Here is a 65,909-nt window from a genome sequence, read left to right as displayed (position 1 = left end):
TTGCAGAACGAATCTCCCTTCACAGTTTACTTACCGATGTATAGGATGATCATGACCGCTGTCAGGGCAACAGCTACAGCCACAACCCCCAAACTGGCTCCCAAGCTGCGCACGGAGGCTGAAATGGGGGAAAGAGCAAAAAAAAGAGAGAGAGATTGCGGGGAACTTCCTCCCAACATTCTCCCATGTCAGGACACACACAAGGTTTGCAGGGCAAAACCAGCTAGCCAGAACTAGGGATGGAAAGATCTGTCAATTTCGGTTCGGTTCGATTTAAAAAAAAAATTGTCATGAAAATTCACCGACATTTACTCTGAATTTCTCCTAATAGACACATTTTTATAAGCAGTTTTAACCAAGGCACACATTTTTGCAAGCCATTTATCATGACATCATGCATTTTTGCCTGTTATTTTCAAGCATATATTCATTTTTTTGCACACTTTCCCCTCATATATGCATTTTTGTAAATATTGTTTAGTTGGCAAATTGCACCCCCAAATTCTAATAAATGTGAATTTCTAAGGATTGCTGTTTCGGTTCTCATAGGGGTTCCAAAAATGTGAATTTGATAAATTCTGCTTAAAATGTGAACTGTCTGAAAATTCTCACCCATCCCAAACCAGAACACACCTCTCACTGGCCAGTCCCTGCCCTCATCCACCCCCTGTCGCGGGGAAAGACCGGCAAGGGTTTCTGTGGAGTTGAGAGCGGGAACGGTTCTATGTGAGAAAGAAAAACAAACATGAGGGCACCAAGCCACCCTGGGCTCCTCTGGCAGGAAGGGCGGGACACAAGTAAAGAATAAATCAACAAGCAGGGTCTCCTCTGCAGTGGCCCCAACACTGCCCAACTCCCGCCCTGCAGAGAGCACCAGAGTCCAGCTTCACAGGCCTTTAGGGAAGACTGCAGGGAACTAAGCGGGCTCTAGTGACCTGGCAGGACAGGCATCTCTGCTGTGAAGGCTCTGGCCCCTCCTCCACCTGATAGAAAGGTGCCTCTGCTTCCCAGGGATTCTCTGGCATTTGCTCCAAATGCTCTCCAACACGTAAGAAGAGTCCAAAGGCGCTTCTAGTCTAGCATTCCACTCTCATAGTGGTCGACCAGGACCTGAGTGCAAAAGCTCTCTCCTCTCTCGTGATTCCCAGCAGAGGCATTCTGTCTCTGACAGTGGAGGCAGAGCTTCACAATGTGGCTAGTAGCCACTGATAGCCTGATTCTCCGTGAATCAGTCTAGTCCTCATGACATCTTCTCTTACCAGGCTCCTCCCAGGCCAGAGCCAGAGGCTCCAGAAGACTGTCATGCTCCACGTGACACTGGTAACGGTCCCTGTCCTTGGGGTCGATCTGGATACTGAGCCAGGTGTGGTACGTCCCGTCTGAGTTGGGGACGACAGCCCTGCGGTAGGTCTCCTGCTCCCACACCTCCCCGTCCTTCCTCCATGTAGCATCAATCTCCTTAGGATAGAAGCTATGGACTCGACAGATGAGGGTCTCCTGGCCATCATAGTCTAGCTTGCATGCCACCGTCACTGTCGGGGGCTCTGCAGAAGAATGGCAGCAATGGAGTTAGTATTGCTAACAGGGCCTCTCCAGTGCCTGGGAGAAGGGACAATGCATTTAGCAGCAGGAAGGAACACCGTGTGGTCATCCAATCCCACCCCCTTGTCCCAAAATTGGACACACCTGTGATGTGCAAGAGTTCAAAGATATAAAAAACTGAAAAGAAAAGCATTTCTCCAGCCACTATAATAAAATGTATTTCATGAGGAACACACCCCAGCCACTAATCTACCTGTTTTTAAAATATGCTTTTAAAGCTTTTTAAAAAAGATGTTTTAAAAGATTTTTGTTTTAATATGTGTTTAAAGAAGTTTCTTTGTAAAGTCTGTTTTATGATGTTTTAGAGTGTCGTTAGTGCTTTTGTTTGCTGCTCTGGGCCCCTACTGAGAGGAAGGGTGGAATATAAACCAAATTAATATTATTATTAATAATAATAATTTGTCACGTTGTTTTTATGTTCTAGTTGCAGCTGCTCAGATAGTCTGCTCCTGCCACTTGCACTGGTTCTAGCCACACAGCCGAATAGCGAGGCAGAGTTGACTGTGCAACTTCAGCCTGTGTGTGAGGGAGAGAGGCCATTTCTAATACTTCCCCATGTACAACGCTCCACCAAACCTCTCCGCAAGTAGAAAGTCAGCACACCAGGGAGAAAGATATCCCCTAACTCTCTTCTTGCCGTGCTAGATTTCTACTTTGAGGATACTTAGAGTTTGTTTGTTTGTTTTAAAATTCAGATCAATTACAGAAACTACCAGACAACCACCAATGTAAATTGAAGGGGCGAAAGTCCCCTTTCTCTACCACTGGAATAATGACAAGGATGTGCGAGTATAAGAACTGAGCCTCCCCCTCGCCCAGAGTACTCCCACTCCATTTCCTAGCCTCACCTTCCCTTTGCAGGGCTCCCTTCCGGTAGTCCAGGTATTTCTACAGCCTCTGAATGCATTCTTCCCCCAGGTAGTCCTTCAGGTACTGGGTGAAGACTGGCTCAGCCTCCAACTTCCTCTTGGACACCTGGGCTGCTACGTCGGCTGCTGTCCAGGTCCAGGTCTCCCCGTCCAGGCTGAGGAAGTCCTTCCCGTCATAGCCATACTGCACATACCCTCCTTTCTGCCCATCCTTGCTCAGCTCACAGCCGTACAGCCACTGAAGGGTGTGGAAACCTGGAGGAGACACCACAAGGAAGAGGCCTCAGAGGGTTCAGGACCACACGACCACCCCGCTCCCAATGTTGCCCTTTCCCTGGCCTCCCAACCCCCCGGTAGACCTCTTGTCCATCTCCAACCCTTTGAGAATAAGGCCGGGGAACCTGCAGGTGTCCAGATGTCCCTAGACCAACTCCAATTTTGGAGAAGGGTCCTAGGTCCATGGTAGAGCATCTGCTTTGCATGCAGAAGGTCCCAGGTTCAATCCCCCAATGGCATCTCCTCATAGGATGGAAGAAGACTCCCTGCCTGAAATGCTGGAGAGCTGCTGCCAGTCAGTGCAGGCAATACTGAGCTAGATTGAACAATGGCCCGACTCAGCTTCCCTATGTCCCTAACTCCCATCATCCCTGACCATTGGCCAGGGCTGGCCAGGGGGCTTATGGGATGTTGGAATCCAGAAACATCTGGGGGGCCACAGAGATTCCTCCCCACTGCACCAGAGACAACAAAACTGATTCAGGGAGGAGGGTGTTGGGGAGCATCTCAAGCAACAGAGCCAATCTGCAAGGTCTTCTCTTGTTGGGGTTTCAGATTTCCTGGCCCAGGATGAAAAGGGCAGGCTGAAGTGGTAGCCTCTCTCTCTCTCCCTTAGAGAGTGAAGCATCTCTCCTGAGAGGGGCCCCCTCCTCCCTTCTATCAAAGAGCAACCTCTCCCCTCCCCCCACATCTGGGTTGGGGGAGGGATTGTCCACTAGTGGCACCAGTGCCATGGACTGCACTTCTTGCTGAAATATGTGGTTGGCCATCCGTATTGGCATCCCGCCGGCTTTTTAAAATTATTTATTGTTGTTGTTATGTGCCTTCAAGATTACGACTTATGGCGACCCTATGAATCAGCGACCTCCAAGAGCATCTGTCATGAACCACCCTGTTCAGATCTTGTAAGTTCAGGTCTGTGGCTTCCTTGATGGAATCAATCCATCTCTTGTTTGGCCTTCCTCTTTTTCTACTCCCTTCTGTTTTCCCCAGCATTATTGTCTTTCCTAGGAAGTCATGTATTCTCATGATGTGTCCAAAGTCTGATAACCTCAGTTTCATCATGTTAAAACATCATAAAAAACAGACTTTAAGATATATTAAACCAAAACATATTTAAAAGCATTTTTAAAAGCTTTAAAAACTTCAAAAAGAAGAAGAAAATGTTTAAAAACATATTAAAAAGCAATTCCAACACAGATACAGACTGGGATACGGTCTCAACTTAAAAGGCTTGTTGAAAGAGGAAGGTGTTATTATTGATTGATTTATATACTGCTCAATTGCCAAAGGTTTACAAAGGAAAAACAATGACAGAAAGGTTAAAAAATGGACACCAATTAAAACACAAAGCAAAGCAAGCCCATTAAAAACAACAATAATTAAAGCAAGGAAAAGGGCAATTAAAACAGTAGGTTCAGATAAAGAGCTCAAGGGAATGCTCATCTAAACTAGGGCGCTTTCAAGAGCTGGCGGAATGCCAATGCAGATGGGGCCTCTTGTACCTCAGCCGGGAGTGCATTAATGATGCATTAATTTGTTATTTATATAAAATAATACAACAGCATCAAACATGGCGAACAGGGAAATAAGTGCCCCATCCTGCTCCCCTCACCTCCACTCTGGTTATAGCGCGTCCGCAAGGTCACCAGGTTCACCCTGAAGTCCACCTCCGCACTCTGCGACACCTTTGTCTCCATGTCCCAGTAGCGGGCATCGCCCTCTTCCAATTCTTCCACCCATGTGGATTGCGGCAGGTACCGCCCGCTGTCGCTGTCATAACAAGCAACGAGCTGTTCATCCACGTATTCCGTGATGAAGAAGTGGGTCAGCTCCTGGCCAGGTTCACATGTGGCAGCGTATAGATAGCGGAGGGAGTGCCAGGAGGAGGCTGCAAGAGAAGGGCAGAGTTAGGGAGACAGAAAAAGATGTTTGTCCAGGAGAGATTGACAGGCATGTCCCTGAGCACTGTGGTGAGACCGCGTGGCTGCAGGATCGGGCAAAAAGCCCATCTAGTCGACATCCTGTTCTGAGAGCGGCCAGCCAGATGCCCCAATGGGAAGGCCCCAAGCAGGACCCAAGCGCAACCACAGGACGCTCCTCATGTGAGATTCCCAGCAACTGGTATTCAGAAGCATTCTGCCTCGGACACGGACACTGATAACCTTATCCTCCAGAATAACCCTCTTTTAAAGTCACCCAAATTGCCGGGCAGCAGCGCCTCTTGTAGCAGCAAAGTTTCAACTATGCTGTGTGTACAGCTGCACAAGGTGCAGAGTAAGAGGTTGTGGAGGGAGCGGGCAGGGATGGAGCCAACTCTGCATGCCCCTCCTCTCCCCCCAACTCACCAAAATCCGCCTCTCCTTTTTACACAGGAGGAAGAGTGCACACACGCACACACACACACAGAGTTGAGCACAAGTTCTACCCTCCCTCACGGTTTCACCACTGGAAGGTACTCACCTGCGCCACCCTCCAGCAGGAAGAAAGGAATCTGCAGGAGCAAGAGGCCAAATCTCTGGATGAGCCTGAATCTTTTGTTGTGCTCTCCTTGCATCATAATCCGCTTGCTCCGAGATGGTGGGAACTACAGCACGGAGACAAGCATTGCGATCACAAGAAGTCCTTCTTACGGAGTTCATTTCAAAACCTACACAAGTAGTCTTATTATAGTAGACTATTAGACACAGGGACGGCTTTGTGTGATTTCTGAGCAAACAAAGACTCACACTAAATCTCCTGTGTTTCTGGGTGCAACATGTCACCTGCCCACTTAGTCTTCCACCAAATTCCTCCCAGTCTAAGACCAGATTCTCCAGGAGTCTCCGGCACGTACCCCAAGGAACCTACTGGGTCTCCTCTCTTTGGGTCCGTCTCTGTTGTGACCCAGGTGTTGTTGTTCCTGTCCGAGCTGGGGGTCAACACTCCTGTGGAAGGTCTCCTGCTCCAAGCCTTCCCCGTCCTTCCCCCAACTGCTGCTGGTCTTTCTGGCATCGAAGCTGTGGGTCGCCCCCTGGTAGCTGCAGCGCTACCTTTCAGCTTTCCCATCAGAGGTCTGTGAAAATTGCAAAGTCGTTAGCCCACATGAAGATGGAGAGCTGCTACCTGTTAAGAGGAGGAAGGGATCCCATGAGAGAATCTAGCCACAGGTCCAGGGTCCCAAGACATGATTTCCTGCGGCATCCTCAGGAGACAGAATTCATTCCTGGGATGCTAAAAAGCAGTTTGGTGATTTGCCCAATGAACTCCTCCAGAGCTTTGTGGCAGCATAACTCAGGGGCAGAAAAATCTGCATTGCTTCTGTCCTGGAGGGTTGCTGCCAGTCAGTATAGGTAACACTGAACTAGACAGCTCTATGGTCTGACTCAGTGCAAGGCAGGTTCCTGGGCTCCTATTTCAACTCTCTATGCAGAACCATGAGGACTATATCCTGCTTTACTGCTAAGGGAACAATGCCAGCTCTGGGGGAAAGCACCATCTCTGCCCACAGGAGGTCCCAGGTCCAAACCAGGGCTGGGAATGCCCCCAGTCTGAACTGGGAGCCACTGCCAGTCAGCTGGACTGAGCCAGCTGGACCAATGGTCTAACCCGGTATAAAGCCTTCCAGTGTCTTTAGCTACTAGGGATGGGCGAGAATTCCAATTCAGTTTGCATTTCAAGCAGAATTTATCAAATGCACAATTGGTGTTGGTTTGGAGAAATTAGCACTAAAAGGGTGGAGAATTTTCATGAGGATTTAATAAGAAAAAATCTACAGATCGCTTCAGAAATGTAGAGAACTGAATTCTCCATTGGAGGGTTGAGAAACTGAGAGAACCGAAAGAGCCGGATCTTTCCATTCCTACCAGCTGCGTCCTCTGCAGCGACATTGGCTTCGAAACCATCCCCTGCCCAGACTTCAGACGGGAGTGGCTCGGCCAGCAGCCAGAAACCAGGAGAGATAAGGCGCGCCTCTCTGCCTAGCAACCACCTCCTTGGGGAGACGGAGGCGAGGGGGGCACTCAGGCCTTCCAGGTCGCCCTCCACCCACCCACTCTTCTTGCGCGATGGGGGTGCGCCGCAGGTTTCTGACGCGTCTGCACGACGCCAGGGGCATCAAAAGGCCGGCCGGATTTCATCCCGATTTACCCTTTCAGAGGAAATGCAATAAGTTTAACAAAAAACCCCAATAATGACCAGTTTGAGCCCCCTCCCACTAACCTCTTTGTAAATCAGTCTCTCCCCCCCCCCCGGAATCTCTCGACGCCATTCCCCCCCCGCACCACCGGAGCCGTCCCCTCCCCCTTCCCCTCCCCCTCCGCCTCCTGGCGCACCGACTCTCCCAACACAGGCCCCCGATCTCGCTTTCCAAGGGGCCCCTCCAGCTCTCGGACTGGAGAAACGACGGGGCGCCTGCTCTCCTCTCTAGCGCGCTGCTTCAACCCTCTCCCCACTGGGTGCAAGACTCTGCCCACTCTGACACGGGGGTGGACGGCTGCAGCCCCCTCCTTCTCCTCCTCCTTCGCCGGAGCAGACATCACATTTTAGTATTTTAGCTTTTTAATACTTAATATGCAGTTGTATGTGTATACATATGTTTTAAAAAAAATTTATATCATTAATGTATGTTTAAATTGCTTGATATGTGGTTTTAATTGTATATCAGATGTTTTACTTGTTGTGAACCGCCCAGAGAGCTTCGGCTATGGGGCGGTATATAAATTGAATTAATAAATAAAATTAATAATAAATATCACAGCCACCTCGAGAAGCCGCTGCGACTGCAAAGCCCTGCGCCGATCGCGCTACACCTCGGCGCGCTCGCACCGCCATCCAACGCAGGGGTGACTTGCGTGCGGTAGGCAACGGGGGGATACCTCCCGTGCAGGAGCCTTCCTGGCCTGGGAGTGGCTGAAAAGGGAAGAGGGAGAAAGCGAAGGCCGTTTGTGTACTAAACTCTTTTTTGACGGGAGAGTATAGCGATCTTTGGAAGGTGCTGCCTACGGACTCACTCCCTTGGGTCCATCTGGCGCAGTATTGCCTGCACTGACTGGCAGCAGCTCCAGGGTCTCTGACGGGGGCCTCCAGCAGCCTGACCCGGAGACGCTTGGGTTTGAACCCGGGACTTTTTGCCAGCAACACAGGAGATGCTCTGCTGCTGAACTCCGGCCCTTCCCAGAAACAGGAGGGTTTAAGACTTAAGCCAGCCTTTGCCAACCTAGTGCCCCACCCACGTGTTCTGGACTACAACTCCCATCAGCCCCTGCCAGCTGGAAGGTGTAGTCCAAAGCATCTGGAGGGCACCAGGTTGGCAAAAGGCTGGCATAAGTATTTGTGGATCCTCCAGCCCACTTCGTCAGCTGCATGACATGAAATCTGAGTTGGTGAAGGCATATAATCAAAAGGGTCGCTTCTGTGCATGTGCAGATGTTGCCGTGATGTCTGGGGGGTAATGTGTGGGGCATACAACTTAAATCTTGGGGAGAACAGGTGGGAAAAAACACTATTCAATGCTCTGTCTCAGGCAGTAAAATATCTTGGGCTGCCTTGTCAGCAGCTGATGCCCCCGCTCGCCCCCAGCCCAGCTTTTTCCTCAGCCCACTGCCTGGTTTTACTTCCCATCCTCGTGCTCAGTTCCTCCAACAGTAGCGCTGGGTCTGGAGTCGCCTTCGGAAAACTCAGACCCGTTACTATGGGGCCAAAGTGATGAATATTTTTGAGATCATAGAATCACAGAATAGTAGAGTTGGAAGGGGCCTCTAAGGTCATCGAGTCCAACCCCGTGCTCAATGCAGGAATCCAAATCAAAGCACACCCGACAGGGGGCTGTCCAGCTGCCTCTTGAAGGCCTCCAGTGTTGGAGAGCCCACCACCTCCTTAGGTCATTGGTTCCATTGTTGTACTGCTTTAATAGGAATTTTTTCCTGATGTTCACCTGAAATATGGCTTCCTGTAAGTTGAGCCCATTATTCCATGTCCTGCACTCTATATTGCAACTAGGTGTTTGCTTAAACCACTTCACTTAAGGAAAGGTGGGCATGGTCAACTAAAAACATAGAACACTCCTAGCCATTTGCTAGAATATTGTTACGGGCTTGGGGTTGAGATGGATGATTTCTAGGAGTCCCCTTTCAGCCTCTGATTTGAAACCCTGCACCTGGAGGTGAGAAATATGTTCTGCTGGCCAGATCTCCGTTAGTCTAATAGAATGACTAGGTGAGTTAATGGGCCTATCAAGTGCCCATTAACTGGGCCAGGTAGATCCTATTGTTATTGAAACTCTTCAGGAGAGCCCTCTCCACTCCTGAGGCCAAGGAGAGGCTTGTGTTTTTGAGCAGAGTGTCAGAGAAAAGGCTGGGGACTAGAGGCAGGCAGAGAGGCTGGCTCCCTGCACCATGGCTGTGGGGTGTCTCCTGTAAGGCTGGTGGAAAATGCAAGATCTGTTGGACTGCTGATGCTTTGAACCCATCCATCTTAAGCTCAGGTTGGAATGTGTGTAAATAAACAAACCATATTTCATAAAGACACCAAAGTCTCTTCTCACCCCTGGGTGAGCACAGGGACCCCTGGAAATCACACCGCTCGGAGATTGGGGTGGCACACAATATCTTTCATCTCCCACTGTTTCATCTTGTGCAAACTGAGACACTCCGCGTGCCCATTGGAAACTATTCTGCAGAATAGTTAGTGCCATCATTCCACAATTGTTTTTGGAGGGTTTTTTAGTGTAAATTTTGCAAATTTTGCTAGAGCCACCCACTGACTCATCTGCTCTCCCTGAAGAAATGCCGGATTCAGCCTCTGGCTTCTCCTGCTGAAATGAGCAGAGGCAGCCAGGTGGGAAATACAACTAAAGGGGATGCCTTTACGCTGGGACAGGCAAGAATCCAAGAAAGCAACATTTTTCATATGGAGATTTTGGGACTTTGCGCAATCCTGTGCATTTCAGCCTGCCGGGCGTCTGCATAGCCCTGGACCAGCGACATCTGCCAGCGCTGCAATGGCATCCCAAGTTGGGGGGGGGGGAAATGGCCACAACCCAGGTTTGATGGGTTGGGTAGTTTGGGGAATAGGAAATACCAAAAACACTGAAATGCAACTAGTTGGCAGAGACATATTCTGGATTATCCATCATAATCAACAGCACAATCCTAACCATGCCTACTCAGAAATCAGTCCTGTTGAACTCAATGGAGCTTACTTGCAATGGGGTTAGGATTGCAGCCCAAGTGAATGAATGAAGCCAGTTCCAGAAAAGAGAGCTATTTTTATTCAGGCTACTACACATTGACACAAAATATCGCTACAATTCCTTCCTTGTGTGTGGTTTCACCACTGCGATTCTGTCCTTTCTGCTTTGCTTCTTCTCCAGCTTTCTCTTCCAGACCTGCAGGAGCCTTCCATCTCCCTCACCAGGCCCGGCGCCAAAGGGCGGCTGGGTCGGGCCCTGGCTAGAACCCCCTGGCTAGGATGGGGAAGAAGTAGCACTCCCCTTCCGCGCCCCGCAGTATGGTCTGGCTCAGTGCAAGGCAAGTTCCTGAGCTCCTATTTCATCTCTCTATGCAGAAACATGAGGACTAGAATCCTGCTTTACTGCTAGGGGAATGATGCCAGCTCTGTGGGAAAGCACCATCTCCGCACACAGGAGATCCCAGTTTTAATCCAGGGCTGGGAATGCCCCCAGTCTGAACCCCCTAGGGAGCCACTGCCAGTCAGAGTGGGCAATACTGAGCCAGCTGGACCAATGGTCTGACCCGGTATAAAGCCTTCCAGTGTTGCCAGCTACTAGGGATGGGCGAGAATTCCAATTCAGATCACATTTCAAGGCGAACTTATCAAATTCGCAATTCCTAAAACAATGTGAGAACGAAAACACAGCCCTCCTTGAAAATTTGCATTGCTTAGAATTTGGGACTGCAGCTTGCCAACCGAACAACATTTACAAAAATGCATGTCTTAGGGGAAAGTGTGCATAAAAACGAATACACGAGTGAAGATATCATGCAAAAGAGGATGACATGATGAGAAAGGGCTTGCAAAATGTGTACCTTTGTCAAAACTGCCTACGGAAAAATGTGTTAGTTTGGAGAAATTCACACTAACAGGGTGGAGAATTTTCATGAGGATTTAACAAGAAGAAATCTACAGATCGCTGCAGAAATGCAGAGAACTGAATTGTCCATTGGCGGGTTGAGAAACTGAGAACAGCAAGAGGCGGATCTTCCCATCCCTACCAGCTACTTCCTCTGCAGCGAAAGTGGCAGAGCTTAGAAAAGTTACTTTTTTGAACTACAACTCCCATCAGCCCCAGCAAGCATGGCCACTGGATTGGGCTGATGGGAGTTGTAGTTCAAAAAAGTAACTTTTCCAAGCTCTGCCTGAGCGAAAGTGGCTCGGAAACCTGTAAACTGAAGGTCATCCTCATCATCACCTGCCCAGACCTTAGACCTAAGAAGGCAGGCAGGGGGGTGTTGAGTGAGGTTGGCGGGGCACCCCTCCCCTCCCTTCCCTTCCCCATCATGGGTCAGCCTCTCCACTGTCAAGGGAAGCTGCAGCCGCCACTTTTACAGCCTGCCTTGATCGCTGGCAGCAAAGCAGCTTCTTCTCCAAAGGTAGCCACGCAACAGACGACGAGTCCATGTACTCCAGGCCGGTCCCTAGACTGCGGCTGCAGGCACACAGGCAGCTGGCGCGCCCACGCTCCGGTAACCAGGCCAGATAAGGCGCCCCCTTCAGCCCCGCTCTCTGCTGCCTAGCGACGCCTGCGTTGCGCAGCTGTCGAGGCAGAGGGCGGCTTCCTGGGGGAGCGGGAGGCGAAGGGGGCACCCAGGCCTTCCAGGTCGCCCTCCACCCACCGGCTCTTCTTGCGCGATGGGCGCGCGCCGCAGGTCTTTGCCGCGTCTGCATGACGCCAGGGGCATCAGAAGGGCGGCCCGCATTTAATCCCGATTTGCCCGTTCTGAGGAAATGCAATAAATCAAAAAAAGCAACACAAGTTTGAGTCCTCCCCCCCCCCACTAACCTGTTTGTAAATCAACCCCCCCCCGGAATCTCTCGATGCCCCAGCGGAGCGGTCCCCGCCCCCTCCCTTTCCTGGCACACCGACTCTTCCAGCACAGGTCCCCGATCTCGCTTCTCCAAGGGGCCCCTCCAGCTCTATTCTCTTGGACTGGAGGAACGACGGGGAGCCTGCTCTCCTCTCCTTCTCTTCCCCCCCCCACGCCAGTCCTCTAGCGCACTGCTTCGATCCTCTCCCCGCTGGTTGCAAAACTCTGCCCGCTCGGACCCGGGGGTGGGCGGCTGCAGGGACCCCCCCCTCCGCCGGAGCTCTCACCGCAGCCACCCCGAGGAGCCGCGACTGCAAAGCCCAGCGCCGTTCGCGCTACACCTCGGCACGCTCAGACAGCCATCCAACGTGGGTGCGACTTGCGGGCTGCAGGGAAGGGGGGGGATAACTCCCGCGCAGAAGCCTCCCTGGCCTGGGAGTGGCTGAAAAGGGAAGAGGATCTCCCCGCAGGAAGAAAGTCGTTTTTGTACTAAACTCTTTTGGGGGGAGTATAGCGATCTTTGCAAGGTGCCGCCTACTGAGTCACTCCCTTGGGTCCATCTGGCGCAGTATTGCCCGCACTGACTGGCAGCGGCGCTCGAGGGTTTCAGACGGGGGCCTCCAGCAGCCTGACCCGGAGACGCCTGGCTTTGAACCCGGGACCTTTTCCCTGCAGCAAAGGAGAGGCTCTGCCCCTGAACTCTGCCCCTTCCCAGAAACAGGAGAGTTTACGACTTAAGCCAGCCTTTGCCAAACTAGTGCCCTACCCACATGTTCTGGACTACAACTCCCATCAGCCCTTGCCAGCGGGGAAGGTGTAGTCCAAAGCATCTGGAGGTTACCAGGTTGGCAAAAGGCCGGCATACGCATTAGTGGACCCTCCAGCCCATTTCGTCAGCTGCATGACGTGCAATCTGAGTTGGTGAAGGCATATAATTAAAGAAAGGGGATGCTTCTGTGCATGTGCAGAGTGCAGATGTTGCCGCAATGTGTGGGGCATACGGCTTAAATCTTGGGGAAGACAGGTGGGAAAAAACACTATTTGATGCTCTGTCTCAGGCAGTAAAATATCTTCATCTGCCTTGTTAGCAGCTGATGCCCCCGCTCGCCCCCCAGCTCTGCTTTCTCATCAGCCCACAGCCTGGTTTTACTTCCCAGCCTCCTGCTTAGTTCCTCCAACAGTGGAGCTGGGTGTGGAGTCCCCTGCAGAAAACTTAGAACTGTTACTATGGGGCCAAAGCGAAGAATATTTTTGAGATAGAATCACAGAATCGTAGAGTTGGGCCTCTAAGGTCATCAAGTCCAACCCCCTGCTCAGTGCAGGAATCTGAATTAGCTGGGGGCTGCCCAGCTGTCTCTTGAAAGCCTCAAGTGTTGGAGAGCCCACCTCCTCCTTAGGTCATTGGTTCCATTGTCGTACTGTTTTAAGAGGATGTTTTTCATGTTCAGCTGAAATCTGGCTTCCTGTAAGTTGAGCCCATTGTTCCATGTCCTGCACTCTGTATTATGCTAGTCTATACAGAGCCAATGTGGAGTGGTGGTTAGAGTGCTGGACTATAACGTGGGAGACCAGGGTTCGAATCCCGACACAGCTGTGAAGCTCACTGGGTGACCTTGGGCCAGCCACTGCCTCTCATCCTCAGAGGAAGGCAATGGTAAACCTCCTCTGAATACAGCTTACCATGAAAACCCTGTTCATAGGGTCACCCATAAGTGGGAATCCACTTGAAGGCAGTCCATTTCATTTTTTCATACAGATCTGTGTTGGAACTGCTTTTCAATATGTTTTGAAAGCTTTTGTTTTTTAAAATGTTTTTGTTTTTTAAAGATGTTTTGAAAGCTTTTTTAAAAACAATGTTTTGAAACATGTTTTGTTTTAATGTATTTTAAAGTCTGTTTTTGTAGTGTTTTTAAGTGTTTTCAGTGCTTTTGTTTGCTGCCCTGGGCTGCTGCTGGGATATAAATCAAATGATAAATAAATAAATAAAGATGACCACCTTGTCTTTGCAAGGGATTTGCTGGAAGAGCCTGGCAAGTTTACAGAACCCACGTCCCATAAAGTATGGGGCCACTTACTTAGAGCCACCACTGACTCCCTGCAGAAATGCCCGGGTTCAGCCTCTGGCTTCTCCTGCTGAAATGAGCAGAGGCAGACAGGCCGGGAAACACAAGGGAAGTTTGAAACCCTGGCAAAATGCTGGAAGTGGGGCAAGAGCAACTCCTGTTTAGGGTCTTTTGTTTGTATCCCAGAAGGGAGATATGCATGTATATCTTAGATAATAAATGCCTGTTTGTACATAATATCATCATTTTAAGTTTTGTAACTTCTTTCAATGTGACTGATTGTAAGTACTTCAGTTTACAAAAACTTTAATTTTTTAAAAAAGTGTATCAGGAGGAGAACCCCCAGAACAGTGCATAGAGGGAAGAGAGGGGAAGCAAGACATGCTTGGGCTGACAGAGTATTCTTCTTAGCACTACGTTCAATGCAACTCATAATTTATTTCAGTTTGCATGTGATTTTTCCATATAAACATGTCCAAACCCGCTCACAGGCAAAGAAAATGCAAATCGATCCATCATTTTAATAACTCTCAAACACTAGATCATTTCAAAACATAATATGACAATCCAAATAATTCCTTTTGATAACATTTTTATTGTATTTTTATTGTATTTTTATACCTATGTTTATTTTTCCTTGTAAGCAGCCTTGAGGGCCTTTGGCCAAAAGGCGGGGTATAAATAACATTTAATAATAATAACATAAACATTTTATACAAAATTAAAATATGATAAACTACCATTAAAACATATCAATCAATATAAAATATAATAAGCATTTCCAGTGGAATTATAGATTAACACCAATAATTAAACCAGCTTAATTTTTAAAAGTATAGACAGCTTAATTTAAAAAAACAACCTCTTAAGTTGTTCATATAAAGTTGTATAAAGTATTTATGTGAAAATGACAACAATCAACGGGCTTATTAATCGCTTTCCACCCATATCTGAAAGCAAGGTACACAGTGCAATAAAAACAGCTAAACGACAGATTAAAACAATACAGAAAATAGCAGATTAAAAAAACGATTACCAAGGAGATCAAGAGTGCTTTAACTTGGAATCCTGCATGGAGAAGGGGGTTGGACTTGATGGCCTTATAGGTTCCTTCCAGCTCTACTGTTCTATGATTCTAGACACCCATGGCAGAGACCTAATTCATCCAGGTGGGAAGGCTTTTTGGAACAAAAATGTCTTCCGTTGTTTCAGAAAAGTACAGCGAGTGGGTGCCTGTTGTACCTTGATAGGGATGCTGCTCCACAGAACAGAGGCCACCACCATAAATGTCTTGCTCTGAGTCACTGTGGAGGGGGCTTCTGAGATCTTTCGAACTTGCAGGAGAAGCTCTCCTGCAGACTGTGGTGATCTACTGAGAATATAAGGGATAAGGCTGCTAGTGGGTGGTTCTTCTGACCAGATGGTGGATGTCCAACCTGTCCTGGATGGGGTTGCACTCCCCCTGAAGGAGCAGGTTTGTAGCTTGGGGGTTCTCTTAAAACCATCTCTGTCACTTGAGGCTCAGGTAGCCTCGGTGGCACAGAGTGCCTTCTACCAACTTCGGTTAGTGGCCCAACTATGTCCCTATCTGGACAGGGATAACCTAGCTTCAGTTGTCCATGCTCTGGTAACCTCCAAATTAGATTACTGCAATGCACTCTACGTGGGGCTGCTGTGACGTCCTTCCCCAGCACCACCTGTGAAGCTCTCACTTGTGGCTACCAGCAGACAGGAACGTCAGGTTTTCTTCTTACCCTTTACAGCTCTAGCACAGATTCAACAAATCCCACTGCTAGGCAGCACCACCAGTCACTTTCTGTAACCCAAACTCCCAGAGACTTTGCCTAAGTCTCTCTATAGCTTGTTACTTTGTGACTGTGTGCCTATACTGTTCCCAACCCCCTTGTATCTTTATATTTAAAGCATACAACTCTGGGTTGCTCTGGATACGTGACTTGTTACAATATCTCCCTTCACCGCTGCCACCATTAGATACAGTTTCTGTTCAGCCTTGGTAATTACCTGTTGGAATTGCGGCTTGCCTGTCAGGGCAATGCCACTGCGTATAGCAGGAAGGAATAGATACAGGACGCTTGAAGTGGTGAAGATGAATCTTTTACTGATTCAATAGTCTTTTTCAGCTATACAGATACAGATACATGAGCTCTCTCCTTCACATACATCAAATGCACCCCCCACACCCTGAGCTGTTTCTATGGAGGTTTTATAGCCTTGGCAGCTTTCCTGCCCAGCCACCTGCAGCCTTCGGTCTGCTCTCTGTCCTTGAGCCCCAGAGTGTGCTTATTTTTACCCTGTCCATGTCTTTTGGAATCCATCATGTCTCAGCATTCTAACATTACCTTGCCCTCCCTTCTGGTCTGTATTTTTCCCCAACAAAGGATCAGGCCTTTGGTAAACCAAATAAGTATTTATTTAATATCAGAAATAACAAGATTACTTAAGGAATGTTTCACAAGCGTATGGTTTCATCTATATTCTGTTAGGTACTTGACTTTTTACTAATTGCCTCAGAATTCCGACTCACTCTCAACACCACCACCTCCAAACCTCCAACCTCTCTCTCAACCTCTCAAAGACACCACCTCAACCACAACCTCCCAGATTCTTCCATTTATACTCCTAGCCATTCAAACGCTCAGCCAATCATCCAGCATTCTACTGCTCATGTACTCCCCCCTCCTCTTTCACTTACCATATGTCTTCTATATAAACAGCACCTACCATATTTACAATATAAGCAGGAACATCACAGCTGCCTTTGAAGACGGTTCGGAAACTGCAGCTTGTGCAAAATGCAGCGGCCAGATTGGTAACAGGGACCAGACGGTTCAAACATATAAAACCGATTCTGGCCCGCTTGCATTGGCTGCCTGTATGTTTCCGAGCTTGATTCAAGGTGCTGGTTTTGACCTATAAAGTCTTACACAGCTTAGGACCACAATACCTGATGGAACGCCTCTCCCGATACAAACCCACCCGTAAACTACGTTCAAGATCAAAGGCCCTCTTCTGGGTGCCTATTCCAAGGGAAGCATGGAGGGTGGCAACAAGGGAGAGGGCCTTCTCAGTGGTGGCCTCTGTGAGGCGTCCTTCCCTGGCTCTCCCTGTCAGGTTCCTACCTGCTCGTGGTTACTGCCTGTCTCTAGGCACCACCAGGGACTCCACCAGTCCGGACCGCTCTCTCTTATGATTTCTCTCCCCGCTCTAGCACAGATCTCAACAGATCCCCCTGCTAGGCAACCACCAGTAACGTCCCAATACTAGTATTCCCAGAGACTCTGAATACTGGTATTGTTATTCTCTTCACCGCTGCCACCATTTGTTACAGTTCCCCTTCAGCCTTGGTCATTACCTTACCCTCCCTTCTGGTCTGTGAAACCCCAGCCAAGGATCAGGCCTTTGGTAAACCAAATTAAGTATTTATTACAGATAACAAAGCTAACAAGATTAACAAGATTTCTTCTTAAGGCACATAAGCATATGGTTTTACTCAATACTAATCTGAACTCCACCCCCCTCCTTCTTCACTCTCTCCTGGCAAACAACTCTCTCAAACCCCACCAAGCAATCCACTCTTTCTCTTCTCCTCCCCAGATTCCACAATTTACCACCTCACATCCACCCAGATTTACCTGTCATCCTTTCATTTATACTGTCAGCCATTTTAAACATTCAGCCAATCATCAAGCATTCTATTGCCCATTCACTCCCCCTCCTCTTTCACTACTTACCATGTATACTCTAAACAACCAGCACTTACCATATATACACTAATATATAGGAACATCACAGCCTCCAAGTTATGGAATGATCTTCCTGATGAGGTGCGCCTGGCACAAACACTGTTATCTTTTCGGCACCAGGTCAAGACTTTCCTCTTCTCCCAGGCATTTTAGCATGTGTTTTAAATTGTTTTAAATTATAAATTGTGTTTTAAATTGTTTTTAAAATATGTGTTTTTAAATTGTATATTTGTTTTAATGTTTTTAGTTGCTGTAAACCGCCCAGGGAGCTTTGGCTACGGGGCGGTATACAAGTTAAATAAATAAATAAATAAGGCAGTCATCTCTCAAGTAACCTGATCCTGAGCAATATACAGTAGTATAGTGGCAAATTCAGAAGTGCAGGGTCCTTCATGTTAATCACAGCCATGCCCCTCGCTGCTTTTTTTGCTGTGGGGTTGAGAATGAGATCCTTGATAATGCCTAGGAACCAATAAGCATGACATAGGAGGGTGTTAGCTAATGAGAAGAGTCTTCACAATGTTTGATTCACCTCCTTTTACTCTGATTGACTCCAATCTGCAGGAAAGGACAAGGAAGCATGTTAGAAGACTCTTCTCAGTGGCAAACACTCCCCTTTCATGCTGTTTGGCTTGTACTTGCTGGAGACATAGGGACCCTGCTGGGACCCTGCTCCCAAAAAAGTAAAGGGTTTAAGACTCTCCGGGACCCTGCATGACTACGCCCCTGGCAATATAGGCCCATACATGTTAGCAGCAAAACCTTGAACTTGGCCTGGTAGCAGATCGGCAGCCAGTGCAAACCCTGCAAGGAAGGTGTTAGATGCTGGCAGTAGTTTGCCCCACAAGTAACCTAGCTTACCACGTTCTGCACCAGCTGCAACCTCCAGACCAGCCTCAGGGGCAGCCACACATAAAGCACATTAAAGAATCCATGCTTGAGGTTAACCAAGCTACAATTGTCTACAAACAGACATAATAAAATTAACAAATCAGCAAAGTTTAAGAACAAACACACATAACGGAAGTGCATGTCTAAGTAGGCTTGCCTGAACACAACAGGGAAAACAGTACAGAGAAGGCTGCTGGCCTAATATTAAATAGGAAAGAAGTTCCAGAGGAAGAGGTGCTGCCACGCTAAAAGAGTGATTCATGGCAAGCGCGGACCAGAGCTTGGAAAAGTTACTTTTTTGAACTACAACTCCCATCAGCCCAATCCAGTGGTCATGCTGTCTGGGGCTGATGGGAGTTGTAGTTCAAAAAAGTAATTTTTCCAAGCTCTGCGCAGAACAAACATTATAAGGCACTTGTAGAAGTGGCACTTCGGGCTCATCTACAGAGGGGTTTACTGTGTGTCAGGCGCTACTTGCATGTGCACAAAAGCATCAGTGCTGAAACAAAGATTTCTATTTCACCTGTACTGTACCAGTGAAAATACAAATAATTGCACTTCCGGAGTTTTTTAAAATGAAACTTACTGGTAGAACAAACTGAGCACTCTCAGTTGCCAGGTAACCAGAGGGAGTGGAAATGTTAAATTAGTGGGCGTGGTCTTTAGGAAACTGCATGATTGATGCTTCCCCTCAAGTGTGACTAGAAAACACTGTGTTTGCACCAGTGTCCCAAAAGTTCTCATTTGGAAGTTTGCAAACCATAATGGGCCTTCACCATTCCATCTACCTTCAATATTTCTCTACGTGTTCAAACTTTGAAGGGCCATAGCTCAGCGGTGGACAGACTGTTTTCCTTGCAGAAAGTCCCAGGTCAAATCCTCAGCATCTCCAGGCCAAGCTGCCAGTCAGTGTAGACAGCACTGAGTTAGATGGACCAAGGGTCTAAGTAGTAATAATAATAATAATAATAATAAATTTTATTTTTCAGCCGCCTATCTGTCTGGGTTAGGGACACTCTAGGCGACGAACAACAAGAATAAAAACAATCCATATACATCAACATAATCAAATTTTAAGCTAAAAAACCATTCATTAATTCCGAACATAAGTTAATCTGTCCCAATCTTGTAGGCCTGCCTGAACAGCCAGGTCTTCAAGGCTCGGCGATAGCTGGACAGGGAGGGAGCATGTCTGAGATCGAAAGGGAGAGAGTTCCAGAGGGTGGGGGCCACAACAGAAAATGCCCTCTCTCTGGTCCATACCAGCCTAGCTGTTCTCACCAGTGGGACCGAGAGAAGGTCTTGCGAGGCTGATCTCGTCAGGCGGCACAATCGGTGATTCTGGAGGTGTTCCTCCAGATATAGGTATAAGTAGGTATAAGGCAGCTCCCTATGGTCCTATGGAACGATATTATGGGCTAGCAGAAGTTCTGAAGGGGCACGGATGATTCAGGACAAACTGTCCAGCACACCACTTAGTCCTCCGGCGCTCCAACAGAATATTTTGCTACAGAAACAAAAAACAAAAGATAATGGTCAGTGTGAGGTCCTTAAGAGTCAACTGGAAGGATCTGAGAGGCCATCTAGTCCAGCCCCCTGTTGTGAGGTCGGGTCCCATAAACATCCATCGGCCCATGAAGGTTTAAGCCCCACATCCTGGATCAAAGGATGCTACGAACAAGGAAGAAGAAAATGTGAGACAGAGAGGAGCCTGTGGAGGAAACAGCCCCAAATGAGTAAGGGACTCGAGTCAAGGAGCAGAGCGCCACAGAAAAATCCCTTCCTGTCCGCCTCAATATGGCCTTCAGGAAGACCCTGAAACTGCAGCCAAGGGGAACAGAGGAAGAAGAGTCCAGAGGAGATGAAAGAAGGATGGATCAAATGGGCACAATGCAAGGAAACACCCAGGAAGGCAGAGATCTCCCTCCCCGACCCCTAAATGCGGCTTTCATATGGTGAAAGCAGCCAGCCACCATTCTTATTTGTTAACTTTTAACATGCTCAGAACAGGTTTCCGAGCAGTTCACAAAATACAAAAACCGAAATACACGACACTGAAAAATATAAAATATAGTCATCCTGCAGCAAAATCTCTCTCTCCTCTCCCTTCGCCTCCCCAGTGCTGCTTCTCAGAGCCCATCCCAGCCTGGCTCCTGTGCATTTATGGTTTGGGCTACAGGAGTCTCTGCACAGACATGAGGAGCAGGCTGGCTGCATGTGCTGCAAAGACTCCCCTTTCCCAGAACATGTCAGGTGGGAAGAGCGAGTTGGCACAATTCCTCTGCAGCAGCTTCAGGGACAGCCTGCCTGGGCACAGCCCCCCCTCTGCCCACCTCAGAGAGCTGTGCTGTGCAGGAGAACCAACCATTTCCAAAAGGTGGTCACTCACCTGAAGTTCCTGTGCAGCCTCCACGTTGCTGTTTTCCTGCCCAGGCAGAAGCAGAGCATTGGAAGTGGAAATGACCTCCAAGGAGACCCCTCAACCCAATCCCAGCCCCCTTGGCCTCAGGGAGGGGTCAAAAACATTAAACCTTCCCCAGCAGAGGCTTCATCAGCCTTTGTTTTTATCAGCCTCCAGGAAACAAGATTCCCTGCCCCCCCCCGAAAAAAATATGGGAAGTTTATCTTGCAGGAAGGGAGTCTTTGTGGGGATGCATTTACCATCACTTTCTACATCCCTTTAGTCTTGGTACAAAAATGACACTCACAGAGTGTTTCTGGGCACATCCAGGGGAGGAGTTAGTGGGATACCCCCTAATTTGGGGGGGGGGATCAGCCAGCAAATCCCAGGTACATCCTACAACAGTATGATCTGTCGCCCTCCCCAATGCATTCACAGTTTATACTTACTGATGTACACAATGATCCCAGATAATACCAGCAGTATCACGACAGCAGGCACAACCCCCAAGATGCTCCTCAGATGGGATCTCTTTAAGGCTGAAATATGGGAAAGAGTAAAATGATTACTAGGAACCCACAACGAATATTCCCCTTTTATAAGGAAGGCCTGTATGCATCCTTGAGAAAATCAGGTGGATAACCAGAACAGACACCCCATAACAGAGTAAAGAGGCCCCAAATATCCCTGTAGAGGGAGTGTGGGGAGGGTGGTTGTCTCTTCCCATGGGGGAAGAGCTCCCTCTTCCTACCACACATGCCTCCCTTTAACGGCTCAACCACCCCTCACCACCCATCTACACCCATCTACACACACACACAGCTCACGCTACCTTCACTTAAAGCACTCACAACACTCAAAGCAAATCAACTGGAACTCCAACTCAAACCCACTCTGTGACATCATAAAGACTCGGCCTCTCACACCAAATGACATCACCAGACATTCAGGGAACACTCTGCTCGCTGCTTGGAGACCCTGCCTCCCTGCAGACACTTTTTGTCATTGATCTTAATGATATTCACATGCTTTCGTGATTCTTATTTTCATTATTGTATTGAGATACAGAGAGGAAGAAAATAAAAACAAACAAGAACATATTTAGCCCCACAAAAATTGCTATGTTAGAAAACTTCTGTGCCCCCCACCCAGACACTCACACCAGCTACCACAAAGCGGCAGTGGGGGACTGATTTTAAAGGAGAAAAAGCCGAGAGTCATGATACACATAACCTGGACTTCAGGAAAGCCCATTTTAATAAACTCAGAACAATGGTAAGGAAGGTTCCGTGGCAGGTGACCCTAACAAGAAAAAGAGTCCAAGATGGGGGGGAGTTTCTAAAGGTGGACATTCTAAAGGCACAATGGCAAACACTTCATCAAAGAAAAAAGGGGGAAGACAGTAGAAGAAGCCAATGTGGCTTCACAGAAAGCTTAGAGATGACCTGAAAACAAAAAAGGACACATACAGGAAGTGGAAGGAAGACCAGGCCACAGAGTACAGGCAGGTAGCACGGAATTGCAGGGATGGCATCAGGAAGGCTAAAGCTGAGGATGAGCTGAGGTTAGCGAGAGATGCAAAAAGCAACAAATTGCTTCCTTCAGGTACATAGCTGAAGAACTCTCAGAACTACTGTCTATTATCTTTATGAAATCGTGGAGGACTGGTGAAATGTTGGATGATTGGAGAAGGGCTAATGTTGCACCTATCTTCATAAAGGGGAAAAAGGAGGAACCTGGGAACTACAGACCAGTCAATCTGACATCGATCCCTGGGAAAATTCTGGAGCAGATTATAAAGCAGACAATCTGTAAGCACCTTGAAAACAATGCAGTGATTACTAGAAGCCAACATGGATTTATCAAGAACAAATCCTGCCAGACTAATCTTATCTCATGTTTTGATTGAGTACAGAGGTAGACTGTGGGAATGCTGTGCACATAATATATCTCGACTTCAGCAAAGCTTTTGACAAAGTGCCCCATCATATTCTGATTAGCAGAAAGCAGAGAGTAGGAATAAACGGACAGTTCTCCCAATGGAGGGCTGTAGAAAGTGGAGTCCCTCAAGGATCGGTATTGGGACCTGTACTTTTCAACTTGGAAAAGGTTCAGAAGAGGGCAACCAGAATGATCAAGGGGATGGAGCGACTCCCTTATGAGGAAAGGTTGCAGCATTTGGGGCTTTTTAGTTTAGAGAAAAGGCGGGTCAGAGGAGACATGATAGAAGTGTATAAAATTATGCATGGCATTGAGAAAGTGGATAGAGAAAAGTTCTTCTCCCTCTCTCATAATACTAGAACTCGTGGACATTCAAAGAAGCTGAATGTTGGAAGATTCAGGACAGACAAAAGGAAGTACTTCTTTACTCAGCGCATAGTCAAACTATGGAATTTGCTCCCACAAGATGCAGTAATGGCCACCAGCTTGGATGGCTTTAAAAGAAGATTAGACAAATTCATGGAGGACAGGGCTATCAATGGCTACTAGCCATGATGGCTGTGCTCTGCCACCCTAGTCAGAGGCAGCATGCTTCTGAAAACCAGTTGCCGGAAGCCTCAGGAGGGGAGAGTGTTCTTTCACTCGGGTCCTGCTTGCGGGCTTCCCCCAGGCACCTGGTTGGCCACTGTGAGAACAGGATGCTGGACTAGATGGGCCACTGGCCTGATCCAGCAGGCTCTTCTTATGTTCTTAAATTAGCTAAATGTGGGCTGAATGGAACAACTATCAGGTGGATTCACAGTTGGTTACAGAATCATACTCAAAGAGTGCTTATCAATGATTCCTTTTCAAACTGGGGGGGGCAGTAATGAGCAGGGTTCCATAGGGCTTGCCCCAAAGCTAGTGCTATTCAACATTTTTATTAATGACGTGGATAAGGAGGTGCTCAAAATGCTTATGAAATTTGCAAATGATACTATATTGGGAGGGATAGCTAATATCCTGGAAGACAGAAACAAAATTTAAAGGGATCTTGATAAGCTGGAACATTGGACTGAAAACAACAGCATGAAATTTAAGCGGGATATGTGCAAAGTTCTACACCTAGGAAAAATAAACCAAATGCAGAGTTATAAGATGGGAGATACTTGGCTCAGCAAGTCTACATATGAGAAGGATCTTGGGATTGTAGTTGATCACAAGCTGAATATGAGCCAACAGTGCAATGTGGCTGCAAAAAAGGCAAATGCTATTTTAGGCAGCATTAACAGAAGTATAGTTTACAAATCATGTCAAGAATTTGTTCCCCTCTATTCGTCACTGGTTAGGACTCATCTTGATTACTACGTTCAGTTCTGGACACCACACTTTAAGAAGGATGCAGACAAACTGGAATGAGTTCAGAGGAGGGCAACAAGGATGATCAGGAGAGTGGAAGCAAAGCCCCATGAGGAAAGACTGAAAGAACTGGGCATCTTTAGCCTTGGGAACTGAAGACTGGAGATATGATAGCAGTCCTCAAGTACTTGAAAGGTTGTCACATAGAGGAGGGCCAGGATCTCTTCTCTATCATCTGAGAGTGCAGGACATCGAATAATGGGCTCATGTTGCAGGAAGACAGATTTCAAGTGCACATCAGGAAAAACTTCCTAACTGTTAGAGGGGTCTGACAATGCAATCAATGACCTCGAGAGGTGGTGGGCTCTCCAACACTGGGGTCATTCAAGAGATAGCTGGTCAGTCATCTGTTGGGAATTCTTTAATTTGGATTCCTGCATTGAGCAGGGGTTGGACTCAATGGTGTCATAGGCCCCTTCCAACTCTACAACGCTATGATTCTATGACTGGCTTCACTCAAACCCATCGCTTTTCTCAAAGGAGAGACCTGCAGTCTCCAAAGACTGAGGCTACATATACATTATACATGTAAAACATGTTCCTCCCCAATAATCTTGGGAACTTCAATTTTTTAAGGGTGCTGGAAATGATAGCTCTGTGAAGGGTAAACTACAGTTCTCAGGACTCTTTTTTGTGTGGGGGAGAAAGTGTTTCAAATGCATGGCATGTACACAACTCCAGTCTTTCTCTGGAGGAAGATGTAGCCTCTCTGACCAGAGACATACCATGTTTCTCAGTGGGTAGACCTGGAGTTTGGGGAGGGGGCTTGACTCTTTCCATGGCCGAAGGAATGAGATGACAGGGCAAAGCAGGGCCTGCTCTGCACTGGCCCCAATACCACAGAGTATTCTCTTAAAGAAGGATCTCCAGAGCCTGGCATCGCAGGCCTGTAGCGGCGCTTGAAAATATCCCTACATAAAAAGGCCTTGAGTGACCCTCAAACATTGATTTTCTTTGTGTTCAAGTGTATTTTTCATTCTGTTGATTAACTGCTCGTACAACTTTTACAAAATATTTTCTGGTATACTCATACCAGAGCTATAAACTGGGGCACCATAAAGTGGATCTGCTGTCCCTTCCAGAAGTAACGTTTCCCACCCCAATAGTTTTGGTGTCCCCCTCCTCCAACTTTTCACCCGCTCTGCATCCTAAAACACAACCCGTTCCCTATTGGGTGTCGTCACTGTAACCGATGCTGCTGCTGCAGGGTCTCTTCCTGGAGTCTCTCTTTCCTCCCTGGATGAAAATTCTCCCTGAAGAACTGCCACATGCATGCCACTCTCCCAGCTAGCCAGCCAGCCCTCTGTCCCCCCCAGCCTCTCACCAGGCTCCCTGAAAGCCACATCTAGAGGCTCCAGAAGACCATCATGCTCTATGTGGCACCAGTAGTGGTCCTTGTCCTCGGGGTCTATCCGGATGCTGAGCCAGGCGTAGTACGTCCCGTCTGAGTTGGGTGCCACATCCCTGCGGAAGGTCTCCTGCTCCAAGACCTTCCTGTCCTTCCTCCAGGTGGTGTCGATCTCCTTGGGGTAGAAGCCGTAGGCCTGGCAGATGAGAGTTTCCAGCCCATCATGACCTGCCATGAGTGTAACTTTCACCGTTGGAGGGTCTGTAAAAATGGCAATGTTGGCATTAAAATGCATAATATGAGCACTTTTCCAGTGGCTGGCAGGGTGGGTGCTCCCCTTTAATGTTAGGAAGGGAGCCTCTGCAGCTAACGAATCCCAACATCCAGGTTGGAGGCTGGAAATCCTAAAGCAGGGCCTGATGTTGCAAATGTGGGTCTGGTCATTGCCTGGATGGGAGACCACCTGACGAACACCCTCCCCCACCCCAGATGCTGATGGGAGGAAGGCCAGCTGTCAATATCATACAGGTAGCCCCTTTCAGCCTGAGGGCCACATTCTCTTCGGGGCAACCTTCCATGGCCACAAGCCAGAGACGGGCGGGGCAGAGGTGGAAGTGGGCGGAGCCACAAACTCCAATTTTATCTTTGTACTTCCTGTACACCCACAAATGGGTATTTAGAAGAGAGACATTATCAGAGTTTCAAGGGCACATTCCAGCCAGACGGACATACTCAAGGGGGATATGAAGTAGGGGAGCAGGGAGAGTCCTGAGGGCCAGAAAGAGAGGCTTAGGGGCCCCCAGGCTCCTCCAGCATCTTGTTGCGCTGAAATTGTGCCTCAGTCAGCAGCAACTGGCATTGTTGCATCTGCACAACTGGGTTCAGATCTCTCTAAAGGGGAGTTCACTTTGCAAGGAGGACCAAAGCTTGTTCTTCACTCCAGGGTCTCCGATGCTTATAATTGCTCCTCTTGCGTGCAGGAAGCTCGATCCTCAGCATCCTCACGCAGGGCTGGGAACACTGAGTCCCAGTCAGTGTAGACCTAGGGTTGCCAACATGCTGTATTTTAATTATATGTGGGGTTTATAGTTGATATTATAGTGATAAACTGCTTAGAAGCAATTCAGCAGTTAAGCAGTATCTAAAGGAAATAATAATAATAATAATAATAATAATAATAATAATGGGAGTTGGAATCCAACAACTGCTGGAGGGGTTAGAGGGAGATGAGAGTTAAGCATGCAAGAACTAACCCCTCACCTTTCCTCTGCAGCTCCTCCTTTTCACACTCCAAGAGTTTCGGCAGCCAATCAGGGCACTCCTCCTCCAGGTAGAACTTCAAATGACGAGACCAACCCACGTCAACCTCCCACTTCCGCTTGGTAAACTGGGCCGGCACATCTGCTGCCGTCCGGGTGAGCGTCTCCTTGTCGAAGCTGAGGAAGTCCTTCCCGTCGTAGCCGTACTGGCAATAACCTTCTCTCCGGCCGTCTTCGTGGATCTCGCAGCCACACGCCAACTGCCAAGTGTGAAAGCCTGCAAAAGAGAGACTCATCAGGACCACAGCAGGGTCAGGCCCACTCCTCGCCTCCAAAGGCTGGTCCATGTTTTGCAGAGCAGGCCTCTGTGAATGCTCCCCACACCTTCTAGATGAGAGAACTTATATTGGTTGGAAGGTCAGAATGTAGGAAGCGGCCTTCTGCCTGGTCAGGCCATTGGTCCATCTAGCTTGGTATTGTCTATGCTGACCGACAATGGCTCTGGAGGGTTCTTGACAAGGAGTCCCTCTCTAACTAGGGACTGAACCTCGGACCTCTTACATGTTCTACCACTGACTTTTGACATCTCCTCCCCACCCCAATATAGGGGCACCGAGTTACCCAGCAAAGGATGAAAAGGGCAGAGTCCATGGGTCCATCTCACATGCTGCCATGTTCAGAAGGGCAGCCATCCACTCCGTTTGGCACCGCCACCTCCGAAAGGGAGGTGGAGATCTGATCTGATCCGCCACTGCCCTCAACAAGTCCCCCTCGTGACCTGACCCACCCTCCAGCAAATGGGTCAAATGATCTTATTTTTTGATTGGGTAATCTCCCGATCTGTGGGAATAATATTGTTGCACACCACCTCGATCCACAAGCAGTGAGAGATCTCCAGGGGTCCCTGTGCTCACCCAGGGTTTGGTTTCCTTGGAAAGAAGGTCAGCGGAGATGGTGGTGTCTTTATGAAATACGGTCTATTTATTTACACACATTCCAACCTGAGCTTAAGATGGAGGGGTTCAAAGCATCAGCAGTCGAAAAGAGCTTACATTTCCATCAGGCTTGCAGGAGATACCCCAAAGCCATGGTGCAGAGAGCCAGCATCTCTGCCTGCCTCCAGCTCCCAGCCTTTCCTCTGACTCAACCCAAAACACAAACCTCTCCTTGGCCCCAGGAGGGGGGGCTCTCTTGAAGAGTTTCAGTAACAAAGGGATCTCCCTGGCCCAGTTAATGCACACTTGATAGGGCCATTAACTCACCTGGCCACTGTATTAAACAAACAAAGGGGATTCATCTGACCAGTAAAGCGGGTTTCTTCACTGCAGGACCCAACTCCAGGTGCAGGGTTTCAAATCAGAGTCTAGAAGGGGGCTCATAGAAATCATCCATCTCAACCCCAAAACTATGACAATATTAAAGCACATTTTATGGGCTTTTTTGTTTTGTTTTTCTGCATGGGTGGCAACGTTTCACTGGGTACTGTCTCTCGCCATACCCACTACTTCCACTGTGCTTCCTTCAGTAGAAAAGAATGGATACACCCTGCCTTTTCCACTGGTTGTTGCAAAAGGCACATTTGCAATTTAAAAACAGCTCTTTTATGCCAAACTGCTCTTGCATAAAACATTTGTATTAAAAATTTAAATTGCCCTTTGAAATATAGGAAGCAGCCTTGTACTGAGTCAGACCCTTGGCCCACCTAGCTCCATACTGTCTGCACTGACCGGCAGCTGCTCTCCAAGGTTTCAGGGAGGAGACTCTCCCAGCTCTACCTGGAGATGCTCTGCCACTGAGCTACATGTCACCAAATTCTCCCAAGCTACACAGGAAGTGGATTGGGCTGTGAAAGACCAACCCAGATTGTGTTTGCATTTTGACAAATTTGTAGGCCAGTACAAGATCTCACAGAGGAGGTCAGGCCTCCTGCTCCCCTGGTGCATTCACTATAGCTGCCCAATTTCCCTGCTTTTTAAAGTCTGGTAGAAATATCTGTGGGCTAGAGGTACATTTTTAAACCGCATGTTTTTTCCCTATTAGTGAATATGATTTTTTTGGACTGCTCTTTTGTGCAAACCTGGTAAATTGAAATATTTTATTTCAAAAATAAATATGAAGAAGCACATGGACTGGTAAGCACCTGCCTGTGTGCATGCCCACAATGGACACAAGGTTTACAGAACTTATGGTGGGTGGCAAAGTACTAATTGCGGGGAAGGGACAACAGCACACAGTGCGAATCCATCCCACCAAGCACCACCCACTAGTGTGGACAGGAAACATCAAGGTAGATTCTGGAGGCATAAAGCTGAGATCTCTCATGTATGGAGGAAGGGACACATCTCTCATCTGTGGAGGAAGACCACACAAATGTGCACGTGGAAAGAGTGACCCACGTATGCATTAGCACCCTAGCGTGGACACAGCCTCATAGAAGGAAGCTTTAAAAAGGAAGAACTGACTTATTTATGGGGGGACTTAATATATTGTGGCTTCCGAATCGCATGAAAATGGTTTCAGATGGTATCAGAACAGCACCAAACTCTGGTGATAATATTAATGATTTAGAACGCTTCTGATTTATGCTGGAAATGCAGAAAAGCAAGAGGGCCTTCTTACGCTAATCCTCATGCTAAACATTCTTGGAAGCAAATGCGGAACACGGTTAATGTTATGTTGGAAGTCTCTACCCCCAATTTGTCCAATTAGAAACATTATGCCCCTAGGATGAGGATGTGGGGAGGGGAACACGTTCCTGCCCTGCCCATTGCTCACCTCTGGTCTGGTTGTAGTGTTTTTGCAGATTCACCAGGTCCCTTCTGAACCTCTGCTCGCTGCTCTGAAATCTCCAAGTGTTTATATCCCAGAACTGAGGATAGTACTTCTCCACATTCTTCATCCATGAGATGCGAGGCTGGGCCCGCCTCGTCTGGCTGTCGTAGTAAGTAGCGAGCTGGCCATCCACATACATTACCCCACTGAACTGGACCAGTCCTTGGCTGGGCTCCCACAATGCACTGTACATGCCATCCATGGAATGAGATGAGGAACCTGCAAGGGAAAAAAAGGGGGGCAGAGTTAGAGGGGCACATGGGCACACCCCAAACGAGCCTAGGAACTCTCTGTGTAACATCATCCTGCACCTCCACAGAAGCAGAAAGAGAGTCCTTTGCCCTGATATCAGATCAACCCACCCTCAGCAGCTCCTGATAAGTTCTGTCAAAAAAGAAGTCTGGGTTGCCCCAGGCCCCAAAACCCTAATATGGACAGTTTGGGAACTTTCTTCCAGTTGCTTTGTGCTCCTTGCAGACAAGAGGGGATCTGTCTGCCTGCCTCTCTCTCCTTCTCTCTTTCCCCCTCCCAAGCAGCAGAATTTGGTTCCCCATTCAAGATGGAACCGCCGCCTGCAGAAGGAGCCACGCTTTACACACCTCTCCCCAAAGAAGCTGTGGACTACCCACCCTCTCGGCAGCCCCATTTTCCTCACGGTGCTTCTATGCCATTATTATTTTATTGATAATAATATCCAAGCTAATACCTTGGAAGACAGGAACAAAATGCAAAGGGAACTTGAGAGGCTAGAGCATTGGGCTGAAAACCACAGAATGCAATTCAACAGGGATAAATGCAAAGTTCTACACTTAGGAAAAAGAAACCAAATGCAGTTATAAGATGGGGGATAGATACTTGGCTCAGCAATACGACATGCAAGAAGGATCTTGGGGTTGTTGTTGATCACAAGCTGAACATGAGCCAACAGTGTGATGTGGCTGCAAAAAAGGCAAATGCTATGTTAGGCTGCATTAGCAGTCGTTTCCAAATCTTGGGAAGTATTGGTTCCCCTCTATTGGCACTGGTTAGGCCTCACCTTGAGTACTGCCTCCACTTCTGAACATCACACTTTAAGAAAGATGCAGATGAACTGGAACAGGTTCAGAGGAGGGCAATGCAGATAATTAGGGGACTGGAAACAAGGCACTATGAGGAGAGACTGAAAGAACTGGGCATGTTTAGCCTGGAGAAGAGAAGACTGAGGGGAGATATTATATGATAGCACTCCAAGTACTTGAAAGGTTGCCACGAAGAGGAGGGCCAGGATCTCTTCTCGATCATCCCAGAGCGCAGGACATGGAACAATGGGCTCAAGTTGCAAAAAGCCAGATTTCGACTGAACATCAGGAAAACTGTCAGAGCGGTACAACAATGGAACCAATGACCTACAGAGGCGGCGGGCTCTCTGACACTGGAGGCCTTCAAGAGGCAGCAGGATATCCACCTGTCAGGGATGCTTTAATTTGATTTCCTGCATTGAGCAGGGGGTTGGACTAGATGGCCTTGTAATTCTCCCTGAAGAACTGCCACATGCATGCCACTCTCCCAGCTAGCCAGCCAGCCCTCCCTCCCCCCCAGCCTCTCACCAGGCTCCCTGAAAGCCACGTCTAGAGGCTCCAGAAGACCATCATGCTCCACGTGGCACCAGTAGTGGTCCTTGTCCTCAGGGTCTATCTGGATGCTGAGCCAGGCGTAGTACGTCCCGTCTGAGTTGGGTGCCACATCCCTGCGGATAGTCTGCTGCTCCAAGACCTCCCTGTCCTTCCTCCAGGTGGTGTCGATCTCCTTGGGGTAGAAGCCGTAGGCCTGGCAGATGAGAGTTTCCAGCTCATCCTGACCTGCCATGCGTGTAACTTTCACCTTTGGAGGGTCTGTAAAAATGGCAATGTTGGCATTAAAATGCATAATATGAGCACTTTTCCAGTGGCTGGCAGGGTGGGTGCTCCCCTTTAATGTTAGGAAGGGAGCCTCTGGAGCTAACGAATCCCAACACCCGGGTTGGAGGCTGGAGATCCCAAAGCAGGCTCTGACGTTGCGAATTTCGGTCTGGTCAGTGCCTGAATGGGAGACCACCTGATGAACACCCTCCCCCACCCCGGCTGCAGGTAGCCCTTTTCAGCCTGAATGCTGCATTCCCTTTGGGGCAGCCTTCCAGGGTCACAAGCCAGAGATGGGCAGGGCAGAGGTGGAAGTGGGTGGAGCAACAAATGTAAATTTTATCTTTGTACTTCCTGTACACCCACAAATGGGTATATAGAAGAGAGATTATCAGAGTTTCAAGGACACATTCCAGCCAGACGGACATACTCAAGGGGGATATGAAGTAGGGCCGGTGAGGGGTGGGGCATGGGGAGAGTCCTGAGGGTCAGAAAGAGAGGCTTAGGGGGCACATTGGGCCCCCAGAATCCAAGGTTCCCTACCCCTGATGCAGTCAGTTAATATCACACCCGTTTTCAGTATCCCAAAAAGACAAAACTCCAAAGAAGGGGATCTCCCAGGCTCCTCCAGCATCTTGTTGCGCTGAAATTGTGCCTCAGTCAGCAGCAACTGGCATTGTTGCATCTGCCAGACCTGGGTTCAGATCTCTCTAAATAGGAGTTCACTTTGCAAGGAGGACCAGGAAATGCTATTCTCTCCAGGGTCTCCGATGCTTATAATTGCTCCTCTTGCGTGCAGGAAGCTCGATCCTCAGCATCCTCACGCAGGGCTGGGAACACTGAGTCCCAGTCAGTGTAGACCTAGGGTTGCCAACATGCTGTATTTTAATTATATGTGGGGTTTATAGTTGATATTATAGTGATAAACTGCTTAGAAGCAATTCAGCAGTTAAGCAGTATCTAAAGGAAATAATAATAATAATAATAATAATAATAATAATAATAATAATAATAATAATAATAATAATAATGGGAGTTGGAATCCAACAACTGCTGGAGGGGTTAGAGGGAGATGAGAGTTAAGCATGCAAGAACTAACCCCTCACCTTTCCTCTGCAGCTCCTCCTTTCCACACTCCAAGAGTTTCGGCAGCCAATCAGGGCACTCCTCCTCCAGGTAGAACTTCAAATGACGAGACCAAGTGACGTCAACCTCCCAGTTCCGCTTGGTAAACTGGGCCGGCACATCTGCTGCCGTCCAGGTGAGCGTCTCCTTGTCGAAGGAGAGGAAGTCCTTCCCGTCGTAGCCGTACTGGCAATAACCTTCTCTCCGGCCGTCTTCGTGGATCTCGCAGCCACACGCCAACTGCCAGGTGTGAAAGCCTGAAAGAAAGAGACTCATCAGGACCACAGCAGGGTCAGGCCCACTCCTCGCCCCCAAAGGCTGGTCCATGTTTTGCAGAGCAGCCCTCTGTGAATGCTCCCCACACCTTCTAGAGTGAGAGAGCCTATATTGGTTGGAAGGTCAGAATGTAGGAATCTGCCTTCTACCCAGCCAGACCCGCTCAGCTCAGTATCGCCTGCACTGACCAGCAGTGGCTCTCCAGGGTTTATTTATTATTTATTTATTTATTTATTGTATTTATATACCGCCCCATAGCCAAAGCTCTCTGGCCCCAACCTGGAAGTCACTACGGACTGAACCTCAGACCCCTTACATGTTCTACCACTTGACTTTTGACATCCCCTCCCCATCCCAACATAGGGGCGCTGAGTTTCCCAGCAAGGGACAAAAAGGATCCATCTTGTTCCATCTCACATGCTGCCATGTTCAGAAGGGCAGCCGTCCACTCCATTTGGCACCACTACCTCCGAAAGGGAGGCAGAGATGTGATCTGTTCCACCACTGCCCTCAAGCCCCCCCCAGGACCTGACCTGCGCACCAGCAAATGGGACAAATGATATGGGGGCTTTTCAAGGAGACTAATCTCATCTCATTTTTTGATTGGGTAATCTCCCGATCTGTGGGAGTAATATTGTTGTGCGCCACCCACATCTCCGAGCAGTGACAGATCTCCAGGGGTCCCTGTGCTTTCCCAGGGTTTGGTTTCCTGGGAAAGAAGGTCAGCGGAGACTGTGGTGTCCTTAAGAAATATGGTTTATGTATTTATGCACATTCTAACCTGAGCTTAAGATGGAGGGATTCAAGGCATCAGCAGTCCAAAAGAGCTTGCATTTCCATCAGGCTTACAGGAGGCATCCTAAAGCCACAATGCAGAGAGCCATCCTCTCTGTCTGCCTCCAGCTCCCAGCCTTTCCTCTGACTCAACCCAAAACACAAACCTCTTGTTGGCCTCAGGAAGGGGGAGGGTGTGATGTTCCTGTATTAGCGTATATATGGTAAGTGCTGTTTGTCTAGGAGATACATGGTAAGTGGAATGAAAGAGGAGGGGGGAGTAAATGGGCAGTAGAATGCTGGATGATTGGCTGAGGTTTTGGATGGCTGAGAGTATAAATGGAAGGATGACAGTTGAATCTGGGTGGACGTGAGTGGGTTGTCTGAGAGGTGTTTGAGAGGTGTTTGGTGGTGTTTGTCAGGAGAGTGTGGAGAAGGAGGGACTGGTGGAGTCCCTGGTGGTGCCTAGTGACAGGCAGTAGCCACGAGCAGGTAGGAACCTGACAGGGAGAGCCAGGGAAGGGCGTCACAGAGGGCGCTCCTGAACAGTTTCAGTAACAAGGGGATCTCCCTGGCCCAGTTAAGGGGCACTTGATAGGCCCATTAACTCACCTGGCCAGTCTAACTTAGACTAACAAAGAGGACTCATCTGACAAGCAGGAGTGGGTTTCTCCACTGCAGGGCCCACCTTCTGGTGCAGGGTTCCAAATGAGAGGCTGGAAGGGGGACTGTTAGAAACCATCTATCTCAACTCCCAAACCCATAACAATATTAAAGTGCATTGTTTTTTTGCATGGGTGGCAACGTTTCACTGGGTCCTGTCTATCCCCATACCCACTACTTCCATTTTGTGGAAAACAATGGATGCAGGCTACCTTTAAAAACAACTCTTTTACGCCAAACTGCTCTTGCAAAATACATTTGTATTAAACATTAAAAGTGCCCTTAGGAATATAGCAAGCGGCTTTATACTGAGTCAGACCCTTGGCCCACCTAGCTCCATACTGTCTGCACTGACCGGCACCTGCTCTCCAGGGTTTCAGACAGGGAATCTCTCCCAGCCGTACCTGGAGGTGCCATTGGGGATTGAACCTGGGACCTTCTGTACGAAAGGCAGAAGCTCCTCCACTGAGCTACATGTTACCAAATCCTCCCAAACTACACAGGAAGTGGATTGGACTGTGAAAGACCAACCCAAATGGTGTTTGCATTTTGACAACTTTGTAGGGCAATCCAATATCTCAGAGAGGAGGTCAGGTCTCCTGCTCCCTTGGTGCATTCACTATAGCTGCCCAATTTCCCTGCTTTTTAAAGTCTGGTAGAAATATCTGTGGGCTAGAGGTACATTCTTAAACCGCAAGGTTTTTTGCCTATTAGTGAATATGATTTTTTTGGACTGCTGTTTTGTGCAAACCTGGTAAATTGAAATATTTTATTTCAAAAACTAATATAAAGGAGCACACCAACTGGTAAGCACCTGCCTGTGTGCATGCCCACAATGGACACAAGGCTTCCAGAACTTATGGTGGGTGGCAAAGTACTAACTGAGGGGAAGAGACAACAGCACACAGTGCGAATCCATCCCACCAAGCACCACCCACTAGTGTGGACAGGAAACATCAAGGCAGATGCTGCAGGCATAAAGCTGAAATCTCTCATGCGTGGATGAAGGCACGCAAAAGCTTTAAGTGCAACAAAAACACCTTACTGAGAGAGACCACTCCTAACTTGATTTAAATTGTAAATTGTATTTGTAAATTATATTGTTTTATTGATGTGTTTTATATTGTATTTTTATATTTGTGTTTTTTGTAAGTTGCTTTGAGGGCCTTTGGCTGAAAGGAGGGTATAAATAAATAAATAAATAAATAAATAAATAAATAAATAAATAAATAAATAAATAAATAAATAAATAAATAATGTGCACGTGGAAAGAGTGACCCATGTATGCATTAGCACCCCAGCGTGAACATAGCCTCATGGAAAGAAGCTTTAAAAAGGAAGAATTGAATCATTTATGGGGGGAACTTAATATACTGTGGCTTCTGAATCTCATGAAAAGGGTTTAAGATGGTATCAGAACAGCACCAAACTCTGGTGATAATATTAATGATTTAGAACGCTCCTGACATGCTGGAAACGCAGAAAAGCAAGAGAGCTTTCTTACGCTAATCCTTATGCTAAAGGTTCTTGGAAGCAAATACAGAACATGGTTAATGTTATGTTGGAAGCTTGGGAAGAAGCAGTAATGTGGCTGAGTGCTTGATCGGAGATGGGTGAAGGAATAGTGTTTTGCAGTGTTCAGAAGCATGGCAGTTTCACTTTCAGCCAGGATGCCTTTGGTGAGGCTCACCGAAAGGAACTATTCCGGTTGGAGACTAAGGATGCAAGCGTTCCTGATAAAGGAAGATTTATGGCAGGTGTTAGAAGATGACCCACCGGTAGCTCCGCAGCCTGCAGCGTGGATTCGCATGGATGAAAAGGCAAGAGCATTAATCATTTTGGCTTTAGATGACTCTCAGTTGCTATATGTACAAGAGAAAGCAACAGCGAAGCTTATGTGGACTGAATTAAACACAGTGCATGTGAGAAAAACAGCCAGTAGCAAGATTTACTTAGCACAGAAACTTTATCAGATGAAGCTGGCTGAGCACGGGACAATGTCAGAGCATTTATTGGAATTAAAGAGGCTGTTTGCAGAACTACAAGAGAGGAATGTGGAGCATACAGAGTTACAGCAAGTTTATATTATCTTATCTTCGCTGGATTCATCTTGGGATTCGATTGTGAGTTCGTTAGAGGCAATGCAGGATGCCAATCTAACTGTGGAATACGTCTCACGCAAGCTTCTCCAGGAGTGGGAGAGAAGACAGGATGCCGGAGGACGGGAGAGAGCGAAGAACAGAGAAAGCAGGAAAACAAACTTCAAAGACACAGAAGCAAGATCTTTTGGACTTAAAGCTTGTTACTATTGTGGTTCGAAAACACATCTACAAAGAGACTGTGAGGCAAAGCGAAAAGGACGAGGCAAGAAGTCATCAAGTGTACAGCTGGTGAGTGCTGAGAAATGCAAACCGAAAAGCTGTGAGAACAGAGACAGTGCTGTATGGGTTGTTGATTCTGGGGCGACCCATAGCTTAATAAAGGACAAAACTTTGTTCAGAACTTCACTTCCCGCGAAAGAGGTGGTTGTGCTGGCAGACGGCACACACAGAGAGGTGTTGGGAAGAGGTACAGTAAAGCTAAATGTTTTGAACACAATTATGACTGATGTATTCTATGTACCAGGCTTAGAATGCAATATTATGTCTGTAAAGAAACTGAATGCTATGGGATATAGTGTCATGTTTAAACAAGGGACATGTGAGATACAGAAGGGAGACAAACTCTGTATGAAGGGGTTTCTGAGAAATTCACTGTTTTACATCCAGTTCAAACTCACAGGTTGTGCTGCTATGAGTGCTAACAGAAAGGCTCATGATAGATGCATTCATCTATGGCACAGAAAACGAGGGCACGCTAGTTTTGGTACAATAATGAAAACACCCAGTAATAGTGTGGATGTAACACTGAAGGAATGTAACCAGTATGTGGATTGTGATGTATGTAACCAAACCAAAGCCACAGATGCTCCCATATGCAAAGAGGCAGAGTGTAGCACAAACGCACCATATCAACTGATACATATTGATTTAGCTGGACCATTACAAAGCTCACAAGGAGGTGCCAAATATTTTCTAGTGATAGTGGATGACTATACTAGATATAGCACCGTCTATCTGTTACATGGTAAAGATGAAGCAGAGGGGGAACTGAAAATGTTTGTGAAAAAGGTGGAAGTGCAACATGGTGTAACAATACAAAGAATACGCGCTGATCAAGGGGGAGAGTTTACTGGAAAATCCTTAGAGCAGTATTTGACAAAGAAGGGCATAGAACAGAATTTCACTGCACCATTTTCACCATTTCAGAATGGGATTGCTGAGAGAAAAAAATAGGACACTTCAGGATGCAACAAGAGCCATGTTGAGGGATTCTGAGTTGTCAAATGCATTTTGGAGAGAGTGCATGTTGTATGCCACTTACATACAGAACAGGCTATATCATAGAGCACTTAAAATGACGCCATATGAGAAGCTCACAGGAAAGAAGCAGAGACTGCAGCACATTGCAAGGTTTGGGGCAAAGTGCCAGGTGCACATACCCAAAGGTAAACGACATGGGAAATTGGCTCAAAGAGCACAGAGAGGGAATGTGTTAGGATTTCAAAATGCATATTACCATGTATGGGTACAGAATCAGAGAAAAGTGGTGCTGAGTAGGAGCATCAAGGTACAGGAGCAAGATAGGGATCACACTGAAAACGTTGATCTGGGGAATTCACACACTACATCCATAGAACATGTAATAGAGCAGGAAATAAAACAGGAGGAAGAGGAACAACCTGTTGCTGATGTGGATGAGAGAGGCAAAGAAGAAACTGAACCTCAGGTAACACTGAGACGCTCTGAAAGAGCTAACCTGGGTAAACCACCTGAGAGGTTTCAAATTAGCTCGGTAAGAAGTCATGAAACAGAAAGGTGGAAAGAATGGGATGATGGTAAAACATTGTACTTGGATTGTATTAAACCGTCATGAATGCAGAAAAGTAAACTGTAATGTGAAAAGCAATGTAAAAATGTGGTGAAACATGTAATGTGTTGAAACATTGTGTAAGGAATGTCTTTATGGAAAAGGTGGGAACTGTAGGCTACTGAGATGTATGTGTCTGGTATTTTCCACAAAGACAGAACTGAAATAACCAGTAATGGGTTAAAACTGTGCAGGCAGTCCAAGGACACAGACTGCAGCTGTACAGAGCTGGAAAGGCATAAAACCTTGAAACTGAAACCACTCGGTGTGGGGGGTGTTTAGTATGCTAGGAGAGCTAAGAAGAATTTATGTCTGTAAAATTCCTGTCAGTAAAGACTCTTAAACTTATAACTGTCTGAGTGTGCGTTGCTATCTTTCTACTGGTTCTGGGTGCCTGGCACAAACGTGCAAATGCCGGCCGTCAATACACCGCTGCAACAGCCTCTACTCCCAATTTGTCCAATTAGAAACATTAGAAACAGACAAAAGGAAGTACTTCTTTACTCAGCGCATAGTTAAACTATGGCATTTGCTCCCACAAGATGCAGTAATGGCCACCAGCTTGGACGGCTTTAAAAGAAGATTAGACAAATTCATGGAGGACAGGGCTATCAATGGCTACTAGCCGTGATGGCTGTGCTCTGCCACCCTAGTCAGAGGCAGCATGCTTCTGAAAACCAGTTGCCGGAAGCCTCAAGAGGGGAGAGTGTTCTTGCACTCGGGTCCTGCTTGCGGGCTTCCCCCAGGCACCTGGTTGGCCACTGTGAGAACAGGATGCTGGACTAGATGGGCCACTGGCCTGATCCAGCAGGCTCTTCTTATGTTCTTATGTTCTTATGCCCCTAGGATGAGGATGTGGGGAGGGGAACACGTTCCTGCCCTGCCCATTGCTCACCTCTGGTCTGGTTGTAATGTTTTTGCAGATTCACCAGGTCCCTTCTGAACCTCTGCTCACTGCTCTGAAATCTCCAAGTGTTTATATCCCAGAACTGAGGATAGTACTTCTCCACATTCTTCATCCATGAGATGCGAGGCTGGGCCCGCCTCGTCTGGCTGTCGTAGTAAGTAGCGAGCTGGCCATCCACATACGTTACCCCACTGAACTGGACCAGTCCTTGGCTGGGCTCCCACAATGCACTGTACATGCCATCCATGGAATGAGATGAGGAACCTGCAAGGGAAAAAAAGGGGGCAGAGTTAGAGGGGCACATGGGCACACCCCAAACGAGCCTAGGAACTCTCTGTGTAACATCATCCTGCACCTCCACAGAAGCAGAAAGAGAGTCCTTTGCCCTGATATGAGATCAACCCACCCTCAGCAGCTCCTGATAAGTTCTGTCAAAAAAGAAGTCTGGGTTGCCCCAGGCCGCAAAACCCTAATATGATTGATTGAAACTTTATTTTTACCCTGCCCTTTTTCCAAACTGGAACTCAGGGCGGCTTACAAATAAAACTACATGTAGTTAAAAGCATACAAAAACATACAATTAAAATACAAAAAAACTCTGCACAACCTTAAAACCTTAAAAGGCACTTAAAAATCTAAAAACAATTTAAAATAATACACATAATAATAAAAAACAATACAACAAGCAGTTTGAGAACTTTCTTCCAGTTGCTTTGTGCTCCTTGCAGGAAAGCAGGGATCTGTCCGCCTGCCTCTCTCTCCCCCCCCCCCCAAGAAGTAGAATTTGGTTCCTTATTCAAGACAGAACTGCAGCCTGCAGAAGGAGCCACACTTCACACACCTCTCCCCAAAGAAGCTGTGGGCCACCCACCCTCTCGTCTGCCCCATCTTCCTTCTTCCTTAGGGTGCTTCTACGCCATTATTTTTTTATTAATAATAGTATCCAAGCTAATACCCTGGAAGACAGAAACATGCAAAAATGCAAAGGGACCTTGAGAGGCTGGAGCATTGGGCTGGAAATAACAGAATGAAATCAACAGGGATAAATGCAAAGGTCTACACTTAGGAAAAAGAAACCAAATGCACAGTTATAAGATGGGGGATACTTGGCTCAGCAGTACGACATGTGAGAAGGATCTTGGAATTGTTGTTGATCACAAGCTGAATATGAGCCAACAGTGTGATGAGCCCTTGCTGATTACTACAAAAAGGAACTCCTGGAAATTAACCATGACAAATCGAAAGTCATGATTTTTACCAGGAGGAGACTAAAACATCGATGGCAGATTAATGATTACCCAATAGAGCAGGTCACGACCTATAGATACCTTGGGATGAAATTTCATTCCTCAGGATCGTGGCAAGTCCAAATAAAAAATGCTACTGCCAATGCACATAGAACTGCAAGGGCGCTCCTCAGTGGCGTCACTAGGGTTGGTGTCACCCGGTGTGGTAACTCATGGTGTCACCCCCATGGACCTCCTCCCATACAAGGTATGATAGTATTCTTCAAGTACTTGAAAGGTGGGCTGGAATCTCTTCTCGATCGTCCCAGAGTGCAGGACACAGAATAATGGGCTCAAGTTGCAGGAAGCCAGATTCTGACTGAACGTCAGGAAAAACTGTTAGAGCGACGTGACAATGGGACCAATGAACTGGGGAGGTACTGGGCTCTCCAACCATGGAGGCCTTCAAGAGGGCAGCTGGACAGGGACCTGTCAGGGATGCTTTAATCCAGATCCCTGCATTGAGCAGGGGGTTGGACTCGATGGCCTTATAAGGACCTCCCAATACTCTACCATCCTATGATTCTATGAAATTTACACCTTGGAAAGGGGACAGTTCCAAAAACATCCATTTCATAAACAAAAGTCACAACTCACGTGCTAGAAGTAAACAATTTCTGACATACACTTTCATCCATTTTGGAAATACAGGCTTTTCCCTGCAACAGGGGAGGTCTGTGGTTCTCCGGATGTTGCCAGACCCCCAACTCCCATCAGCCCCAGCCAGCATGGCCAATGGTCAGAGAGGGCCTGAATCCGTCCCTGCCCAATGGCAAAGCGCCTCGGGCCCCCTTGGGAATTTATGTTCCTGCAGATATTCCTGGACTGCAACCCCTATTAGCCTCAGCAAGCAGAACCCATGGCCAGGGGTGATGGGAGGTTCCCCATAGCAGTCCCAATGTTTAGATGCAGTCAGTTTCCTTGCAATTTCCACCCATTGCCTCTACTCCTGTCCTCTTGAGTGCTTTACTTTACTTTTATTTTTACAGTCATAGACCCGATACAATCAAATAAAATACATACAATAACTATCCAAATAAAACAATATTGCAATGTTACAAAAGTGCAGCCAGTCCATCAGGAGGAGGGATCTTCATTCATATAGATTGGGCAGCAAAAATAAATTTGGCAACAGATAAGGTGCAATCTCTATTTGAGGCTGACAAAAGATAGGGAAGTAGGCGATCAAGCGGCTTATGAGGAAAGTTTTTTATAATTGGAATTATAAATTTAGAACGTTCAATAATATATAGTGAGCACTCAAAGAAAATATGAAAGAGAGTTTCAATATCGCAAGCATTGCAGGGGCACAGTCAATGTTTATACGGTAAGCCCCGATATCTCCCTTCTAACAGCGCAGAAGTTATACAGTTGCATCTCGCCTTAATAAAGGCTAGGCGGTATTTAGGGACCGTGAGAAATTCCAAATAAGAGGCACGTATCGATGGCTCATAACTCAGGCCAAAGTGAATGGGGTAACATGCTGAAGTGGCTGCCGTAATTGCGCATTGAAAGTCTATATCTCTAATCCGGGCCAGAATAGAATATTTCACTGCTGCTGGCTCTTGTGATGCTAGATACTCTAAAGAAAGACCTATGGTTGCAAGATAAGTGGAAAACGTTTTAGCCCATGGGGAGGAAAAAGGATCCTCCCACAAGAGTGGAGGATAGCCAGAAGAATACTCATATGACAATTTAGACCAATAATCAAAAGCTATAGTCCACGCTTGGGCCTCAAGCGAGATTAGGCCAGATTCCAATCTAAGGGCTGCAGATGGCAGACAGTTTGGAACACCAAAAATTTGTCGGAGAAAAATTGAAAGTACAGTCTCTACAGAGGAATCAAAGGCCCCAATCCATAACGGAACTCCATATAGCAGTTGGGGAATTATTTTAGATCTAAAAACCTGTAGGGCTGCCGGAATATATTGACCTCCTTTTATAAAAAAAAACGTAAAATGCCCTTTGCTGAGTTCCGTGCAGTTGTAATGGCAGCTCGGATATGGGGAACCCAGGACAGTGATGAGTGGAATAAGATACCTAAGTACTCGAACTGAGTAACCTGAGCAATTTGGTGGGCATTGATCGTCCATTCAGAAGTTGAAGAGCGTTTAGTAAATACTACAATTTTAGTTTTAGAAAAATTTATAGTCAGCTGGTTTTCCTGGCAATATAACATAAAAGCTCGGAATGGTCGTTTTAGACCGATTTTAGATAGAGATAGAAGGACGGCATCATCAGCATATAACAATAGGGGGCAGTGCTGAGTCGCTAGTTTGGGGAGTGAAAATCTGGCGAATAACAGCTAATTGCTAAATCATTCATGAAGAGGTTAAATAGAAGAGGGGCTAGGATACAGCCTTGTCTAACTCCTTTTGTTGTAAAAATGGGGTTTGTGCACGGCCACATCTGACACGAAAAGATGTATGCTGGTGCAATCGGATGATTAAGAAAAGGAGTCTTTTGTCAGTTGTAGTATTTGCAAGTTTTACCCATAATTTCTCCCTACGGATAGAGTCGAAAGCGGATTTTAAATCAACAAATGCAAGATATAGGCCATTGCCCCATCGATTCCTATATTTTTCAGCTAGGTGATTTAAGATTACACAATGATCAATCACAGACCCGCCTTTCCTAAAGCCCGCCTGCTCCCAGCCCAAAATATTTTCCTCTTCTAGCCATGTGGAAAGTCTCCCTTTCAAGTAGCTGGCATAAAGTTTGCCGATTACAGAGAGAAGGCTGATTGGTCTATAATTCGCAGGATCTTCTCTAATCCCTTTCTTAAATATGGGAATAACTATGGCTTCTAGCCAGGACTCAGAGGGGTGTCCAAATTTATTTATTTATTTATTTAATTAAGCTTATATACCGCCCGACTAGCAACAGCTCTCTGGGCGGTGAACATTAAAAATACAATAAAAATAACACAAAACTGTACACAAAACTGTTCAGTCTAAAATCAAAATATAATAATTTAGAATTAACAGGAATTAAAATGCCTCAGAGAAGAGAAAGGTTTTAACCTGGCACCGAAAAGATGATAGTGTCGGCGCCAGGCGCACCTCCCCGAGGAGACCATTCCATAGTTCGGGGGCCACCACTGAGAAGGCCCTAGATCTTGTCACCACTCTCCGGGCTTCCCTATCAGTCAGAACCCGGAGGAGGGCCTTCGTAGTAGACCGTAGTGTACGGGCCGGTTCATATCGGGAGAGGCATTCCGGCAGATATCGTGGTCCCACGCCATATAAGGCTTTATAGGTAAGTACCAACACTTTGAATCTGGCCCGGAAGCATATTGGAAGCCAGTGCAAACGGGCTAGCACAGGTGTTATATGCTCAGACCGCTTAGTTCTTGTTAGCAGTCTGGCCGCCGCATTTTGCACTAGCTGTAGCTTCCGAATCGTATTCAAAGGTAGCCCTACATAAAGCGCATTGCAGTAGTCCAGACGCGAGGTTACCATAGCATGTACCACTGATGTGAGGTCCTCCTTACTCAGATAGGGACGTAGCTGGGCTACCAACCGAAGTTGGTAGAACGCATTCCGGGCCACCGAGGCTATATGAGCCTCAAGTGTGAGGGAAGAGTCTAAGATGACTCCCAGACTACGCACCTGTTCCTTTAGGGGGAGTGTAACCCCATCCAGGACAGGGTATATATCCACCATCCGATCAGAGAAACCATCCACCAACAGCATCTCAGTCTTGTCAGGATTGAGTCTCAGTTTGTTAGTTCTCATCCAGTCCATTATCGCAGCCAGGCAACGGTTCAGCACGTCAACTGCCTCACCCGAAGAAGATGTAAAGGAGAAGTAGAGCTGCGTGTCATCAGCATACTGATGACAACACACTCCAAAACTCCTGATGACCGCCCCCAGCGGCTTCATATAAATGTTAAAAAGCATGGGAGACAGAACCGAACCCTGCAGGACCCCACATTGGAGAACCCACGGTGTCGAGCAATGTTCCCCAAGCACTATCTTCTGGAGACGACCCGCTAAGTAGGAGCGGAACCACTGCCAAGCAGTGCCTCCAACTCCCAACTCCGCAAGCCTCTCCAGAAGGATACCATGGTCGATGGTATCAAAAGCCGCTGAGAGATCAAGGAGAATCAACAGAGTTACACTCCCTCTGTCTCTCTCCCGACATAGGTCATCTAACAGGGCGACCAAGGCAGTCTCAGTGCCAAAACCAGGCCTGAACCCCGATTGAAATGGATCTACATAATCGGTTTCATCCAATAGCGCCTGGAGCTGGTCAGCAACCACTCGTTCCAGGATCTTGCCCAGGAACGGAACATTGGCTACTGGTCTGTAGCTGCTGAAATCCTCTGGGTCCAAGGAAGGTTTTTTCAGGAGTGGTCTCACTGCCGTCTCTTTCAGATAGCCAGGGACCACTCCCTCTCGTAAAGAGGCATTAATCACTTCCTTGGCCCAGCCAACTGTTCCTTCCTTGCTAGTTTTAATTAGCCAAGAGGGGCAAGGATCCAGTACCGAGGGGATCGCACGAACCTGTCCAAGCACCTTGTCCACGTCCTCGAACTGAACATTTATTTATTATTGTAAACAGGTTGGCCAACAGGGGAGCCCACCAGACCTGATATACTTTCAACAGTTCAGGGGGTATGTTATCAAAACCAGGTGCTTTGCCTGGTTTTAAACTGCCAATCAGATCAGTTATTTCCTTTTGAGTGACAGGTGCCCATATCGGTAGATTTGTTAGGTTAAGGGATGGGGAAATGCGACATGTATCCTCATAATTATCAGTAAAATGTTGTTCCCATTGATAGGGAGGGATGCTGCCTGGGGCAAAGTTTAAAGACCTCATATCTCCAGAAACCAGCTTCCAGAAGGTTTTCGAGTTTTTGTGTCGGGAGGCTTGTATTAAGGCCTTCCACCCTTCCTGAACAGCCTGCCTTTTTTTGGCGGCTATCGTTGCCTTATATTTCCTTTTGATAACAAAATACTCAGAAGGAAGAATATTGGCGTTTTGAAGGCAATATTGTAGATAGGACTCCCTTAGTTGTCTCTTGAGATCACGACAGTCCTTATCGAACCATCTAGGAAAACCTGTTCTATAGATTACCCTATGTGGAGAAGGTTTGGGCACTAAGGTCATTTTTAAATTTGAGATCAGAGTAGCGTAATCTATTAATATAGCACGGGGATCTGTGGCTTTCATTATTCGCTCCTGTAGGGCCACTCCTAAAGAGGAGGTAAAAATTTTTGCCATGTTGAATCTACAGAAGGACACCAAATGGTCCTTTTATATGTAAAATATGCTGAGTTTGCCATTGGGTTATATTCTAGATCCAAATGTCCCCTTTCTGGTAGTTGTATAGAGAATATTAGGGGAAGATGGTCACTGTCCTGTCTATTGCCCACCATAAACCTCGATGTTAGGTTAAGTAGGTGTTGCGAAATTAAGACATAGTCGATGACACTGCTTCCTCGGCCAGAAATGTAAGTATATTCTGCGCATGGATCTACCAGTCTGAGGCCGTTCAGCATTATGAGATTATGACTGCCAATCAGACGAGTTAGGCAGATGCCTCCATAATTTATCTTAATATCCTTAGAAACCCTAACATGGGTGGGAGCATATTGAGCATTATCCTCTCCCCCCCAAAGATTTGATGCAAATAATGCATCATTATTGGGGCCGGTTGTGATGTTCCTGTATTAATGTATATATGGTAAGTGCTGTTTGTATAGGAGATACATGGTAAGTGGAATGAAAGAGGAGGGGGGAGTAAATGGGCAGTAGAATGCTGGATGATTGGCTGAGTGTTTAGAATGGCTGAGAGTATAAATGGAAGGATGACAGTTAAATCTGGGTGGACGTTAGTGGGTTGTTTGAGAGGTGTTAGGTGGATGTGAGTGGGTTGTTTTGGTGGGTTTTTGAGAGGAGATTGTGTGGAGAGTTGGTGGATGTGAGGAGAGTGTGGAGTTCGGATTAATACTAAGACAAGTACCAGAAATAGATGAAACCATATGCTTATGTGCCTTTATAAAGTAATCTTGTTATCTCTGTTATTTAATAAAAACTATATTTGGTTTACCAAAGGCCTGATCCTTAGCTGGGGTTATACAGACCAGAAGGGAGGGCAAGGTGCTTACCAAGGCTGAAGGGAAACTGTAACAATTGGTGGCAGCGGTGAAGGGAAGAATATAACACCACAAGTATTCAGAGCAAACCAGGATCGTATGCTTTATATATAAAGATCAAAGGGATTGGGGACAGCTTAAGCACTCAGTCACAGAGGTAACCTGATAGAGAGACTCAGGCAGAGTCTCTGGGAATACTGGTTATAGGACGTGACTGGTGGTGCTGCCTAGCAGGGGGATCTGTTGAGATCTGTGCTAGAGCGGGGAGAGAAACCATAAAAAAGGACAGTCTGGACTGGTGGAGTCCCTGGTGGTGCCTAGTGACAGGCAGTAACCACGAGCAGGTAGGAACCTGACAGGGAGAGCCAGGGAATGGCGTCACACCGGTCCTAGCATTAAAATCACCCATGATGATAAGAAAGGCTTTAGGAAATAGAACCTCAAGTTCTGTTAAGTATCTTTCTAAGTCTTCCCAAGCTTGTTCATTTAATTCCCTAGAAGAATATGGAGGAATATAGACATTGACTAACAGAAATGATATGGTATTATACGACAGTAAAACCCCCATAGCTATGTTTTTACATGAGTGGATGCTTTTAAAATGTTCTGACAGTGCGGTAGAAATCATTAGTGCCAGGCCACCTTTTGCTCTACCGATTGATTTAGGTTGAGAATAAACCGCAGGTAGACACAAAATAGAAAAGCCATCCAGTATTAGATTTTGGGTGCACCACATCTCTTGGAGAAAAAATATATCAGATTTATTCAGGTAAGCAATCAGATCTAAGTTCTTTTGTTTAGCAGTCCAGCCTGCTATATTCCAAGATAAAAAGTGTAGTACATACTTGGATATAGATGAAACATTCTGACACCGCCCAGAGGGTATTGCAGTTGGGACTGGAAACTTTTCATATAATAAATTTGTTTGGGAAGAAAAATATCATTTTAATTCTGTGATCTGATTTAAAGACCCCGTAACATCCATAACAACAGCTCCTGATTTGATTTGACGGACAGAAGATTGTGAAACTCGTTTATCCAACAGTGGGGTAGATTGTTGCCTGGTCGGAGAAGCCAATTCCCCAAGGTCCAAGAATCTTGACTTTATCCAGTCCTCTCCTCCCTGGAGCAGTTTACTTATATTACTGTAAATGGGAACCTTAGGGGATGCTGTACGGAGCTTTAGTGGCTTTGAGAGCAGATTAGCAGCCGCGTTTAGATTACTAATACAACGTTCTTTCTTCTGATTCATTGTGGGTTTCACGGCTTCCAAGCATTGTATTAAATTATATAGTTTATCAATAATCATTGATCTCTCAGTCTCTGGTAGGTGAGAATATAGTTCAGTAAGTTGAATTTCCTCAGGCTCCAATTCCAGCATGAAAGCAGACATCACTTGAGGATCTTTGAGCAAGGAGCTGGGCAGGGTTTAACTGTTGAAGGTTCCATTGGTTAACATCTATTGAGGACGTCTCAGACTCGATAATTGATGGTCTGGGAACTTTTGGTTGGTGTCTTACCAACGGTGATGGCAGTGCGCTGTTGATATAATATCGTTGTAGAGTTAAACCCCGTTCCTTTAACTTTTCTCTTGCATAAAAAATCTGGTTGGCAAAAGTCGATGAATGAAAGGTGATAATCAGCTGCCAGTCCCCTGGCTTGAGAGATATGTTTGTCATATATTTAATGTAATTTATGCGGTGAGTTTCGGAGAACAGTAGACCAAAACAATGATCCAAAAATGGAATGCTCGGAAAAGGAGACCGACGTCCGGAAGTCCTAATATGGTACGTAACTACTAGCTTTTCTGGCTGTAGTACTAGATTCCATGAATCAAAATTGTTTAAAGTCAGATATTTAGAGGAGGATGATCCAGTCTCCGATGATAACATCAGCTGTATGGGGGTTTCTCCCATTTTCTCTTTACTAGAATCGGTGTAAGGATGAGGCTCTTTTGATTTTGAGGTGGGTCTTTTTCCATTCTATTAGCTTCCGGCTTATGAGCATCTAATAATTTAAACAGAGGCTTGAAGTTCATTTTCCTTAATGAATTACATTTAGGATTCTTGATGTTCTTTGACTTTTTCTGATTTGATTTTGACCGAGGGTGGTTTTTCAGAGTCCTAGTCTTGCACTTATTTATTCCCCCTGTAGGCAGTTTTTGATGCTCATGAACAGATGGTGGCATTACCGATGTCCCCTGGTCACTATTTTCATTATACAAATGAGGTCCCAACGCTTGAACTAGCGTGTTAAGCAAGTTGTTGGTTACAGCTATGTAATTTTTAACAGAGCTCAGTTTGTTGTACAATAACTCCTTCCAGCCCAAACAGGAAGCCCCTGGGGCATTAGAGTTTAAACATTTCATGTCATTCTCCTCTGTTCTCTTTTCGGGGGGGGGAGTTTGATGCCCTTGAGTTTCTTGATATGAGTCAATGGTAATTATCTCCGAAGGGGGACCATCGTTTGTTAATATTGTTGGATTTGGAGTATTTATAGTATAATTTAAGCCGGCATCTTCCAGTTCCTCCGCCAGGCTTTTTGTTGTTGTAGAAACAACACAAGGATTTAATAAGAAGGGACGGTCTAACGACCAGTCCTGGGGAGTTTCTGGCAGGAGTTTGGAATTTAAAGCCCTTTGCAGCTGTGGTAAAGTTTTCACAGAGTCTTGTAGGTATGGAAAAAAAATTGTAATTTTTGTTTGAAGGTTGCTTGCCATAACGTCACCCTCAGGGGATATTCCCAACTCCTGGAGTCTTTTTCTAGTTGAAACCATCAATCTCAAGGACTTCCTCCGTCAGTGTAGATTCATTTAATGGAATGAGTTTAGCCAAAAGATTTATGGCTTTCAGCTCCTTTAACTCGAGAGGAGAAGGTAAGTTGCAGGCGTTTAGTACAGCATATAAAGGAACTTAATTGCCAGGTTATCAAGCTCACCCATATAGGTCATCAGCAGTTAAAATTCCATTTTAAAGGTAAAACAAAAAATAGCTAAAATAAAGAATTTACAAAACACGTATCTAAAAAAACAAGAGCGAGTAAAGAAACACGTCTTACCGGAAGCAATAAACCGGAAGGCTCCCAACAGGACAAGCAGGAGTGCAACCATTTTAGTTTGGCTGGGGAAAAAAAGTAAAGTAAAGTAAAGTAAAGCTCTTGAGTGACAGAGGACAAACATGCTCCATCCTCTACATCACAGCCCTTGAAGACAACTGTCACATCTCCCTTTAACAGTCTCTTCTCCAGGCTAAACATATTGAGATATTTCCATTGTTTCTCAACAGTTGCAAATAAGAGCAGGCCAGGTAGCTTTTTTAGTTAGTTGTCAATCCTGGCTAAGGCTGAGGATTAGTTCTGCATTCTAGTGTTTCTCTGGAAAGCCATACCTAAAATGCTCTTCTGATTTACAATATATGTCAGTCAAGAGATTTAGCAAGCTAGTCTTAATCATCATTTTCTGAAACATTTTTACAGAGAGGAATAAAACAACAACAGGCAATTGGCAAGTTCTTTGCCACTGGATGATAGAATCTGGAAAAATGTCCAAGTAATTAATTACATGTGGCAAGATCCTGGAACGTGTGGTTGCTGACCAGCTCCAGGCGCTATTGGATGAAACCGATTATCTAGATCCATTTCAATCGGGGTTCAGGCCTGGTTTTGGCACTGAGACTGCCTTGGTCGCCCTGTTTGATGACCTATGTCGGGAGAGAGACAGAGGGAGTGTAACTCTGTTGATTCTCCTTGACCTCTCAGTGGCTTTTGATACCATCGACCATGGTATCCTTCTGGAGAGGCTTGCGGAGTTGGGAGTTGGAGGCACTGCTTGGCAGTGGTTCCGCTCCTACTTAGCGGGTCGTCTCCAGAAGATAGTGCTTGGGGAACATTGCTCGACACCGTGGGTTCTCCAATGTGGGGTCCTGCAGGGTTCGGTTCTGTCTCCCATGCTTTTTAACATTTATATGAAGCCGCTGGGGGCGGTCTGTGATGTTCCTATATTAATGTATATATGGTAAGTGTTGTTGTTTTAGAAGATACATGGTAAGTGGAGTGAAAGAGGAGGGGGAGTGAATGGGCAGTAGAATGCGAGATGATTGGCTGAGTGTTTAAAATGGCTGAATGTATAAAAGGAAGAGTGAGAGTGGAATCGGGGGGGAGAAGAGAACTGAGTGGATTGCTTGGTGGGGTTTTAGAGAGTTGTTTGCCAGGAGGGAGGTGGAGTTCGGATTAGTATTGAGTAAAACCATATGCTTATGTGCCTTAAGAAGAAATCTTGTTAATCTTGTTAGCTTTGTTATCTTTAATAAATACTTAATTTGGTTTACCAAAGGCCTGATCCTTGGCTGGGGTTTCACAGACCAGAAGGGAGGGTGAGGTAATGACCAAGGCTGAAGGGGAACTGTAACAAATGGTGGCAGCGGTGAAGAGAATAACAATACCAGTATTCAGAGTCTCTGGGAATACTAGTTTTGGGACGTTACTGGTGGTTGCCTAGCAGGGGGATCTGTTGAGATCTGTGCTAGAGCGGATAGGTAAACCATAAGAGAGTGCGGTCCGGACTGGTGGAGTCCCTGGTGGTGCCTAGAGACAGGCAGTAACCACGAGCAGGTAGGAACCTGACAGGGAGAGCCAGGGAAGGAAGCATCACATGTGGCAGTAGCGGTGGGATACGAACCAAAGAGATTCCCAAAGACACGTGGTGACAAAGGAGACTACGTCACAGGTGGTGTCAGTAGCGGTGGGATACGAACAACAGAGAATCCAGATACGAATACTAGAGAATCCAGAACAGTGGTGTGGCAAACAGAAATAACAAAACAAGATTTCTTGTGAGAGTGACTGGCAAAGAGTGTGTGGCAAAGAGTGAGTGAACTCAAACACCATGGCTGAATATATAAAAATGAAAGGAGAGGAGCTGGTGGAGAAGTGCGTAACATTCAATTTACCTCACGAGGGTAAAGGGGTAGATGAATTGAGGGTAGCACTAATAGGATTTGCAACTGCCCAGCAAAAACAACCTGTCAGAGAAGAGACCCCAGAAGGATACTCAACCAATCCCGCTTATATAGAGTATTTGAGAGAGAAGTTAAGATGGGAGCATGAGTTGGAAACTGAAAGATTGAGGAGGGAGGCTGATGAGAAAGAAAAGCAGCGGGTCTTTGAGGCTGAGGAAAAAGATAAACAGCGAGAGTTGGAAGCTGAGAAGTTGAAGATGGAAACTGAGAGAATGAGAATGGGGTTTGAGGAGAGGGAGAAGCAACGAGCAGTGGATGCCGAATTACAAGTAGAAAAGTTAAAATTTGGTAGAGAGAAATTTCACTCTGAGGAGGCAAGGAATGACAGAGATGGAGCAAAAATAAAAATTACTCCAAAGGACTTTGCTGTCTATGAGCCTGGTCAAGATCCTCAAATTTACCTCAGCACCTTTGAAAAAGCAGCTCAGTTGTGGGGGCTACCTGAAGATAAATACATGCAGTATTTATCAAATCTGATTAAAGGGGAATTGGCTGAGGTATACCAATATTTCCCCTCAGACAGGCCCGTCACCTATGCTGAATTCAAGGAAGCAGTGTTTAAAAGATTCAGACTGGGGCCTGATTATTTTAGAAAGCTTGTCAGAAATTGCCAGATACAGACAGGGAGGTCTTTTGTGGAACTGGGAGCAAAATTGATGGATATATTTGGAAAGTGGATGAGTAGTGCCAAAGCTCAGTCTGTGGAGGAGGTGAAAAACCTCATGATACTGGATCAATTATACCATCAGTTACCACCAGAAATAAGGCTCCTGGTCAAAGACCGTTCCCCTACATTGGTGCAGGAGGCCGCAGAGATGGCGGATCACTTCGCCTCCAATAGAACTGGCTGGGTGGGGAAAACATCAAGAGATTTTAAACCCAAACCATATAATGCTTGCAGAAGGGATGTGGTACCACAATGAGTGAGTCCTCCATTAAAATCTGAAGGGCACAGGACACCCCAGAGTGGATCTGTGTACCCTAAAAGTGAGGAGAAATTATGCTAGAAATGTGGTAGACCAGGGCACCTACGTTTTCAATGTGAGGTTGCCAACCCCAGTAGTAATCCTGCTCAGACAAGGGCAGTGAAAACAGAGCCCAAGGCTTTAGAAACAGCGAAAAAGGTTCAGTTCTGCCAGATAAACTGGACAGAAGTAACAGACCTTGATTCAAGTCTGAGAGAGGAAGTGAGTGTACAAGGGGCAAATTATTGGGCATTGCTTGATACTGGTGCCGCTCAGACATTACTGAGGCCAGATTTAATAAAATCTGAGGTAATATTACCTCAGGAAACTGTGACTATCCAAGGAGTGAGAGGTCAACCAGAAAGTTTGCCTGTGGCCCTGGTGGAAATGACTTGGAGAGGCCGAGAGGGCCAATATAAAGTAGGCATTAATGCCCAGCAACAAGAACCAGCAATACTGGGAAGGGATGTAATGGGCGCCCAAGGAAAGATCTATGTAGTGACCAGACAGCAAATTGGCAGAGAAAAAGAAGCCATATTAAGGGGGGCTGAAACAAACAGGGTGGAATCTGTTAGCCAGCCTCAGGTCACCATAGCAACCACTAGCAGGCCTGGTGAAGGAGACAGACTGTATCAAGTGGTCTCTGGGGAAGAAGCAGAGCAATTCAGGGAAGAGCTGCATAAAGATATAAGTTTGAAGCAGATAAAGGAACAAGCCCTGACCCAACAGATTCCTTTCACTGACAAACTGAGGAATCAAGTTGTGTGTGAGAATGGGATTTTATATAGACTGTGGATGCCTGCTGAGAGAAAGGATGAATGTGAACCAGTGAAGCAATTGATAGTACCTAGCAAATACAGAACCAGATTGCTAGAGGTAGCCCACGATGTCCCATGTGCAGGACATCTGGGAATAAAAAAGACCAAGAGGAGATTGGCTGCACATTATTATTGGTCAGATATCTCCAAAGATGTAAAACAACATTGTCTATCTTGTGGAATATGCCAAAAGGTGGGAAAGAATGGAGTAAAGACCAAGGCACCCTTAAAGCCCCTTCCTATAATTGGACAACCCTTTTATAGAGTGGGAATAGATTTGGTGGGCCCTTTTTCCAAACCCACAAGGCATGGCAAGAAATATCTAGTGGTGGTGGTGGATTTTGCCACCAGGTACCCAGACGCAGAAGCACTGAGATCTGTAGAAGCCCCTGTAGTGGCAGAGGCTTTATTAAAAATCTTTATGAGGCTGGGTTTCCCTCATGAAGTGCTGACAGATCAAGGCAGTGTATTCATGGGAGAAGTGATGCAATGTATGTGGAAATGTTGTGGTCTAAAACATCTAAAGACCACTACTTACCATGCCGCCACTAATGGGCTAACTGAGAGATTTAATGGAGTTTTGAAGGGCATGATAAGAAGCTATGTTCAAGATCACCCACAAGACTGGGATGAACATTTGGGATGCTTCTTATTTGCATACAGAGAAGTCCCTCAGGACTCAACAGGCTTCTCACCCTTTGAACTAATGTTTACTAGAAAAGTGAGGGGACCTTTGGAACTGCTAAAAAATTCATGGGAAGGAACTCTGGGAGAGTCCAAAACTTCTGTAGTAGATTTTGTATTGGAATTCCGCAATAAATTGACATCAATGATGGAAGTAGTGAAAGAGAATTTGAGTCATGCACAGGAGAAGCAAAGTTACTGGTATGACAGAACAGCCAGAGAACGTGTGTATGATGTGGGAGATATGGTTATGGTGTTCATACCCAGGAAACATGACAAATTACAGGCTAACTGGGAAGGACCATATACCATCAGAGAAAGGCTTGACACAGTGACGTATGTAATCACCACAGACCAATTAAACAAAAGCAAAGTGGTTCATGTAAATAAGTTAAAGGCTTATCATACCAGGGATGCAAAGGTGTTGCAAGTTACCTTATTCCCTGAGGGAAGTGGGCCTGAACTTCTAGATTTGGTACAGGAAAGCAAAGACAAAGGAGGGGTAGATCAAGTGGAATGGTCAGAGGAGGTAGAGGAAGAAGTAAAAGAAGAGATTCTGAGAGTTTTGAAAACCTATAGGAACCTCTTTAGCAACAAACCTGGCCGAACCAGTATAGTTATACATTCCATTGATACTGGAGATCATGCCCCAATCAGATCTGTTCCGTACCGTGTGAATGGGAAAGTTTTGAATGAGAACAAAAAGGAGGTGGAAGAGACGCTGGAATTAGGAGTGATCAGGGAATCCATCAGTCCCTGGGCCTCAAGTATTGTCCTGGTTCCGAAAAAAGATGGAACGACAAGGTTTTGCATTGATTATCGGCTAATCAATAAAATTACTGTCCCAGATGCGTATCCTATGCCTAGGGTAGACGCTATGTTAGAGTTATTGGGGGCAGCAACCATTATCTCTACACTAGATCTCTGTAAAGGATTTTGGCAAATGGAACTAGACGAGCAATCCAGAGCCAAAACTGCCTTCAGTACACCAGATGGGTTATATGAGTTTGTGACCTTACCCATGGGACTAAGGAACTCACCAAGTTCATTTCAGAGGCTAATCAATACTGTGTTGCGAGGCATGTCAGATTTTGCAGTGGTCTATATCGATGACGTGGCCATTTTTAGCAAGTCGGTGCCTGAGCATGTCCAACACCTGACAACAGTATTGGAGGCCTTAAGAAAAGCAGGCCTCACAATAAAAGCTAAGAAATGCCAGTTTGGACTAAAGGAAGTAATCTATTTAGGACATAAGGTGGGGAGTGGGAAAATCACCCCCTTATGGAGCAAGGTGGAGGCAATACAAGCGTGGCCGATCCCCTTAACCAAAAAACAAGTAAGGGCATTTCTGGGTGTGGCTGGATTTTATAGGAAGTTTGTGAGAAATTTTGGGGAAATAGCAACCCCCTTGCATGAATTAACAAAGAAGAAGTGTTCTGAGCGTGTGGTATGGACGGATGAATGTCAGAAGGCTTTTGATCTACTGAAGCAAGCCTTGTGCCAAGGACCCATATTAATAGCACCAGACTATGAGAAACCATTCATCGTGGCTACAGATGCGTCGGACCTGGCGCTGGGAGTCGTCTTGCTACAGGAGAGAGAAGGCACCAGACATCCAGTGGCGTACCTGAGTCGCAAGCTGACGCCGAGGGAGAAAAACTATTTGTCAGTCCAGAAGGAGTGCCTAGCGGTCGTGTGGGGACTGAACAAGTTGCGCCCATACGTGTGGGGACGAAGATTCACAGTGACTACGGATCATCGGGCCTTGTTATGGTTGCAGACTATGAAAAACCATAACACTATGCTGCAGAGGTGGTCCTGGGCCCTACAGGACTATCAGGTGGACTTCCAGTTCATAAAAGGCAAGGACAATGTACTGGCCGATGGACTTTCCAGGCAAGTGGACGTGACCAGACAGAGGAACAAAGAAAGACATTTTCCCCATAGAGACTTTTATTTGTTAATGCGACGTATAAATCCTGGAACAGGAATAATACTCTGCTGTTGTTTAAGGGGGGAGAAATGTGATGTTCCTATATTAATGTATATATGGTAAGTGTTGTTGTTTTAGAAGATACATGGTAAGTGGAGTGAAAGAGGAGGGGAGTGAATGGGCAGTAGAATGCGAGATGATTGGCTGAGTGTTTAAAATGGCTGACAGTATAAAAGGAAGAGTGAGAGTGGAATCGGGGGGGGGAGAAGAGAACTGAGTGGATTGCTTGGTGGGGTTTGAGAGAGTTGTTTGCCAGGAGGGAGGTGGAGTTCGGATTAGTATTGAGTAAAACCATATGCTTATGTGCCTTAAGAAGAAATCTTGTTAATCTTGTTAGCTTTGTTATCTTTAATAAATACTTAATTTGGTTTACCAAAGGCCTGATCCTTGGCTGGGGTTTCACAGACCAGAAGGGAGGGTAAGGTAATGACCAAGGCTGAAGGGGAACTGTAACAAATGGTGGCAGCGGTGAAGAGAATAACAATACCAGTATTCAGAGTCTCTGGGAATACTAGTTTTGGGACGTTACTGGTGGTTGCCTAGCAGGGGGATCTGTTGAGATCTGTGCTAGAGCGGATAGGTAAACCATAAGAGAGTGCGGTCCGGACTGGTGGAGTCCCTGGTGGTGCCTAGAGACAGGCAGTAACCACGAGCAGGTAGGAACCTGACAGGGAGAGCCAGGGAAGGACGCATCACACGGTCATCAGGAGTTTTGGAGTGCGTTGTCATCAGTATGCTGATGACACGCAGTTCTACTTCTCCTTTACATCTTCTTCGGGTGAGGCAGTTGACGTGCTGAACCGTTGCCTGGCTGCGACAATGGACCGGATGAGAACTAACAAACTGAGACTCAATCCTGACAAGACTGAGATGCTGTTGGTGGATGGTTTCTCTGATCGGATGGTGGATATATACCAAGTCCTGGATGGGGTTACACTCCCCCTAAAGGAACAGGTGCATAGTCTGGGAGTCATCTTAGACTCTTCCCTCACACTTGAGGCTCATGTAGCCTCGGTGGCACGGAATGCGTTCTACCAACTTCGGTTGGTAGCCCAGCTATATCCCTATCTGAGTAAGGAGGACCTCTCATCAGTGGTACATGCTATGGTAACCTCGCGTCTGGACTACTGCAATGCGCTTTACGTAGGGCTACCTTTGAAGACGATTCGGAAGCTACAGCTAGTGCAAAATGCGGCGGCCAGACTGCTAACAAGAACTAAGCGGTCTGAGCATATAACACCTGTGCTAGCCCGTTTGCACTGGCTTCCAATATGCTTCCGGGCCAGATTCAAAGTGTTGGTACTTACCTATAAAGCCTTATATGGCGCGGGACCACGATATCTGTCGGAACGCCTCTCCCGATATGAACCGGCCCGTACACTACGGTCTACTACGAAGGCCCTCCTCCGGGTTCTGACTGATAGGGAAGCCCGGAGAGTGGTGACAAGATCTAGGGCCTTCTCAGTGGTGGCCCCCGAACTATGGAATGGTCTCCTCGAGGAGGTGCGCCTGGCGCCGACACTATCATCTTTTCGGTGCCAGGTTAAAACCTTTCTCTTCTCTGAGGCATTTTAATTCCTGTTAATTCTAAATTATTATATTTTGATTTTAGACTGTACAGTTTTGTGTTATTTTTATTGTATTTTTAATGTTCACCGCCCAGAGAGCTGTTGCTAGTCGGGCGGTATATAAGCTTAAATAAATAAATAAATAAATGAAATAAATGGGGAGGGGAGATGAAACTAAAACCTGTGGAATTGTTGCAACAAGAGCTGTTAAACAGAATGTAAATAGTCCTTCATCAAATTAAAATCATAAACTGGCAATCATAGGGCTGTTAAAAAATTAGATGTTACAGGAAAAGATTTACTTCATCTGTCTTTTCCTGAACCCCTTTCCAAATTCTTCTGCCACCAACTTACATTGTTGCTGTTCAGTCATCGCACATGGAAATGCACTTCAGAAGAGTGAGATGTTGTTTTATTAAGCAGTCTGAGCTCATGTGTATTAAAATCAATGTTGCTTCCAGCATAGACAGGAAGACTCTAGTTTTATTCCCCAAGCGAAGAAGGAAGAGGGGAGGAGAAAGGGAGAGGAAAGGGGAAGGAGGGAAAAGGCAGGTCTGATCATTTGTATGCTTATTGAGTTGAATCGGATATACTCCTATGCAATCATGATTAGGATAGGTAAAACTGACCAGGCTGGGCCTGCCAACCAAGACGTCTTCTGTATCTTTCACAGTTGGGCAGGGGGAAGGCAGAATTCTACCTTGTGGTTTTTCCCATTACAATGTTGCAAAAACACCTGCACTTGGCTGACTTTCTCTTCTCCTAAAGATACAGGATCAGTCTCAGGCCCTGAACCTGGCAACCCTACCTCCCACCCAAATTTAAAACAAAGCAGTCCCTGGCCACATCTACACCAGGCCTCTATTACACTTTGGACAATCATTATTTATTTATCTATTTATTTAGTGTATTTATATACCGCCCCATAGTGGAAGATCTCTGGGCGGTTTACAATAACTAAAAACATTAAAAACAAATATACAAATTTAAAAACACATCTTTTAAAAACAATTTAAAACAATTTATGACGGCTTCTCTCTCTAAGCCATGGCTCAAAGCCAATCATGGCTTCTCTCAAAGAATCCTGGGATGTGTAGTTAGTGGAGGGTTCTGAGAGTTGCTAGGACACGCCCTGTTCCTCTCACAGACTTTCAATCAGAGTGGCTGACTGTTAACCATTCTCTCAGGGGAATAGGAGTCTCCTTTCAGCACCCTGCACAAACTACACTTCCCAGGATTCTCTGGGGGAAGCCATGAGTGTCTCAAGTGAAATCAAGTCTGGTGTGGGTGTGGCCCTCTGATTAGCCACGCCCAGCAGCTGTGAGGCTTTTAGAACACTGACAGTTGGTCCTTACTGAGCATGCCCCGCATTATCATAGGCTTCCAGACAAAATGTCTTAAATTAATTAAAGATCAGCCAGGCATTTTTTTTAACTTTTATACTGCAGTAGATGAAGGTCAGTTGGCAATGTCAGTATTAGGATTACAGGTACTCTGTGAACATGGCTGATTTTTAATGAATTTCAACAGATTATGAGAACTCGCAGAAAAAAAGTCCAAAAGGGCTCTGAGGTTTCTCTCTCTCTTTTTACACTTTGAACCCTCGATTCTCTCTGACTGTTTTGTGTATCGCCATGAAAATTAGAAGTTTGTTAAGCAAGCGTTTTTGAGTTCAGAACTATACGTTTTGTAAGGTTTTGTTTTGAAATGAGCTTATGGGAAGCCTCAGAATGACACGGGGGGATATTTTCCATTTAACATTGCGGAATGTGAAAAATCCTCGCTGACTATAGTATACAGCCACTCCCGTGGCTGTATAATATGGAATTGCGCTGTAAGGAGAAGTAGCAGTAGTAGCCTAACTTTAGGCTACTTGTATACTTTTCCCCCGCCCCATATAAAACAAACCGCTTTAAGAGATGATACAACACCTTTCCCCTTATCTCCACACCTTCAAAATAAAAAGTACGTTTATGAAGTGAGGGTGGGGATATTTAGGGTAGGGGAGAAAGCTGCATCACCCACCCTCTCACTAAACCCCCATCTCTACCATGCAGCAAGGAGGGGGATGGGTGAAGGCCAGCCTGGGGGGCGGGAAAGACCAGGACAACTATTGACTATGCTGTGTGTGTGAGGCGATGAGGGGCAGTAGGCGGGCGGGTGGCCAGCCGAGCGGCAGGGCACACAACTCTCTCCTTCTCCCTCACACACCTCAGCCAGCTTGAGTGCTGTGATGCCCTTCCCTGGCTCTCCCTGTCAGGTTCCTACCTGCTCGTGGTAACTGCCTGTCACTAGGCACCACCAGGGACTCCATCAGTCCGGACTGTCCCTTTTTATGGTTTCTCTCCTCGCTCTAGCACAGATCTCAACAGATCCCCCTGCTAGGCAGCACCACCAGTCACGTCCTATAACCAGTATTTCCAGAGACTCTACCTGAGTCTCTCTATCAGGTTACCTCTGTGACTGACTGCTCAAGCTGTCCCACTCCCTTTGTATCAATGCAGATAATTCTGGTTTGCTCTGAATACTTGTGGTGTTATATTCTCCCCTTCACCGCTGCCACCATTTGTTAGTTTCCCTTCAGCCTTGGTCATTACCTTACCCTCCCTTCTGGTCTGTGAAACCCCAGCCAAGGATCAGGCCTTTGGTAAACCAAATATATTTATTAAATAACAAAGATAACAAGATTTCTTCATAAAGGCACTTAAGCATATGGTCACATCTATTCCTGAGGTACTGGTCTTAGTATTAATCCGAACTCCACACTCTCCACCCAATCTCCTCTCAAAAACCCACCAAAACAACCCACTTCACGCTCACCGTCCACCCTCTCAAACAACTCACTAACGTCCACCCAGATTTAACTGTCATCCTTCCATTTATACTCTCAGCCATTCTCAACCCTCAGCCAATCATCCAGCATTCTACTGCCCATTCACTCCCCCCTCCTCTTTCATTCCACTTATCATGTATCTCCTATACAAACAGCACTTACCATATATACACTAATACATGAACATCACAAGCGCCTCATTGGAGGAAGCCGCTGGAGGGGAGGGTTGCGAAGACGGTCCGTGGGAGTGAGGAGAAAAGCCGTTCATGGCATGCCGACCCGCCTGCCTGCCTGCCTCCCTCCGAGGAGGAGTTGGCTGCTCTCCAACGCTGACCCGGACTCTTTTGAACTACATCTCCCATCAGCCCCAGCCAGCACCATGCTGGCTGGGGCTGATGGGAGTTGTAGTTCAAAAAAGTAACTTTTCCAAGCTCTGCCGGGCCGGAGCGCTTCTCGGCTCCTTTGCCGGACAACGGCGCCCTGCCCCGCGATGGGGCGGGCGGCTCTGGGTGTCGCCCCCCTCATGGTGTCACCCGGGTGCTGTGCGCACTGCCTGGACCCCCGTAGTGACGCCACTGCTCTGCCCGCTTGGACCCAGGGGTGGGCAGCTGCAGGGGACCCTCTCCTTCCTCCTCCTCCTCCCCCCCCCGCCGGAGCACTCACCTCAGCCACCCCGACACCCACCGCCACTGCAAAGCCCTGCCCCGCTCGCACTACACCTCGGCATGGTCGCACAGCCATCCAACGTAAGTGCTGCTTGCGGGTGGGGAGTGACTCCTGCGCAGAAGCCTCCCTGGGATTGGCTGAAAAGGGAAAGTTATTTCCATACTAAACTCTTGTGGCGGGAGAGTATAGTCACCTTCGGAAGGTTCCGGCTACTGAGTCACTCCCTTGGGTCCATCTGGCTGCCAGCATCGCTTCAGGGTTTCAGACTGGGGCCTCCTGTTTCGATGTTTCCCCCCTGCCCAATCCTGGCTGTCGCTCTGTTGCCATTGCTCTGTGGAGTTCACCTTGGTCTGCCGCAAAAGGGCTGCGATGCAAGATGGGGCAGCCCAGAGCTTGGAAAAGTTACTGTTTTGAACTACAGCTCCCATCAGCCTAATCCAGTGGCCAGGAACGCTGCACCTCTTCGATTTGAGCTACTTCTGAGGAAGGGTTCTGTGGAACCCTAAACCTTGCATACTCGGGCAAAGGCACTTTTTGTTAACCTAAAGGGTTAAGCTGTTCTGACAGCAAACGAGATAACTTTTTTACTCAGGCAAAACAGAACAGAAAAGGGGGTTAAAAGCTATAAACCAGTATCTGCTCTCTAGAATATCCATATGGGGCTGGTCGCACATTCTCAAAGGATTTTTTTTGGGGGGGAGGTCAAAGCTGAGGCAGGGTGGTTTACAACCACCCTGCAATGCAGTCCATTGTTGTTATCGTAGGCTGCAAATGCACAGTAAGAATTGCCTTAGATATTAATAACTCTAAATGCTTTTACTTACTTATTCTTAATATTAATGACTTGCTGGTTTGTTGTATGCTGCCCTGGGCTCCTTTGGGAGGAAGGATGAAATAGGAATGTAATAAATAATCATAGAGTTGTAGAGTTGGAAGGGGTCTACAAGGCCATCTAGTCCAACCCCCTGCTCAATGCAGGAAATCAAATTAAAGCATCCCTGACAGGTGGATATCCTGCTGCCTCTTGAAGGCCTCCAGTGTTGGAGAGCCCGCCACCTCTGTAGGTCATTGGTTCCATTGTTGTACCGCTCTGACAGTTTTCCTGATGTTCAGTCGAAATCTGGCTTTTTGCAACTTGAGCCCATTGTTCCATGTCCTGCACTCTGGGATGATCGAGAAGAGATCCTGGCCCTCCTCTTCGTGGCAACCTTTCAAGTACTTGGAGTGCTATCATATAATATCTCCCCTCAGGCTTCTCTTCTCCAGGCTAAACATGCCCAGTTCTTTCAGTCTCTCCTCATAGTGCCTTGTTTCCAGTCCCCTGATTATCTGCATTGCCCTCCTCTGAACCTGTTCCAGTTCATCTGCATCTTTCTTAAAGTGTGATGTTCAGAAGTGGAGGCAGTACTCAAGGTGAGGCCTAACCAGTGCCAATAGAGGGGAACCAATACTTCCCAAGATTTGGAAACGACTGCTAATGCAGCCTAACATAGCATTTGCCTTTTTTGCAGCCACATCACACTGTTGGCTCATGTTCAGCTTGTGATCAACAACAACCCCAAGATCCTTCTTGCATGTCATATTGCTGAACCAAGTATCTATCCCCCTTCTTATAACTGCATTTGGTTTTTTTTTCCTAAGTGTAGAACTTTGCATTTATCCCTGTTGAATTGCATTCTGTGGTTTTCAGCCCAATGCTCTAGCCTCTCAAGTTCCCTTTGCATTTTGTTCCTGTCTTCCAAGGTATTAGCTTGGATATTATTATCAATAAAATAATAATGGCATAGAAGCACCGTGAGGAAAATGGGGCTGCCGAGAGGGTGGGTAGTCCACAGCTTCTTTGGGGAGAGGTGTGTAAAGCGTGGCTCCTTCTGCAGGCGGCGGTTCCATCTTGAATGGGGAACCAAATTCTGCTGCTTGGGAGGGGGAAAGAGAGAAGGAGAGAGAGGCAGGCAGACAGATCCCCTCTTGTCTGCAAGGAGCACAAAGCAACTGGAAGAAAGTTCCCAAACTGTCCATATTAGGGTTTTGGGGCCTGGGGCAACCTAGACTTCTTTTTTGACAGAACTTATCAGGAGCTGCTGAGGGTGGGTTGATCTGATATCAGGGCAAAGGACTCTCTTTCTGCTTCTGTGGAGGTGCAGGATGATGTTACACAGAGAGTTCCTAGGCTCGTTTGGGGTGTGCCCATGTGCCCCTCTAACTCTGCCCCCCTTTTTTTTCCCTTGCAGGTTCCTCATCTCATTCCATGGATGGCATGTACAGTGCATTGTGGGAGCCCAGCCAAGGACTGGTCCAGTTCAGTGGGGTAACGTATGTGGATGGCCAGCTCGCTACTTACTACGACAGCCAGACGAGGCGGGCCCAGCCTCGCATCTCATGGATGAAGAATGTGGAGAAGTACTATCCTCAGTTCTGGGATATAAACACTTGGAGATTTCAGAGCAGCGAGCAGAGGTTCAGAAGGGACCTGGTGAATCTGCAAAAACACTACAACCAGACCAGAGGTGAGCAATGGGCAGGGCAGGAACGTGTTCCCCTCCCCACATCCTCATCCTAGGGGCATAATGTTTCTAATTGGACAAATTGGGGGTAGAGACTTCCAACATAACATTAACCGTGTTCCGCATTTGCTTCCAAGAATGTTTAGCATGAGGATTAGCGTAAGAAGGCCCTCTTGCTTTTCTGCATTTCCAGCATAAATCAGAAGCGTTCTAAATCATTAATATTATCACCAGAGTTTGGTGCTGTTCTGATACCATCTGAAACCATTTTCATGCGATTCGGAAGCCACAATATATTAAGTCCCCCCATAAATAAGTCAGTTCTTCCTTTTTAAAGCTTCCTTTTGTGAGGCTGTTACAATTATTATTATTATTATTATTTCCTTTAGATGCTGCTTAAATGCTGAATTGCTTCTAAGCAGTTTATCACTATAATATCAACTATAAACCCCACATATAATTAAAATACAGCATGTTGGCAACCCTAGGTCTACACTGACTGGGACTCAGTGTTCCCAGCCCTGCGTGAGGATGCTGAGGATCGAGCTTCCTGCACGCAAGAGGAGCAATTATAAGCATCGGAGACCCTGGAGTGAAGAACAAGCTTTGGTCCTCCTTGCAAAGTGAACTCCCCTTTAGAGAGATCTGAACCCAGGTCTGGCAGATGCAACAATGCCAGTTGCTGCTGACTGAGGCACAATTTCAGCGCAACAAGATGCTGGAGGAGCCTGGGGGCCCCTAAGCCTCTCTTTCTGGCCCTCAGGACTCTCCCTGCTCCCCTACTTCATATCCCCCTTGAGTATGTCCGTCTGGCTGGAATGTGCCCTTGAAACTCTGATAATGTCTCTCTTCTAAATACCCATTTGTGGGTGTACAGGAAGTACAAAGATAAAATTGGAGTTTGTGGCTCCGCCCACTTCCACCTCTGCCCCGCCCGTCTCTGGCTTGTGGCCATGGAAGGTTGCCCCGAAGAGAATGTGGCCCTCAGGCTGAAAGGGGCTACCTGTATGATATTGACAGCTGGCCTTCCTCCCATCAGCATCTGGGGTGGGGGAGGGTGTTCGTCAGGTGGTCTCCCATCCAGGCAATGACCAGACCCACATTTGCAACATCAGGCCCTGCTTTAGGATTTCCAGCCTCCAACCTGGATGTTGGGATTCGTTAGCTGCAGAGGCTCCCTTCCTAACATTAAAGGGGAGCACCCACCCTGCCAGCCACTGGAAAAGTGCTCATATTATGCATTTTAATGCCAACATTGCCATTTTTACAGACCCTCCAACGGTGAAAGTTACACTCATGGCAGGTCATGATGGGCTGGAAACTCTCATCTGCCAGGCCTACGGCTTCTACCCCAAGGAGATCGACACCACCTGGAGGAAGGACAGGGAGGTCTTGGAGCAGCAGACTTTCCGCAGGGATGTGGCACCCAACTCAGACAGGACGTACTACGCCTGGCTCAGCATCCAGATAGACCCTGAGGACAAGGACCACTACTGGTGCCACGTGGAGCATGATGGTCTTCTGGAGCCTCTAGACGTGGCTTTCAGGGAGCCTGGTGAGAGGCTGGGTGGGAGGGAGGGCTGGCTGGCTAGCTGGGAGAGTGGCATGCATGTGGCAGTTCTTCAGGGAGAATTTTCATCCAGGGAGGAAAGAGAGACTCCAGGAAGAGACCCTGCAGCAGCAGCAGCAGCATCGGTTACAGTGAGGACACCCAGGAGGAAACTGTTCGTGTTTTAGCATGCAAAGCAGGCGAAAAGTTGGAGGAGGGGGACGCCAAAACTATTGGGGTGGGAAATGTTACTTCTGGAAGGGACAGCAGATTCCCTTTACGGCGCCCCAGTTTATTGCTGTGGTAAGAGTATACCAGAAAATATTTTGTAAAAGTTGTACGAGCAGTTAATCAACAGAATGAAAAATACACCTGAACGCAAAGAAAATCAATGTTTGAGGGTCACTCAAGGCCTTTTTATGTATTTCAAGCTCCACTACAGGCCTGCGATACCAGGATCTGGAGATCCTTCTTTAAGAGAATACTCTGTGGTATTTGGGCCAGTGCAGAGCAGGCCCTGCTTTGCCTTGTCATCTCATTCCTTCGGTCATGGAAAGAGTCACGCCCCCTCCCCAAGCTCCAGGTCTACCCACTGAGAAACATGGTATGTCTCTGGTCAGAGAGGCTACATCTTCCTCCAGAGAAAGACTGGAGTTGTGTACA

The 65,909-nt window shown here is 46.8% G+C and overlaps 2 protein-coding genes and 1 pseudogene across 6 annotated transcripts; 1 reads left to right on the top strand and 2 right to left on the bottom strand.

Moving 5' to 3' along the window:
* LOC133381683 (class I histocompatibility antigen, F10 alpha chain-like) overlaps nt 1-5,795 on the bottom strand; it is a 7,487-nt pseudogene extending 1,692 nt beyond the window's left edge.
* Nucleotides 5,796-19,515: 13,720 nt separating this feature from the next.
* LOC133381678 (major histocompatibility complex class I-related gene protein-like) lies at nt 19,516-61,643 on the bottom strand. Of its 5 annotated transcripts, none has more exons than XM_061621048.1 (11): nt 61,387-61,643; nt 49,709-49,770; nt 39,250-39,525; nt 32,654-32,929; nt 31,257-31,541; nt 29,614-29,889; nt 26,840-27,115; nt 25,556-25,840; nt 21,342-21,431; nt 20,881-20,916; nt 19,516-19,998 (listed from the first exon to the last, which is right to left on the bottom strand). In XM_061621048.1, exons 1-11 carry the CDS (start codon nt 61,440-61,442, stop codon nt 19,967-19,969), a joined length of 1,950 nt encoding a protein of 649 aa, XP_061477032.1. In that variant the 5' UTR covers nt 61,443-61,643; the 3' UTR covers nt 19,516-19,966. The 5 variants fall into 5 exon arrangements, with proteins under 5 accessions (XP_061477032.1, XP_061477034.1, XP_061477035.1 ...); XM_061621050.1 differs by lacking the exon at nt 61,387-61,643 and adding an exon at nt 61,191-61,355; XM_061621051.1 differs by lacking the exon at nt 61,387-61,643 and adding an exon at nt 60,690-60,720.
* Nucleotides 61,644-62,382: 739 nt separating this feature from the next.
* LOC133379011 (HLA class I histocompatibility antigen, B alpha chain-like) lies at nt 62,383-65,434 on the top strand. The gene is made up of 3 exons (XM_061613623.1): nt 62,383-62,606; nt 63,425-63,700; nt 64,968-65,434. The coding sequence occupies exons 1-3, from the start codon at nt 62,579-62,581 to the stop codon at nt 65,432-65,434; spliced, it is 771 nt and encodes a 256-aa protein (XP_061469607.1). The 5' UTR covers nt 62,383-62,578.
* The last annotated feature ends 475 nt before the right edge of the window (nt 65,435-65,909 follow it).

Source organism: Rhineura floridana, chromosome 3, assembly GCF_030035675.1.
Source record: "Rhineura floridana isolate rRhiFlo1 chromosome 3, rRhiFlo1.hap2, whole genome shotgun sequence".
Lineage (NCBI taxonomy): Eukaryota > Metazoa > Chordata > Lepidosauria > Squamata > Rhineuridae > Rhineura > Rhineura floridana.
This window is presented reverse-complemented; position numbering and strand designations above follow the sequence as displayed.

Excerpts from the sequence above, each read along its gene's own strand:
- LOC133381678 (XM_061621048.1), bottom strand. The coding sequence starts at position 61,442 with ATGCTGGCAGCCAGATGGACCCAAGGGAGTGACTCAGTAGCCGGAACC. Across the intron at positions 49,771-61,386 it reads GTAGCCGGAACCTTCCGAAG|CCAAACTAAAATGGTTGCAC; the intron begins GTGACTATACTC and ends TTTTTTCCCCAG. Across the intron at positions 27,116-29,613 it reads ACACTACAACCAGACCAGAG|GCTTTCACACTTGGCAGTTG; the intron begins GTGAGCAATGGG and ends TCTCTTTTGCAG.
- LOC133379011 (XM_061613623.1), top strand. The coding sequence starts at position 62,579 with ATGTTCAGAAGTGGAGGCAGTACTCAAG. Across the intron at positions 62,607-63,424 it reads AAGTGGAGGCAGTACTCAAG|GTTCCTCATCTCATTCCATG; the intron begins GTGAGGCCTAAC and ends TTTCCCTTGCAG. Across the intron at positions 63,701-64,967 it reads ACACTACAACCAGACCAGAG|ACCCTCCAACGGTGAAAGTT; the intron begins GTGAGCAATGGG and ends CCATTTTTACAG.